Source organism: Mus musculus, chromosome X (genome assembly GCF_000001635.26).
Source record: "Mus musculus strain C57BL/6J chromosome X, GRCm38.p6 C57BL/6J".
Taxonomy (NCBI): domain Eukaryota; kingdom Metazoa; phylum Chordata; class Mammalia; order Rodentia; family Muridae; genus Mus; species Mus musculus.
This window is the reverse complement of record NC_000086.7, coordinates 123,861,751-123,933,839: the sequence shown is the minus strand read 5'-3', so window position 1 is coordinate 123,933,839 and position 72,089 is coordinate 123,861,751. Positions and strand designations below refer to the sequence as shown.

At 40.3% G+C, this 72,089-nt stretch overlaps 1 long non-coding RNA gene across 1 annotated transcript; it reads left to right on the top strand.

The window, feature by feature from the left end:
- The first annotated feature begins 40,086 nt into the window (after nucleotides 1-40,086).
- Nucleotides 40,087-43,315, top strand: Astx5 (amplified spermatogenic transcripts X encoded 5). Its single transcript, NR_152851.1, has 4 exons — nucleotides 40,087-40,727; nucleotides 41,212-41,397; nucleotides 42,123-42,303; nucleotides 42,831-43,315. It is a non-coding gene; the product is annotated as an amplified spermatogenic transcripts X encoded 5 (long non-coding RNA).
- The last annotated feature ends 28,774 nt before the right edge of the window (nucleotides 43,316-72,089 follow it).

Below are 72,089 nucleotides of genomic sequence, written 5' to 3'. Positions count from 1 at the left end.
GGTTTTTAGTGTCCTTTTAGGGTTCTAGAGATTATTTTTATTATGTGCAGTTGTTTTAGGTTCTTAGGGTTTTTAAAATAATTTTGAAGATTTTTTTAGAATTTTAGTTTTTTTTTTTTAGTTTTTAAAAAGATTTTATTAACGATTTTAGTGTTTTTTAAAAAGTTGTTTCATTTACAATATCATTTTAGGGTTTTCTCAGTGTTTAGGGTGATATTTTAAGGCCATAGGGTTTTTTCTTTTTTTTTTTTTTTTTTTAATGGTTTTATGGTTCTTAGGGTCTTTTTAGGGTTCTGGAAGATTTTCAGAGTTTTAGGGCTTTTTTTTTTAGGGTTTTAGAATTTTTTTAGTGTGTTTTTAGTGTTCTTGCTTTTTTAAAATTTTATGGTTTTTTTTAGACTTTTAATAATAATAATAATAATAATAATAATAATAATAATAATAATTGTCCACCATATTTCAACCACTGAGCTGCACACTCCAGTCCTTGCGTGGCTGTATCAGGCAGAGAGACATGGGGCCTTCCTATGGCCTGTATTTCCACATACATACATAGTCATTATATAGTAAAAATCCATATTTAATCTATACATGCCTAGTTAATATATAGAATAACTCCACATGTAATCTGTACACACCTAGTTAATATGTAGCAAAAATCCATGTGTAATCTGTACAGTGTCACCTATGCCATGTATTTACACATACATGCCTGGTTACTATATAGAACAAATGAATCATATATAATCTATACATACCTAGTTATTGTAGTGAATAAATCCACATGTAATCTATACATACCTCGTTAATATATAGAATAAACCCGTATGTAATCTGTGCATTGTCACCTATCCTGTATATTTACACGTCCATGCCTACTTACTATATAGAATAAATGAATCCATATGTAACCTGTGTATTGTCACCTATGCTCTGTGGACCGGATCTGGTGTCCTGCAGACACCAGATTCTCTAGCGTATGGATTTTCACATCCACCTCTTGGATGAGCCTGGGCTACGTGAGTCACAGCAGGGCAGTGGTACATCACACCATATACTAATGTAATAATTTAAAAATAATAAATAATATATAGTTCAATCATAAGTTATAACATATAACAATATAATGACAATGAAAATCATAACATATAATATAAAATGCAGTAATAAATTATAATCAATAATAGTGTAAAAATTAAAATAATAATAAATAACATACTGTACAGTAATAAACTACAAACAAAAAAACCTCTAAAACACTCTTCTAAAAACCGTACAAAACCTTTAACAAAAACACTAAAATTCCAAAAAAAAAACATACACAAGAACCCAAAAATTACCCTAATACTCTTTTTGTTAATTTGTTTGTTTGTTTGTTTTGTTTTGTTTTGTTTTTGAATTTTGGGGACTGGGTTTCTCTGTGTATCCCTGGCTATCCTGGAACTCACACTGTAGACCAGGCTGGCTATGAACTCAGAATAACAAGACCTCTGCCTCCCAATTTTTGGAATTAAAGGCATGGGCAACCACTGCCAGGCAACACTAAAACAATTAAACCTCAAATATAAAATCCTAATTTTTTTTTTTAAATCATCAACAACAACAACTACAAAAAAAAAAAAACAACCTAAGAAATACAGTAAAATGCTAAAGAAGTAAAATAAAGCCTAAATTAAACCCCAAAACCATAAAATACACTAAGGTCCTTAAACACAACAACAACAAAAAACAAGAAAAAACACTAAAAATACACAGAAAGCCTATAAACCAAAAAAAACCTCTGAAACTCTACAAAAACTCTACAAACCCTTCCAAAATCTAAAAAAAGTACACAAGAAGTCAAAATGTCCCTAATACTTTTCTTTCTTTCTTTCTTTCTTTCTTTCTTTCTTTCTTTCTTTCTTTCTTTCTTTCTCTCTCTCTCTCTTCTTTCTTTCCTTCTTTCTTTCTTTCTTTCTTTCTTTCTTTCTTTCTTTCTCTCTTTATTTCTTTCTTTCTTTCTCTCTTTATTTCTTTCTCTTTCTGTCTTTCTTTCTTTCTTTCTTTCTTTCTTTCTTCTTCTTCTTCTTCTTCTTCTTCTTCTTCTTCTTCTTCTTCTTCTTCATCCTCTTCTTTTTTTTTCTTTTTTCTTTTTTTTTTTTTTTTTGAGGTTTTGAGTTTTTGAGTTTTTGGACACATGGTTTCTCTGTGTATCCCTGGCTGTTCTGGGACTCACTGTGTAGACAGGGTGGCCTCGAACTCAAAAATCTACTACCTCTGCTTCCCAATTGCTGGGATTAAAGGCATATGCCTTCCACTGCCTGGCCACCCTAAAACAAATCCAAAATATAAAATCCTAAACTTAAAAAAAAAATTCAAGAACAACAACAACAATAAAAACCCTAAAAAAAATAGAGTAAGATGCTATTAAAAATAATAAAAAGCCTAAATTAAACCCCCAAACCATAAAAAACACTAAAATCCTTTAAAAACCAAGAAAAAAAAATACTAAAAATACACGAGAAGCCTGAAAACCAAAAAAAACTCTAAAACACTGTTCTAAAAACACTAAAAAACACTTTAAAAACCCTAATATTCTTTAAAAAAAGTACTCAAGAAGGCAAAATATCCATAAAGTACTATTTTTCTCTTTCTTTCTTTCTTTCTTTCTTTCTTTCTTTCTTTCTTTCTTTCTTTCTTTTTCTTCCTTCCTTCCTTCCTTCCTTCCTTCCTTCCTTCCTTCTTCTCTTTCTCTCTCTCTTTCTTTCTTTCTTTCTTTCTTTCTTCTTCTTCTTCTTCTTCTTCTTCTTCTTCTTCTTCTTCTTCTTCTTTTTTTTTTTTTTTTTTTAATTTTTGGAGACTGGGTTCCTCTGTGTATCTCTGGCTCTTCTGTAACTCATTCTGAAGACCAGGTTGGCCACGGACTCAAAAATCCACCACGTCTACCTCCCAATTGCTGGGATTTAAGGCATGGGCCACCACTGCCTGGCAACACTAAAGCTCTTAAACTCCAAAAATAAAACCTTAAAATTAAATTTTAAAAAAATCTCAAACATCCCCACCACACAGACAGACACCCCCCAGCACACACTCTCACATAAAAAAAAAAAAAAAAAAAAAACAAAAAATAAAAAAATAAAAACCCTATAAAGCCTAAAAAAATACCCCCAAACCCTAAAGGCCCCTAATATCCTAAAAAAACAAAAAAACCAAAAAAACAAAAAAACCCAAAACACTAAAAATACACTAAAATACTGAAAACAACAAAAAAAAAAACCTCTAGAACACTCTTCTTAAAACCCTACAAAACCCTTAAGAAAAACACTAAAATTCTAAAAAAATTAAAAATATACAAGGACGCACAACTGACTTACAAACTGTTTGTTTTGTTTTGTTTTGTTTGTTTTTCTTTGGATTTTTTTTTTTTTTTGAGTTTTTGAGTTTTTGGAGATTGGTTTTCTCTGTGTTTCTCTGGCTGTCCTGGAGCTTACTCTGTAAACCATGCTGGCCTCGAGCTCAGAAATCTGCCTGCCTCTGACTCCCAATTACTGGGATTAAAGACAAGGACCACTACTTCCTGGCAACCCTAAAATTCCTTCAACATCAAAAACAAAAACTTAAAAAAAAAAAAAAAAAAACTCAAAAACGCACACACACACAAACACAAATAAAGCTAAAAAAAAAAGAAAGAAACTTTAAAAAAAAAAAAACCAAACACTATAACAACCCTAGAATCCTTAAAAAAAAAAAAAATCCAAAAGAAAACTTAAAAATACACTAAAATATTGAAAACCAAAAAAAAAAAAAAAAAAAAAAAAACCAGAAACTCTAAAACACTCTTCTAAAATCCCTACGAAACCGAAACCCGTATCAAAACCAATAAAATTAAAAAAAAAAAAAAAAAACCCACAGGAAGCTCAAATTTTCCATAAAGAAATTCTTTCTTTCTTTCTTTCTTTCTTTCTTTCTTTCTTTCTTTCTTTCTTTCTCTCTCTCTCTCTCTCTCTCTCTCTCTCTCTCTCTCTCTCTCTCTCTTTCTTTTTCTTTGTTTTGGGGGGGTATTTGAAGACTGTTTTTCTCTGTGTATCCCTGGTTGTCCTGGAGCTCAATATGTAGACTAGGCTGGACTTGAACTCAAAAATCCACTCTCTCTACCTCCCAATTCCTGGGATTAAAGGCATGGGCCATCACTGCCTGGGAACCCAAAAACAATTAATTCCACAATATAAAACCCTAATTTTTTTTTTAAATGAAGAACAAATACAAAAAACCCTTAGAAATAAAAAAAGATACTAAAAAAAGAAATAAAGTAAAGCCTAAATTAAACCCAAAACCCCTAAAATACATTAAAATCATTAAAAACCAAGAAAAACCACTAAAAATACACTAGAAGCCTGAAACCAAAAAACAAAAAAAAAAAAAACCTCTAAAACACTCTTCTAAAAACTTTACAAACCCTTTGAAAAACCCATAGAAATCAAAAAAAAGTACACAAGAAGTCAAAATGTCCCTAAAAAGTTTCCTTTTCTTTCTTTCTTTCTTTCTTTCTTTCTTTCTTTCTTTCTTTCTTTCTTTCTTTCTTTCTCTCTTTATTTCTTTCTCTTTCTGTCTTTCTTTCTTTCTTTCTTTCTTTCTTTCTTTCTTCTTCTTCTTCTTCTTCTTCTTCTTCTTCTTCTTCTTCTTCTTCATCCTCTTCTTTTTTTTTCTTTTTTCTTTTTTTTTTTTTTTTTTTTTGAGGTTTTGAGTTTTTGAGTTTTTGGAGACATGGTTTCTCTGTGTATCCCTGGCTGTTCTGGGACTCACTGTGTAGACAGGGTGGCCTCGAACTCAAAAATCTACTACCTCTGCTTCCCAATTGCTGGGATTAAAGGCATATGCCTTCCACTGCCTGGCCACCCTAAAACAAATCCAAAATATAAAATCCTAAACTTAAAAAAAAAATTCAAGAACAACAACAACAATAAAAACCCTAAAAAAAATAGAGTAAGATGCTATTAAAAATAATAAAAAGCCTAAATTAAACCCCCAAACCATAAAAAACACTAAAATCCTTTAAAAACCAAGAAAAAAAAATACTAAAAATACACGAGAAGCCTGAAAACCAAAAAAACTCTAAAACACTGTTCTAAAAACACTAAAAAACACTTTAAAAACCCTAATATTCTTTAAAAAAAGTACTCAAGAAGGCAAAATATCCATAAAGTACTATTTTTCTCTTTCTTTCTTTCTTTCTTTCTTTCTTTCTTTCTTTCTTTCTTTTTCTTCCTTCCTTCCTTCCTTCCTTCCTTCCTTCCTTCTTCTCTTTCTCTCTCTCTTTCTTTCTTTCTTTCTTTCTTCTTCTTCTTCTTCTTCTTCTTCTTCTTCTTCTTCTTCTTCTTCTTCTTCTTCTTTTTTTTTTTTTTTTAATTTTTGGAGACTGGGTTCCTCTGTGTATCTCTGGCTCTTCTGTAACTCATTCTGAAGACCAGGTTGGCCACGGACTCAAAAATCCACCACGTCTACCTCCCAATTGCTGGGATTTAAGGCATGGGCCACCACTGCCTGGCAACACTAAAGCTCTTAAACTCCAAAAATAAAACCTTAAAATTAAATTTTAAAAAAATCTCAAACATCCCCACCACACAGACAGACACCCCCCAGCACACACTCTCACATAAAAAAAAAAAAAAATAAACAAAAAATAAAAAAATAAAAACCCTATAAAGCCTAAAAAAATACCCCCAAACCCTAAAGGCCCCTAATATCCTAAAAAAACAAAAAAACCAAAAAAACAAAAAAACCCAAAACACTAAAAATACACTAAAATACTGAAAACAACAAAAAAAAAAACCTCTAGAACACTCTTCTTAAAACACTACAAAACCCTTAAGAAAAACACTAAAATTCTAAAAAAATTAAAAATATACAAGGACGCACAACTGACTTACAAACTGTTTGTTTTGTTTTGTTTTGTTTGTTTTTCTTTGGATTTTTTTTTTTTTTTGAGTTTTTGAGTTTTTGGAGATTGGTTTTCTCTGTGTTTCTCTGGCTGTCCTGGAGCTTACTCTGTAAACCATGCTGGCCTCGAGCTCAGAAATCTGCCTGCCTCTGACTCCCAATTACTGGGATTAAAGACAAGGACCACTACTTCCTGGCAACCCTAAAATTCCTTCAACATCAAAAACAAAAACTTAAAAAAAAAAAAAAAACTCAAAAACGCACACACACACAAACACAAATAAAGCTAAAAAAAAAAGAAAGAAACTTTAAAAAAAAAACCAAACACTATAACAACCCTAGAATCCTTAAAAAAAAAAAAAATCCAAAAGAAAACTTAAAAATACACTAAAATATTGAAAACCAAAAAAAAAAAAAAAAAAAAAACCAGAAACTCTAAAACACTCTTCTAAAATCCCTACGAAACCGAAACCCGTATCAAAACCAATAAAATTAAAAAAAAAAAAAAACCCACAGGAAGCTCAAATTTTCCATAAAGAAATTCTTTCTTTCTTTCTTTCTTTCTTTCTTTCTTTCTTTCTTTCTTTCTTTCTCTCTCTCTCTCTCTCTCTCTCTCTCTCTCTCTCTCTCTCTCTCTCTTTCTTTTTCTTTGTTTTGGGGGGGGGTATTTGAAGACTGTTTTTCTCTGTGTATCCCTGGTTGTCCTGGAGCTCAATATGTAGACTAGGCTGGACTTGAACTCAAAAATCCACTCTCTCTACCTCCCAATTCCTGGGATTAAAGGCATGGGCCATCACTGCCTGGGAACCCAAAAACAATTAATTCCACAATATAAAACCCTAATTTTTTTTTTAAATGAAGAACAAATACAAAAAACCCTTAGAAATAAAAAAAGATACTAAAAAAAGAAATAAAGTAAAGCCTAAATTAAACCCAAAACCCCTAAAATACATTAAAATCATTAAAAACCAAGAAAAACCACTAAAAATACACTAGAAGCCTGAAACCAAAAAACAAAAAAAAAAACCTCTAAAACACTCTTCTAAAAACTTTACAAACCCTTTGAAAAACCCATAGAAATCAAAAAAAAGTACACAAGAAGTCAAAATGTCCCTAAAAAGTTTCCTTTTCTTTCTTTCTTTCTTTCTTTCTTTCTTTCTTTCTTTCTTTCTTTTTTTCTTTCTTCCTTAATTTCCTTTTTTTCTTTTCTTTTCTTTTTCTTTTTTTTTTTTTTTTTTTTTTTTTTTTTTTTTTTGAGTTTTTGGAGACTGGTTTCTCTGTGTATCCCTGGCTGTCCTGGAGCTCCCTCTGTAGACCAGGCTGGCTTTGAACTCAAAAATCCCCTACCTTTTCCTCCCAATTGCTGGGTTTAAAGGCATGGGCCACCATTGCATGGCAACCTTAAAACTATGAAATACCAAAATTAAAAACCCTCAAATTTCAAATAAGTATTCAAGAACAACAACAGCAAAATAACCTAAGAAAAACACTAAAATTAAAAATAAATAAATAAAAAAACCCTGAAGACTAAATAAAACCTCAAAACCCTAAAACACACTAAAATCCTTTAAAAAAACAGAAAAAAATACTAAAAATACACTAGAAGCCTGAAAACAAAAACAAAAACAAAAAAACCAACCAACCAAATAAACACTCTAAAACACTCTTCTAAAAACCCTACAAACAGTAAAAAAAAAAAAAAAAAAAAAAAAAAACCCTAAAAATCTTTAAAAAACACACAAGAAGCCAAAAATGTCGCTAAATTAATTGCTTGCTTGCTTGCTTGCTTGCTTTCTTTCTTTCTTTCTTTCTTTCTTTCTTTCTTTCTTTCTTTCTTCCTTCCTTCCTTCCTTCCTTCCTTCCTTCCTTCCTTCCTCTCTCTCTCTCTCTCTCTCTCTCTCTCTCTCTCTCTTCTTTCTTTCTTTCTTCTTCTTCTTTTTTTTTTTTTTTTTGAGTTTTGGAGACTGGGTTTCTCTGTGTAACCCTGGCTGTCCGGGAGCTCCCTCTGTAGACCATGCTGACCTTGATCTCTTAAATCTACTTACCTCTGCTTCCCAAGTGTAGGATTAAAGGCAAGGTCACCACTGCCTGCCAACACTAAAACTCTTAAACCCCAAAAATATAACTCTAAAATTAAAAAAAAAAAAAAAAAACTCAAGAAAACAAAAAATAGAAACAGTAAAACGCTAAAAATACCCTAAAGCCTAATAAGAACTGAAAATCACTAAAACACCGGAACAGGTAGCACTCTGAACCCAAAAGAAGAGGCTCCTCAGTGTCCCTCCTCATTCAGAAAGCTTGGATGATTGCACTGCTACCTCAAGCAGAACTGCAAAGTGAGGAAGCTCGGGACTGGCCCCTACAGGCTCGAGGACAGCCTCTCTTCAGGCTCGGTACTGGCCCGGGCAGGCATGAGAACAGCCTCTCTCCAGGCTCCGGACTGGCCTGTGCAGGCACGAGGACAGAGTCTCTTCAGGCTCAGGACTGGCCTGTGCAGGCGCAAGGACACTCACTGTCCAGGCTCGGGACTGGCCCGTGCAGGCATGAGGACAGCCTCTCTCCAGGCTCGGTACTGGCCCGGGCAGGCATGAGAACAGCCTCTCTCCAGGCTCCGGACTGGCCTGTGCAGGCACGAGGACAGCGTCTCTTCAGGCTCAGGACTGGCCTGTGCAGGCGCAAGGACACTCACTGTCCAGGCTCGGGACTGGCCTGTGCAGGCACGAGGACAGCGTCTCTTCAGGCTCGGGACTGGCCTGTGCAGGCGCAAGGACACTCACTGTCCAGGCTCGGGACTGGCCCGTGCAGGCATGAGGACAGCCTCTCTCCAGGCTCGGGACTGGCCTGTGCAGGCACAAGGACACTCACTGTCCAGGCTCGGGACTGACCCGTGCAGGCATGAGGACAGCGGTTCTAGAACTTTGCTTCATTCCTGAGGCCAACGGTCACTCTAGTTCTGTGCGCTTGGCCTTCAGGACGCGTTCACAGTACTCGGGAGACAGAGCCGCTCTCAAAGGTTGCTGCTTAAGCGTTTTTTGCCGCGAGTCACCATTGGCAAGTACATGCGCTGCCCCTTTCATGGGCAGTGGCCCATTTCATGTTTCTTGAACAATTTTCTTCACGATTAAATGGCCAGACGTGTGGAGAGAGGGCAGCAAGCCTCAGCCCGGACTTTACCCTCTGACCAGGGACCGTCGGTTTCCCAGCCTCCACGGCCTGGGACCCCCTTTAGTGTCCCCCAAAGGAATAGTAATACCGTACCCCAATTGGGGAATCTCTTGCAGGGTTCCCAGCCTCCACGGCCTGGGACCCCCTTCACTGTCCCCCAACCGGATGGTAACACCTTACCCCAACAAGGGAAGCACTTGACCAGCAGAGACCCGAGGGACTTTGCTCCTCCGGGGCTACTTAGACGGACTCGGTACAAGTTCAGGTGCCCAAATCCCTATGAAGACCAGAGATTCAAAAAACCTGATGCTCACGTGACAGAAAAGCTACAGAAACTCAAAGCTCTTGTCAAGGCTTCAGCCAAGAAGAGTACCCCAGACCCTCTGAGGAACCTGAAAGAGAACAAAAAATGGACAGTTACACTTCCTCTGAGGGTTCCTGAGGGCACGAGTCACCCACTGACCAGGGATACCAGACCATCTGTTTTACAGCCTGCCACCAGAAAAAGAGTAGCCTCCTCTACTGTGCCCATCCCTGGGAAGGTGAAAAGAAGCCAGTCTATGTCCACTGTGTTTGAAGAACCTATGGATTTTGCCCAGTTGGGTGATAGAGTGCCTGCAGCATCTTCCAAAAACGGGGCTGGAGATGCCAGTCACAAGTTCAAAGAAGATCACACAGTGCCTGGGCCGTCTTCTGCTGGACAACATGGACAGGTAATCTCCCCACACATTCAAGGTTCCCCACACCCTTCCCGATCTAGCCAAGGAGATCTGGGATCTTCCACTTCTCCCCAAGATGCTCAGGGACTGTCCCTATCCACCCAACAAACTCAGGGACTGTCCCTATCCACCCAAGATGTTTTCGAACTAACCAGATATTTCCAAGAGTCTATGGGGCATTCCACATCTGCCCAGGCATCCCAAAGACTTCCCACTTGTGCTGAAAGGAAAATCATACATGCCTCCTCTTCCAGAAGGAGTTCCAAAAGGTTATCCCCTACCTTACATAACTCTAATCTTTCCAATTCTCCTCCAAAGCATGTTGGACAAGACTCCTCTGGTCAAGGGGACCTACAACAGGCCCCATCAGACAAGGAGGGATCCAAACCTCCTTCTCCCAAAGGTAACATCACTGATTTCTCCTTTGTCTCAAATGTATCGACTTCCACCTCCTCTCCCCAGGAGAGTTCAACATGTTTGACAGCTGCCAAAGCAGGGCATAAAGCTAAGTCCTCTCACAAAGACAGCCAAAGACGTTCCCCTTCTCCCCCAAAGTGCCCCATGCAATCTGCTTCTAGTAAAGTGAGTTTGAGACCTGACCCTGCTGACCAAGAGGATTTCAGAACTTCCCCTTTAAACCAAGAGGGCTTTCAAAGTCCTCTACCATTAAAAAATGGGCTCAGATCATCTCTTACAGTCCAAAGGGAAAGAAATGCAATCACGATTCCCAAAGTGAGCCTCACACCGCTCATACATGCCCAAGCAGAGACAAAATTTTCCACACCTATACCAGGAGCTCAAGGACCTTTGCCATCCTTAGAAGGGGCTCTTGAGAGTTCCACACATAGGCTAGGTGTGATAGAAACTCCTGAGTCCTCCAAAGGGACTCTTGTGCCTTCTGCACATACACAAAGTGAACTAGAACCATCAGCATCTTCCCCAGGGGTTCTGAGACCTTCTCCATCTGTTAGGTGGCCACTAGGATTATCTCCCTCTATGGAAGAGCATCAAAGACATGTTCTTAAATCTGCTCTCCAACAGAAAGGAAGATTAAATCATTCTCCTTTTATGAAAAGTGACCCTGAACATTCTCATTCTAGCAGAGGATTGAAAGATGCTCTCTCTAAACAACGGGTCTCCAGAAAGTCCCGATCTGATCAAGAATTATTCAAATATCCCCTACCAGCCAAAAGGGCCCTCCTGACTAGTCATCAGGTCCCAAACAGCCAAGATTCTGCCAAAATGCTCCCAGGGAGCCAAACAAGCTCCATATTTGTACAGTGTGATGAGACCATACAACCCTCCATGCAGCCCTTGGGGACACTGGGACATTCTGTATCTGTAGGAGAGGATGTAAGGAATTCCCCATATACATCAAAGATGCTACAATTTCCAAAACCTGTACAGGATCCTCTGAGTACTACCCTATCACATAAAGGGTTTGTAGGACAGGATACATCTACAAAAGGAGTTCTAGCCACAGTCCCATCTTTAGAAATGACTCGTGGATGTGACACATCTACAAAAGATGTTCTAGGACAGATTCCATCTGTACAGAAGGTTCTGGATCCAATCCTATGTGAGCAAGGTGCTGTGGGAGGTGATCTGCAAACACAAGAGTCTGTAGCATCCTGTATAACTAAAGAAGGGAATTCCTTGGATTCTACCTGTGCACAAGAATCCATAGGACCTCCCCAAACTTCACAGGAGACTATGAGAACTTCCCTATCTCCTCAAGAGGATCATCCATCTTCCCCAACTACACAAGATGCTATAGACTCTTATCCACCTGGACAAAGGGCCGTTGGTCCTTCTCCATGCCCACAAATGTCTCCAGAATATCTTCCAAATGCTCAAAAGGCTCTAGGTTCTACTTCATCTTCAAAAGGGCCCTTGGAACCTGTTTTGCCTATCAAGCTGGCTACAACACCTGATACTTCTATACAGAAGGTGTTATCCCCTTCTCAGGCTGAAGAAAATTTTCTTGGAACTTCCACTAGTACACAAGGAGGTCTAGAAATTTCCCTACCTGCTCAAGAGGCTCTTATACCTCTCACATATGTCCATGATGCTCTAGGAGAGGCCACATCTACACAGGTATCTCTAGGACATTCCCCTCACTGTGAAGCCATGGGCAAGACTTGCACGGGTACACAAGACACATTAAGACCTTCCCCATCTGTGCAGATGGTCATAGGATCTACCATATCTGAACAGGGTGCTTTACAATTATCTCCATCTACCCAAGAGTGTTCCTTTTCCATGCCTTCTCTGATGGGAAGTAGTAGACCTTCTCCCTCTACCCATGTTTTCCCCAAGCATCCAGTTTCTACAAAAAACAGGTTAAGAGTTGATCCTTCTGACAAAGGAGACTCCAGAACTTCTGATGAAATGGGACTTGCATCATCTCCTGCTGCCAAAAAAACATCAATCGCTACAACGACTTCTCAGGTGAGTCCCACCCCTTCTGTATCTGTCCAAAATGCCTTGAAACATCCCACAGATGACCAAGGGACTGTGGAAAGTTGCCAGTCTGACAAAGGGCATGGTGGACATTCCATATTTCCCCAAAAGGCTCAAGGGCTTTCTCTGTCTAACCAAAAGGCTCTGGTCTGTTCACCATCTGGCCCAGAGCTTCAGGGAATTTCTTTATCTCTCTCAAATGATCCAGAACATTTTGCCCATGCTCAAGGTGATTGGTCCGTTGGCCAATCAGACTTCAGAATGACACAACCTCCTTTATATTACCAAGGGTCTAAGGGAAAGTCCACATCTAAAAAAAATCATCTAGAACTTGTGCCTTTAGCCCAAACATATCAAAAATCTTACATGTCTTCTAAAGCATCTAAAAAACCTTCTGCCTCCAACATTATTGTTGTGGGACAGTTACCATCTGCCCTAGGATCTGCTAGATCGTTAACATCTAAGCATGAGCATCTAAAAACTTTACCAGCTGTGCAAAGGTCTTTAGGATGTTTAGCATTTTCCCCAGGAGCTCTGGGTGTCCAGGGAACAACAGAACATTTGCCACCTGGCCAAGGTGTTCAGAAAACTTTTCCATCTTCAACAAGGTGTTCAGGATATTCACTCCACCTTCCGGGAGATCTGGATCTTTCTTCATCAGCACAAGGAGTTTCCAGACATGCACCCCCAACTCAGGGGCCTCTGGAATCTTCTTCATGCTCGCCTGAGTTTGCAGGACCTTTGATGTCCTTGCAAAGGCCTCTGGATCTTTCCACAACTACCCAGAGTACTGATGCTACTTCACCAAGTACTCAAGGGACTTTAGCACCTTTGTTATCTCTCCCAAGTAAAACAAGAGCCTGCCAAGGTACTCAAAGGTTGCTAGGAGCTTTTCCACCTAGACCAGGAGCTCTGGCATTTTCCCCGTCAGACATGGTGGCTCCTGGACCCTTACCAGTGGGTCCAGAGCCTGTGAGCCTTTCTCTGTCATCTCAGGAGCCTCCATCCAATTTGCCCCACATTCATGGAGTTCTAGATTTATCTCAGTCTGGCTCAGAGTCCCCCCTAAATGTCATGCCACTCACTCAATGGCAACAAGGAACTCCTTCCTCCTCAGAAGGAAGTGTAGCACCTTTGTCTTCTGTTGAAGGGGCTGTGGGACAATCTCTCTCTGCACAACAGACTCCAGAACTCTCCACATCCACACAGGGAACTCTCAGACATTCTTTTTCTGTTCTGGGTGATAGGCCACCTTCCTCACCTTCTAAGGTGTCTAAAGGACCGTTGTCATCTGTGGATGTGGATATGGGGACATATTCAGATTCTCAGAGATCTCCAGGACATTTGAAAAATGTCTCAGGTTTTCCAAGCCATATGCTGCCTGGCTCAGATCCTGTGGGAATTTCCTTACCTACTCTTGCTACTGAGTCTTTGGTATCTTCCTCATCTTGCCAAGGGCTTCAAGGGATTTTGCTATCCACCAAGGATGGTGGAAAAAACTCACTTACTGCAGCAAATGCTCAGAAACCTGATCGATTTACTTCACAGACCTTAGAACTTTTGACAACTACCCAAGGACCACTGCCAACTTACACACCTTCTAAACAGACTCTGCATTCATCACCATCTACAATAGGGGATTTCCAATTGCAAAGGACTCTTGAAATGTCATCACTGGCACATGGGACCCTAGATTCTTTGGTATCCTCCCAAAAGGAAGGTACAAAATACAAATCAGAAAAAGACATTGTGAGACAGTCTATATCACTACGGGGGACTGTAGAACCATCATGTCATAAGACAGGAGCTTTAGGATCTACTCAATATGCTGATAGGGTGGCTCAAATATTTCCATCAAATCAAGGGGCTGAGATACATTCTCTACGTCCTACAGGGGCTATGGGGCTGCCCACATCTGAAACTAGGGCTCTAGAAAATTCGCCATCTAAACCAGGACCTGTGAAAATTTTCAGTTCTTTTCAAAAGGCTTCTACAATTTCTCTATCTATGCAAGATACCCTGCAACATCCACCATCTGTAACAGAGGCTGTGACATCTTCTCCATCTACCCAGGGAACTAAGAAAACATTGTTATCTTCCCAAGGGACAGTGAAACATTCAACATCTGCACCTCATCACACTACAACAGGAACCCTAACAATTGTGACATGTAAGCAAGAGCCTTTAGAACATTCTGAACCTGTCCAGGGGACTGAGGGTTCTTCTACAAATACCTCAGGGAAACTAGAGCATTCAGCATCTTTCCAAAAGAAGCTAAAGCACTCTTCACACATGGTAGAATCTCTGGATAACTTGCCATCTGTCCAAGAGACTACAACAGATCCTTTGCCTCTTATAGGGTCTATGGGACCTCCCAAATCTGAAACTAAGACACCAGAAAATTTTACATCTGAAAAAAGATCTTCTGAATCCACCAGGAAAAGTAAAAAAACATTGCTATCTTCCCAAGGGACTGTGGGATGTTCCTCATCTGCACCACATGCTCAGAAACCTCCTCACACTACAACAGGAACACTAACAATTGTGACATGTAAGCAAGGGGCTTTAGAACATTCTCGACCTGTCCATGGGACTGAGGGTTCTTCTACAACTACCTCAGGGAAACTAGAGCATTCAGCATCTTTCCAAAAGAAGCTAGAGCACTCGTCACACATTGTAGAATCTCTGAATAACTTGTCATCTGGCCAAGAGACTAAAACAGATCCTTTGCCTCTTGTAGGGTCTATGGGACCTCCCAAATCTGAAACTATGACACCACAAAATTTTACATCTGAAAAAAGATCTTCTGAATCCACCAGGAAAAGTAAAAAAACATTGCTATCTTCCCAAGGGACTGTGGGAAGTTCCTCATCTGCACCACATGCTCAGAAACCTCCTCACACTACAACAGGAACACTAACAATTGTGACATGTAAGCAAGGGCCTTTAGAACATTCTGGACCTGTCCAGGGGACTGAGGGTTCTTCTACAACTACCTCAGGGAAATTAGAGCATTCAGCATCTTTCCAAAAGAAGCTAGAGCACTCTTCACACATGGTAGAATCTCTGGATAACTTGCCATCTGTCCAAGAGACTACAACAGATCCTTTGCCTCTTATAGGGTCTATGGGACCCCCCAAATCTGAAACTAAGACACCAGAAAATTTTACATCTGAAAAAAGATCTTCTGAATCCACCAGGAAAAGTAAAAAAACATTGCTATCTTCCCAAGGGACTGTGGGAAGTTCCTCATCTACACCACATGCTCAAAAACCTCCTCACACTACAACAGGAACACTAACAATTGTGACATGTAAGCAAGGGCCTTTAGAACATTCTGGACCTGTCCAGGGGACTGAGGGTTCTTCTACAACTACCTCAGGGAAACTAGAGCATTCAGCATCTTTCCAAAAGAAGCTAGAGCACTCGTCACACATGGTAGAATCTCTGGATAACTTGCCATCTGGCCAAGAGACTACAACAGATCCTTTGCCTCTTATAGGGTCTATGGGACCTCCCAAATCTAAAACTAAGACACCAGAAAATTTTCCATCTGAACAAAGATCTTCTATATCCACCAGGAGAACTAAAAAAACATTGTTATCTTCCCAAGGGACTTTGGAACCTTCATCATCTGTACTATGTGCTCAGAAACTTACCCAAACTATGTCAGGCACTCTCACAACCGTGAGATGTAAGCAAGCACCTCTAGAACATTCTATACCTGTCCAGGAAACTGTTGGTACTTTGCCATCTATCCCAGGGTTTCTAGAACATTTACCATCTTACCAACAGAAGCCAGGGGACTGGTCATATACAGTAGAATCTCAGGATACCTCACCATCTCTCCAAGGCACTAAAGGCCCTTTGCCACATACCTCAAATCATACAGGACATTCACAACCTGACCAACGATCTCAGGTGTCTTCTTTAGAAGTTTCAAGCGATCTAGAACATTTGTTATCTACCAAACTTAGCATATCTGTTGAGGTATCTCTAGACCTTTCACCATATATTCAACAGTCTATGCAGCAGTTATCATCTTCCCAGGAGATTCTGGGATCATCGGAGTCTGCCCAGTGTACTCATCAACATTTTTCTTCGGTGTCAGGTTCCTTAGGAATGCCTTCATGGGTACCAAGGACACCAGAAACATTGCCACATGTACCAAAGCCTCATGGCCATTGGACACCAAAGCAAGCAGGTAAAGCTCCTCCACCGTTTTTGCAAAAAGCTGTGGCAACTTCCCTGTATCCACAATCAACTCTTGAACTGAATGGATCAGCAGAAATTTCTCCATTACTATCACCATCAACTAAGTTGCCTGGACAAGTTTCCCTTAATGCAGAAGACAGTTTGGGAGAGCCCATAGCTGCCCAGGTAGCTGAAGAATTTTTGCCATTAACTTCTCAAGGGCACAAGAATAACTGTACAGTGAGAAAGGGAACTTTGCCTGTGCAAAGTTCATTATCATCCACCCAAAGTAATCTAGAACCTTCAACAGATTCCACAGGGATTCTGGCATTGGGACAATGTAAACACACAGAGACTATCTTAGGCCCTTTGCCTCTAGAGAGGGAGGACACAGAATCTTCTCCACCTGCTTTGCTTTCTCTAGGTACTTTGCCACCATCACCTCGAGAACCTGATAGACATTCATCTTTTACTCAAGGAGGTACAGAAACTTTCCCATCTGGTCCCGGGAACCTAGCACATTTACAGTCAACCCAGGGGCCTCTGACACTTTCCATCTCAGCCCAGGCAATGACCAATATCTCGGGAATTGCTGAAGGGGCTCTACTGCATTCATCTCCTTCCCCAGCAGTTTCAGAAACGAATAAATACTCTCCATCTACCCTAGGAATCTCAGACACTTCCAGATGTGCTGGACTGCACCTGGATCTTACTACATCACTACAGGTGACACCATCTTCATTGAGATCTGAGCAAGGAACTCTGGGAACTTGCTTATCTGAAGGAACCAAATCTAAGGAAACAATTGTAGGGTTTTCTGCATCTGCTCAGGGTACTACGGGGCATTCCTTATCGGCACAAGCCACAGTAGGAAAGCCCATGTCTGCAAAGCAGACTGTGGGAACTTTGCCTCCCACTCCAGGATATTTAGGGTCTACCCAAATCACTCCGGTGGTCTCAGAGTCTTTTTCATCTGATCAGAAGCCTCTGGGAATTTCTTCATCTTCACCAGGAACTCTAGGCTCTTCATCTTCCAAAGACTCTTCTGGACATACCCTTTCTGACCAAGGGTCTCTAAAACTTTCTATAACTAGGCAAGGGAGTGTACAAACTGTGCCATCTTCTCCAAAGACTGTGCAACATCCAACTTATTGCCAGAAAGGTATGAGATTTTCTCCCCTTTCTGAACCTTCTGGACAAAGATCCCCAGGTTCCTCAAGGGATATTGAGCCGTTACTAACTAACCAGAAATCTCAAAAATCCATTTCATATTCACCAGCAGATGTAACACACTCACCATCTGTACTAGGTACTCAGGGGCATCCTCTATCTAGTAAAGACTCTCAAGGATATGTGCTAACCTCTCAAAAGTGTAAGGACATTTCCACACCTGCAGAGGGGACTTTGCCTGTAAAAAGTTCTTTGTCATCCACCCAAATGAATCTAGAACCTTTGGCAGATTCCACAGGGATATTGGGCTTGGGAAAATGTAAACACACAGAGACAACCTTGGGCCCTTTGCCTCTAGTGAGGGAGAATACAGAATCTTCTACATCTGCTTTGCCTACTCTAGGACCTTTGCCACCATCACCTCGAGAACCTGGTAGACATTCATCTTTTACTCAAGGAGGTACAGAAACTTTCCCATCTGGTCCCAGGAACCTAGGACATTTGCAATCAGCCCAGGGGCCTCTGACACTTTCCATCTCAGCCCAGGCAAAGACCAATATCTCGGGAATTGCTGAAGGGGCTCTACTGCATTCATGTCCTTCCCCAGCAGTTTCAGAAACAAATGAATATTCTCCATCTACCCAAGGGATTTCAGACACTCCCAGATGTGCTGGACTGCACCTGGATCTTACTACATCACTACAGGTGTCCCCATCATCTTTGAGATCTGAGCAAGGAACTGTGGGACCATGTTCATCTGAAGGGACTAAATCTAAGGAAACAACTGTAGGGTTTTCAACATCTGCTCAGGGAACTAGGGGGCATTCCTTATCTGGACAAGCCACAGTAGAAAAGCCCATGTCTGCAAAGCAGTCTGTGGGAAATTTGCCTCCCACTCCAGGACCTTTCAGGTCCAACCAAATCACTTGGGTGGTCTCAGAGTCTTTGACATCTGATCAGAAGCCCCTGGGAATTTCTTCATCTTCACCAGGAACTCTAGGCTCTTCATCTTCCATGGAGGCTTCTGGACATTCCCTTTCTGACCAAGGGTCTCTAATACTGTCTACAACTAGGCAAGGGAGTGTACACACTGTGCTATCTTCTCCAAAGACAGTGCAACATTCTACTTATTGCCTAAAAGGTATGAGTTTTTCTCCCAATTCTGAACCTTCTGGACAAAGTTGCCCAGGTTCCTCATGGGATATTGGGCCGTTACTACCTAGCCAGAAATCACAAAAATCCATTTCATATTCACCAGCAAATTTATCACACTCACCATCTGTAGTAGGTACTCAGGGGCATCCTCTATCTAGTAAAGACTCTCAAGGATATGTGCTAACCTCTCAAAAGTGTAAGGACATTTCCACACCTGCAGAGGGGACTTTGCCTGTAAAAAGTTCTTTGTCATCCACCCAAAGAAATCTAGAACCTTTGGCAGATTCCACAGGGATATTGGGCTTGGTACAATGTAAACACACAGAGACTACCTCAGGCCCTTTGCCTCTAGTGAGGGAGAATACAGAATCTTCTACATCTGCTTTGCCTACTCTAGGACCTTTGCCACCATCACCTCGAGAACCTGGTAGACATTCATCATTTACTCAAGGAAGTGCAGAAACATTCCCATCTGGTCCCAGGAACCTAGCACATTTGCAATCAGCCCAAGGGCCTCTGACACTTTCCATCTCAGCCCAGGCAATGACCCATATCTCTGGATCTGCTGAAGGGGCTCTACTGCATTCAGCTCCTTCCTCAGCAGTTTCAGAAACAAATGAATATTCTCCATTTACCCAAGGGACTTCAGACACTCCCAGATGTGCTGGACTGCACATGGATCTTGCTACATCACTACAGGTGTCCCCATCACCTTTGAGATCTGAGCAAGGAAATGTGGGACCATGCTCATCTGAAGGGACTAAATCTAAGGAAACAACTGTAGGGTTTTCAACATCTGCTCAGGGAACTAGGGGGCATTCCTTATCTGGACAAGACACAGAAGGAAAGCCCATGTCTGCAAAGCAGTCTGTGGGAAATTTGCCTCCAACTCCAGGACCTTTAGGGTCCACGCAAATCACTCGGGTGCTCTCAGAGTCTTTGTCATTTGATCAGAAGCCCCTGGGAATTTCTTCATCTTCACCAGGAACTCTAGACTCTTCATTTTCCATAGAGGCTTCTGGACATTCCCTTTCTGACCATGGGTCTCTAAAACTGTCCACAACAAAACAAGGGAGTGTACAAACTGTGCCATTGTCTCCAAAGACTGTGCGACATCCAACTTACTGTCAGAAAGGAATGAGATTTTCTCCCCTTTCTGAACCTTCTGGACAAAGATCCCCAGCTTCCTCAAGGGATATTGGGCCATTACTACCTAACCAGAAATCTCAAAAATCCATTTCATATTCACCAGCAGATGTAACACACTCACCATCTGTACTAGGTACTCAGGGGCATCCTCTATCTAGTAAAGACAATCAAGGATATGTGCTCACCTCTCAAAAGTGTAAGGACATTTCCACAGCTGCAGAGGGGACTTTGCCTCTGCAAAGTTCTTTGTCACCAACCCAAATGAATCTAGAACCTTTGGCAGATTCCACAGGGATATTGGGCTTGGGACAATGTAAACACACAGAGACAACCTTGGGCCCTTTGCCTCTAGTGAGGGAGAATACAGAATCTTCTACATCTGCTTTGCCTACTCTAGGACCTTTGGCACCATCACCTCGAGAACCTGGTAGACATTCATCTTTTACTCATGGAGGTGCAGAAACATTCCCATCTGGTCCCGGGAACCTAGCACATTTGCAATCAGCCCAGGGGCCTCTGCCACTTTCCATCTCAGCCCAGGCAATGACCCATATCTCTGGATCTGCTGAAGGGGCTCTACTGCATTCAGCTCCTTCCTCAGTAGTTTCAGAAACAAATGAATATTCTCCATCTACCCAAGGGACTTCAGACACTCCCAGATGTGCTGGACTGCACCTGGATCTTACTACATCACTACAGGTGTCCCCATCATCTTTGAGATCTGAGCAAGGAACTATGGGACCTTGCTCATCTGAAGGGACTAAATCTAAGGAAACAACTGTAGGGTTTTCTACTTCTGCTCAGGGAACTAGGGGGCATTCCTTATCTGGGCAATCCTCATTAGTAATGCCCATATCTGCAAAGCAGTCTGTGGGAAATTTGCCTCCCACTCCAGGACCTTTAGGGTCCACCAAAATCACTCGGGTGGTCTCAGAGTCTTTGACATCTGATCAGAAGCCTCTGGGAATTTCTTCATCTTCACCAGGAACTCTAGGCTCTTCATTTTCCATAGAGGCTTCTGGACATTCCCTTTCTGACCAAGGGTCTCTAAAACTGCCTACAACTAGGCAAAGAAATGTACAAACTGTGCCTTCTTCGCAAAAGACTGTGCAACATCCAACTTATTGCCAGAAAGGATTGAGATTTTCTCCCCTTTCTGAACCTTCTGGACAAAGATTCCCAGCTTCCTCAAGGGATATTGGGCCATTACTACATAACCAGAAATCTCAAAAATCCATTTCATATTCACCAGCAGATGTAACACACTCACCGTCTGTACTAGGTACTCAGGGGCAACCTCTACCTAGTAAAGACTCTCAAGGATATGTGCTAAATTCTCAAAAGTGTAAGGACCTTTCCACAGCTGCAGAGGGGACTTTGCCTGTGCAAAGCTCTTTGTTATCCCCACAAATGAATCTAGAACCTTTTGCAGATTCCACAGGGATATTGGGCTTGGGAAAATGTAAACACACAGAGACTATGTCAGGCCCTTTGCCTCTAGTGAGGGAGAATACAGAATCTTCTACATCTGCTTTGCCTACTGTAGGAGCTTTGCCACCATCACCTCGAGAACCTGGTAGACATTCATCTTTTACTCAAGGAGGTACAGAAACTTTCCTATCTGGTCCCAGGAACCTAGGACATTTGCAATCAGCCCAGGGGCCTCTGACAATTTCCATCTCAGCCCAGGCAATGACCCATATCTCTGGATCTGCTGAAGGGGTTCTACTGCATTCAGCTCCTTCCTCAGCAGTTTCAGAAACAAATGAATATTCTCCATCTATCCAAGGGACTTCAGACACTCCCAGATGTGCTGGACTGCACCTGGATCTTACTACATCACTACAGGTGTCCCCATCATCTTTGAGATCTGAGCAAGGAACTGTGGGACCATGTTCATCTGAAGGGACTCAATCTAAGGAAACAACTGTAGGGTTTTCAACATCTGCTCAGGGAACTAGGTGGCATTCCTTATCTGGACAAGCCACAGTAGAAAAGCCCATGTCTGCAAAGCAGTCTGTGGGAAATTTGCCTCCCACTCCAGGACCTTTAGGGTCCACCCAAATCACTCCGGTGTTCTCAGAGTCTTTGACATCTGATCAGAAGCCCCTGGGAATTTCTTCATCTTCACCAGGAACTCTAGACTCTTCATTTTCCATAGAGGCTTCTGGACATTCCCTTTCTGACCATGGGTCTCTAAAACTGTCCACAACAAAACAAGGGAGTGTACAAACTGTGCCATTGTCTCCAAAGACTGTGCGACATCCAACTTACTGTCAGAAAGGAATGAGATTTTCTCCCCTTTCTGAACCTTCTGGACAAAGATCCCCAGCTTCCTCAAGGGATATTGGGCCATTACTACCTAACCAGAAATCTCAAAAATCCATTTCATATTCACCAGCAGATGTAACACACTCACCATCTGTACTAGGTACTCAGGGGCATCCTCTATCTAGTAAAGACAATCAAGGATATGTGCTCACCTCTCAAAAGTGTAAGGACATTTCCACAGCTGCAGAGGGGACTTTGCCTCTGCAAAGTTCTTTGTCACCAACCCAAATGAATCTAGAACCTTTGGCAGATTCCACAGGGATATTGGGCTTGGGACAATGTAAACACACAGAGACAACCTTGGGCCCTTTGCCTCTAGTGAGGGAGAATACAGAATCTTCTACATCTGCTTTGCCTACTCTAGGACCTTTGGCACCATCACCTCGAGAACCTGGTAGACATTCATCTTTTACTCATGGAGGTGCAGAAACATTCCCATCTGGTCCCGGGAACCTAGCACATTTGCAATCAGCCCAGGGGCCTCTGCCACTTTCCATCTCAGCCCAGGCAATGACCCATATCTCTGGATCTGCTGAAGGGGCTCTACTGCATTCAGCTCCTTCCTCAGTAGTTTCAGAAACAAATGAATATTCTCCATCTACCCAAGGGACTTCAGACACTCCCAGATGTGCTGGACTGCACCTGGATCTTACTACATCACTACAGGTGTCCCCATCATCTTTGAGATCTGAGCAAGGAACTATGGGACCTTGCTCATCTGAAGGGACTAAATCTAAGGAAACAACTGTAGGGTTTTCTACTTCTGCTCAGGGAACTAGGGGGCATTCCTTATCTGGGCAATCCTCATTAGTAATGCCCATATCTGCAAAGCAGTCTGTGGGAAATTTGCCTCCCACTCCAGGACCTTTAGGGTCCACCAAAATCACTCGGGTGGTCTCAGAGTCTTTGACATCTGATCAGAAGCCTCTGGGAATTTCTTCATCTTCACCAGGAACTCTAGGCTCTTCATTTTCCATAGAGGCTTCTGGACATTCCCTTTCTGACCAAGGGTCTCTAAAACTGCCTACAACTAGGCAAAGAAATGTACAAACTGTGCCTTCTTCGCAAAAGACTGTGCAACATCCAACTTATTGCCAGAAAGGATTGAGATTTTCTCCCCTTTCTGAACCTTCTGGACAAAGATTCCCAGCTTCCTCAAGGGATATTGGGCCATTACTACATAACCAGAAATCTCAAAAATCCATTTCATATTCACCAGCAGATGTAACACACTCACCGTCTGTACTAGGTACTCAGGGGCAACCTCTACCTAGTAAAGACTCTCAAGGATATGTGCTAAATTCTCAAAAGTGTAAGGACCTTTCCACAGCTGCAGAGGGGACTTTGCCTGTGCAAAGCTCTTTGTTATCCCCCCAAATGAATCTAGAACCTTTTGCAGATTCCACAGGGATATTGGGCTTGGGAAAATGTAAACACACAGAGACTATGTCAGGCCCTTTGCCTCTAGTGAGGGAGAATACAGAATCTTCTACATCTGCTTTGCCTACTCTAGGACCTTTGCCACCATCACCTCGAGAACCTGGTAGACATTCATCTTTTACTCAAGGAGGTACAGAAACTTTCCTATCTGGTCCCAGGAACCTAGGACATTTGCAATCAGCCCAGGGGCCTCTGACAATTTCCATCTCAGCCCAGGCAATGACCCATATCTCTGGATCTGCTGAAGGGGTTCTACTGCATTCAGCTCCTTCCTCAGCAGTTTCAGAAACAAATGAATATTCTCCATCTATCCAAGGGACTTCAGACACTCCCAGATGTGCTGGACTGCACCTGGATCTTACTACATCACTACAGGTGTCCCCATCATCTTTGAGATCTGAGCAAGGAACTGTGGGACCATGTTCATCTGAAGGGACTCAATCTAAGGAAACAACTGTAGGGTTTTCAACATCTGCTCAGGGAACTAGGTGGCATTCCTTATCTGGACAAGCCACAGTAGAAAAGCCCATGTCTGCAAAGCAGTCTGTGGGAAATTTGCCTCCCACTCCAGGACCTTTAGGGTCCACCCAAATCACTCCGGTGTTCTCAGAGTCTTTGACATCTGATCAGAAGCCCCTGGGAATTTCTTCATCTTCACCAGGAACTCTAGGCTCTTCATCTTCCATGGAGGCTTCTGGACATTCCCTTTCTGACCAAGGGTCTCTAATACTGTCTACAACTAGGCAAGGGAGTGTACAAACTGTGCCATCTTCTCCAAAGACAGTGCAACATCCAACTTATTGCCAAAAAGGTATGAGTTTTTCTCCCAATTCTGAACCTTCTGGACAAAGTTGCCCAGGTTCCTCATGGGATATTGGGCCGTTACTACCTAGCCAGAAATCACAAAAATCCATTTCATATTCACCAGCAGATGTAACACACTCACCATCTGTACTAGGTACTCAGGGGCATCCTCTATCTAGTAAAGACTCTCAAGGATATGTGCTAACCTCTCAAACGTGTAAGGACATTTCCACACCTGCAGAGGGGACTTTGCCTGTACAAAGTTCTTTGTCATCCACCCAAAGAAATCTAGAACCTTTGGCAGATTCCACAGGGATATTGGGCTTGGTACAATGTAAACACACAGAGACTACCTCAGGCCCTTTGCCTCTAGTGAGGGAGAATACAGAATCTTCTACATCTGCTTTGCCTACTCTAGGACCTTTGCCACCATCACCTCGAGAACCTGGTAGACATTCATCATTTACTCAAGGAAGTGCAGAAACATTCCCATCTGGTCCCAGGAACCTAGCACATTTGCAATCAGCCCAAGGGCCTCTGACACTTTCCATCTCAGCCCAGGCAATGACCCATATCTCTGGATCTGCTGAAGGGGTTCTACTGCATTCAGCTCCTTCCTCAGCAGTTTCAGAAACAAATGAATATTCTCCATCTACCCAAGGGACTTCAGACACTCCCAGATGTGCTGGACTGCACATGGATCTTGCTACATCACTACAGGTGTCCCCATCATCTTCGAGATCTGAGCAAGGAACTGTGGGACCATGCTCATCTGAAGGGACTAAATCTAAGGAAACAACTGTAGGGTTTTCAACATCTGCTCAGGGAACTAGGTGGCATTCCTTATCTGGACAAGACACAGAAGGAAAGCCCATGTCTTCAAAGCAGTCTGTGGGAAATTTTCCTCCCACTCCAGGACCTTTAGGGTCCACCCAAATCACTCGGGTGGTCTCAGAGTCTTTGTCATCTGATCAGAAGCCTCTGGGAATTTCTTCATCTTCACCAGGAACTCTAGACTCTTCATTTTCCAAAGGGGCTTCTGGAAATTCCCTTTCTGACCAACGGTCTCTAAAACTGTCCACAACTAAACAAGGGACTGTAAAAACTGTGCCATCTTCTCCAAAGACTGTGCGACATCCAACTTATTGCCAGAAAGGAATGAGATTTTCTCCCCTTTCTGAACCTTCTGGACAAAGATCCCCAGCTTCTTCAAGGGATATTGGGCCATTACTACCTAACCAGAAATCTCAAAAGTCCATTTTATATTCACCAGCAGATGTAACACACTCACCATCTGTATTAGGTACTCAGGGGCATCCTCTATCTAGTAAAGACTCTCAAGGATATGTGCTCACCTCTCAAAACTGTAAGGACCTTTCCACAGCTGCAGAGGGGACTTTACTTCTGCAAAGTTCTTTGTCATCCACCCAAATGAATCTAGAACCTTTGGCAGATTCCACAGGGATATTGGGCTTGGGACAATGTAAACACACAGAGTCTACCTCGGGCCCTTTGCCTCTAGTGAGGGAGAATACCGAATCTTCTACATCTGTTTTGCCTACTCTAGGACCTTTGCCACCATCACCTCGAGAACCTGGTAGACATTCATCTTTTACTCAAGGAGGTACAGAAACATTCCCATCTGGTCACAGGAACCTAGCACATTTGCAATCAGCCCAAGGGCCTCTGACACTTTCCATCTCAGCCCAGGCAATGACCCATATCTCTGGATCTGATGAAGGGGCTCTACTGCATTCAGCTCCTTCCCCAGCAGTTTCAGAAACAAATGAATATTCTCCATCTACCCAAGGGACTTCAGACACTCTCAGATGTGCTGGACTGCACCTGGATCTTACTACATCACTACAGGTGTCCCCATCATCTTTGAGATCTGAGCAAGGAACTGTGGGACCTTGTTCATCTGAAGGGACTAAATCTAAGGAAACAACTCTAGGGTTTTCTGCATCTGCTCAGGTTACTAGGGGGCATTCATTATCTGGACAAGCCACATTAGGAATGCCCATATATGCAAAGCAGTCTGTGGGAAATTTTCCTCCCACTCCAGTACCTTTAGGGTCCACCCAAATCACTCAGGTGGTCTCAGAGTCTTTGACATCTGATCAGAAGCATCTGGGAATTTCTTCATCTTCACCAGGAACTCTAGGCTTTTCATCTTCCATAGAGTCTTCTGGACATTCCCTTTATGACCAAGGGTCTCTAAAACTGCCTACAACTAGGCAAAGAAGTGTACCAACTGTGCTATCTTCGCCAAAGTCTGTGCAACATCCAACTTATTGCCAGAAAGGTATGAGATTTTTTCCCCTTTCTGAACCTTCTGGACAAAGATTCCCAGCTTCCTCAAGGGATATTGGGCAATTTCTACCTAACCAGAAATCTCAAAAATCCATTTCATATTCACCAGCAGATGTAACACACTCACCATCTGTACTAGGTACTCAGGGGCATCCTCTATCTAGTAAAGACTCTCAAGGATATGTGCTAACCTCTCAAAAGTGTAAGGACCTTTCCACAGCTGCAGAGGGGACTTTGCCTGTTCAAAGTTCTTTGTCATTCACCCAAAGGAATCTAGAACCTTTGGTAGATTCCACAGGGATATTGGGCTTGGGACAATGTAAACACACAGAGACTACCTCGGGCCCTTTGCCTCTAGTGAGGGAGAATACAGAATCTTCTACATCTGCTTTGCCTACTCTAGGACCTTTGCCACCATCACCTCGAGAACCTGGTAGATATTCATCTTTTACTCAAGGAGGTACAGAAACTTTCCCATCTGGTCCCAGGAACCTAGGACATTTGCAATCAGCCCAGGGGCCTCTGACATTTTCCATCTCAGCCCAGGCAATGACCCATATCTCTGGATCTGCTGAAGGGGTTCTACTGCATTCAGCTCCTTCCCCAGCAGTTTCAGAAACAAATGAATATTCTCCATCTACCCAAGGGACTTCAGACACTCCCAGATGTGCTGGACTGCACCTGGATCTTACTACATCACTACAGGTGTCCCCATCATCTTTGAGATCTGAGCAAGGAACTGTGGGACCATGTTCATCTGAAGGGACTAAATCTAAAAAAACAACTGTAGGGTTTTCAACATCTGCTCAGGGAACTAGGGGACATTCCTTATCTGGACAAGCCACAGTAGAAAAGCCCATGTCTGCAAAGCAGTCTGTGGGAAATTTTCCTCCCACTCCAGGACCTTTCGGGTCCACCCAAATCACTCGGGTGGTCTCAGAGTCTTTGACATCTGATCAGAAGCCTCTGGGAATTTCTTCATCTTCACCAGGAACTCTAGGCTCTTCATCTTCCATAGAGGCTTCTGGACATTCCCTTTATGACCAAGGGTCTCTAAAACTGTCTACAACTAGGCAAGGGAGTGTACAAACTGTGCCATCTACTCCAAAGACTGTGCAACATCCATCTTCTTGCCAGAAAGTTATGAAATTTTCTCCCCTTTCTGAACCTTCTGGACAAAGATCCCCAGCTTCCTCAAGGGATATTGGGCCATTACTACCTAACCAGAAATCTCAAAAATCCATTTCATATTCACCAGCAGATGTAACACACTCACCATCTGTACTAGGTACTCAGGGGCATCCTCTATCTAGTAAAGACTCTCAAAGATATGTGCTAACCTCTCAAAAGTGTAGGGACCTTTCCACAGCTGCAGAGGGGACTTTGCCTGTAAAACGTTCTTTGTCATCAACCCAAAGGAATCTAGAACCTTTGGCAGATTCCACTGGGATTTTGGGCTTGGGACAATGTAAACACACAGAGACTACCTCGGGCCCTTTACCTCTAGAGAGGGAGAATACAGAATCTTCAACATCTGCTTTGCCTACTCTAGGATCTTTGCCACCATCACCTCTAGAACCTGGTAGACATTCATCTTTAACTCAAGGAGGTGCAGAAACATTCCCATCTGGTCCCAGGAACCTAGCACATTTGCAATCAGCCCAGGGTCCTCTGACACTTTCCATCTCAGCCCAGGCAATGACCCATAACTCTGGATCTGCTGAAGGGGCTCTACTGCATTCAGCTCCTTCCTCAGCAGTTTCAGAAACAAATGAATATTCTCCATCTACCCCAGGGACTTCAGACACTCCCAGATGTGCTGGACTGCACCTGGATCTTACTACATCACTACAGGTGTCCCCATCATCTTTGAGATCTGAGCATGGAACTCTGGGACCTTGTTCATCTGAAGAATGTCCTCTAGAAGTGACTAAATCTAAAGAAACATCTCTAGGGTCTTCCACATCTGCTCAGGGCACTGAGGGGAATTTTTTACCTGCAGAAGCCACAGTAGGAAAGTCCCTGTCTGCTAAGGAGACTGTGGGAACTTTGCTTCCCACTCCAGGACATCTGCGGTCTACCCAAAATACTCAGTTGCTACCAGAATCTGTGTCATCTGATCAGATGCCTCTGGGAATTTGTTCATCTTCACAAGGAACCCTATTATCTTCATCTTTCCAAGAGGCTTTTGGACATTTCTGTTCTGCAGAAAGGTCTCTAAAACTGCCCATTTCTAAACAGGGGAATACACAAAGTGTTTCATTTGCTCAAGATACTTTGCATCCTCCAACTTCTTGTCAGACATATGTAGGATTTTCTCCAACTGTCCATCATTTTGCACAAAGATCCCCAGCTTTCCCAAGTGACTCTGGAACTTTCCTACCTAGCCAGAAATCTCAAGAAACCTTCTATCCTACACCATCAGTTATAGGACATTGCCAACCTGTACTGGGTGTTCAGGAGCATCTTGTACCTACTCCAGTGGTTCTAGTACCTATCTCATCTTTTCAAAAGCCCAAGGAACTTTCCAGGGCACAAGAGGGAACTTTGCCCATGCAAAGTTCTATTTTCCCCAAAGAAAGAAATCTAGAAAATTCAACAGATGCCACAGGGATATTGGCACAATATGAAGAATCACAGAGTGCTTTAGGCCTTTTTCCACAAGTGAGGCAGGCTGTAGCATCTTCTCAGTCTACTTCAGCCATTCTAGGAACTTTGCCACCATCACCTCCAAAACCTGGTAGACATTCCTCTTCTGTCCAAGGAGTTGCAAAGACTTTCCCATTTGGCCAAGGGTATCTAGCACCTTTGCAATCTGCCCAGGGGCCTCTGAAACTTTCTATCTCAGCCCAGGCAATGATGAATACATCACAATGTTGTGAATGTTCTCATAATCCTCTGCGTCTTTCCTCCTCAGAACAAGGGACTCCCGCATCTTCTGATTCTGCTCATGGAGATGGGAGTCCCGGTCTCTCTGCACAGGGGACCGTACATCTGTCCACATGTCCACAAATGTCTACCCAACATTCTACATCTTCCAAAACATTTTCAAGTCCTTCTTTACATACACAAGGTATAGGAACTCAGTCCACATCTACACACTACACAGTAGCAGACTCACCCTCTTTCCCAGTGTGTCAGGGTTATACCCACCATGCTCAAAATACAGCAAGGATTTTGAGATCTGACCAGGGATCTCTGAGGATTTCAGCAACTACACAAGGCCCTGTAGAACCTTTGCCACCTCCCCAGGGAACTCTAGGATATTCATCATTTGCATCAGGTGCACAAAAATTTTCAACAGCTACCCCAGGACATGTGATATCCAATGAATCACCTCTGGAACTTGCAATTTCTGCCCAACTTAGTTCCTCACTTTCTTCCCTAAGCCTTTTGGATCCTTCCCTTTCCACAGAAGAGCCTTTAGATCTCTCTAAACCTACAGAGGGACCTTTAACTTCATTCCAGGGACCAAATGAGTCTTTGAATTCTCCACAAAGGGTTCAACAAACAGATCCATCTGCTTCAGATCCTTCAGGATCTATGCATTCTTCCAAAGGACCCATGGTAATTTCTTTATCTGGACGAGGAACACTAGGATCTGTATCATCTGCCCTAGAGCCTTTGACAATGTCCCTATCTGCTCAAGTGAATCCAGGACCCTTGTTATCTGTTCAAGAAGCTAGAGGCACTTGCCTGTCTTTACAGGGAAATCTGGAAAGTTGTACCTGTACTCATGGTAAGCCAGGAATATCCAATGCTTCCCCAGGAGCTTTGGAAATTTCAGCATCTACCATAGTGAGTCTAGGACCTTCTCCATCTGTCCAATTAGATTTGAAATTGTCACATTCTGTCTTAATGTCTCGGAGACCTTCCCTGTCTGCCCAAGGTGTACTAGAAACATCAATATCTTCCCAAGGGCTTACAGAAACTTCCTTGTTACCTCAAGAGCCTCCAGGACCCTGTTTGGAAAAAGAGGCTTTCGGATATTCACCATCCAATCCAGAAGATCTTGGACTTTCTGATTCTTCCCAGGATACACTAGAAACACATGCATGTATGCAAAATAGTGCAGAAATACCACCTGTCACCCAAGAGGTCATAGAATCTTTATCAGCCACACAAGATTCTCCCAAATTACCAGCTCCTTCACCACTTCGTCCAGAGGCAGAAGAACCTCTGACATATACACAATCCATTTCTCAGAGTTCAGAATCTGTGCCAGAGACTCCAGAAGCTTTGGCATCTGTGTTAGGGTCTCTGTGTCTTTTGAAACCCAATGAAGGTGCTCTGGGCCCTTTAGTATCTGAACAAGGGATCCTGAGAACACCAGCATTTCCCCAGGAAAGTCTAGAACTTTCTCAACCAGCCCAGGGGCCTCTAAAACCTGTGCCATCTCCCCCAGGAACCATGGGTGCTTCCTTTTCAACAGAGTTTCAGGGACTGTCCCTTTGTGCAGAAGGGGACATTATTCCTACCCCTCCTCATGAAGATGTCCGGAGAAATTCCTCTTATCTCAAGAAGAGCCCTAGACGTTTCAAATCTAACCAAAGCATATTGAAACATGTCCCATTTCCTGAAGGGGATATCAGATACTGCCTTTCAGACCTTGATGCCTTAAAATGTATCTCTTCTGCCGAAAGTAGCCTCACATCTTCCAAGTATGCAGAAAAGGAATCCAGTCCTACCTCTACTCCTCAAAGGAGCATCTCCCCCTTGAAATCATCACAATTGAGTTTCAGACCTAGTATCCTTTGTAAAAAAGGTCTCAGTCATTCTCCTCCTCCAGGAGATTGCCCCACACCTTCTAAATTGCGGAAAACAAGACCAAGCCCTTCCTCTGTAGATCAAGAGAGCCTGAAATCTGTATGCTCAAAACATGCGGGCTGGAAACACTGCCATTCTTCCAAAATGCGGGTAAGAGCTTGCAAATCTAAGAAAAGAGGTGTAAAGCTTAAAACTGTGACTAACATAAACTTCGCCACTTCTGATTCTGCTAAAGGAGCCTGCAGATGCTCACCATCTTATGAGGTGGGTCTCAGAAGTCCCCTACCAAACCAAGGCATTCACAGACCATCCAAGTCTACTGAAACCCCATCAGAAAAAGCCCCTTCTGACCAATGGGACACCCAAGCTTCCAATTCAGAGCATGAGGTTGGCAAGCCATCCTCCATCCCTACAGAAGAGTGCATGCGAACAACTCTTTCTCATGAAGACAGCCTCAGGCATCCCACCTCTCCTCATGAGATTCCCAGACACGCTACTTCTACCAGAAGAAAACAGAGGAAAGCCTCTCTTACCCAAGGAGCCCTGCAAACTTCCCCTACAGATCAAGAATGCATTGAGTCATCTCCAGATGGAGACAGTCCCCGTAGAGGTGTGAAACTCTCATCATCACCCCAAGAGGATATCAGCCATTCTGTTTCTACTAAGGAGGACTCAAAACATATTCCTAATGTCCAAGAGGGAGAGAAACCTTCCAGAAGTGCCAAACGGGAGCCCATAGCTTTTGTGCCTATCCTATGGGGATTCATACCTCCAAAAGCGAGTACCACATTCCCTTTTGGAAGATTCCCTGTTATGCGAAGATATTACAGACGTACATTATCTCAAGCAGAGGATGTGGTACCTGCTCTCTCCTGTCCTTGGAGAGACCCATCATTACAATATGAATTTGGGTTCCCCCTTTGTGACCATTCTGTCCTAGGAGGCCACAAATATACACGTCATATGAAAATCAATCTCAACAGGATCGCACGGCAAAAGGGGAGTTGTAGTTCTTTCCTCTCCCCTAAAGGAGGTGTCGGACCTTCTCAGTCAGACCAATGTGGACTCAGACTTTCCAGTTCTCACCAAAGGGACACTGGCTTTGTGATCCCTGTTTCAGAAAGGCTCAGAATGCTTCAGGCTGAAAGAGGTGGCCTCTCAAATGCCCCATCTAAGAATCTGGGCCTCACCGATGCTTTTTATGACAAAAGAGATATCGTAAATGCTCTAGGAGGCTTACGACTTACTCCTTGCTTCCGACTTCCTCCTTCTGCCCAGGGACGCATCAGAGCTTCCCAGCCTGCCAAATGGAACCTGTAAGGCAGTCCATCTCAAGAGGGTGGCCTGGGCCCTACTCTCTCTTACCCTGGCATTTTCAGTTCTTTTTAGATCCAGAAGCTGCCCTCAAATTTTCCCTTTCTATGCCCCTTATGAGCAACATGAATTTAGAACTTTTTCTTTTCATCAACTGTCTATCAAACTTACAATTTCCACTCCTAGCTGCCTCAGATGCACATTGAAGCATCATCTATGCCCCTGTGACTAAAAGCAGGACAAGAATCCCCTTTCTGATTAAGAGTAGCTCACAATTGTAGCTAGAAGTATGTGCTATATAATTTTCACCTCATGGAGAGTATTATATGATTCTTCTGATCATTGAGGACCTAGACCTACCTACTAGATCTGATCTAGTCCATGACAAATAGATTCCCTTGATCTAAGGTGCACCAAGTGCTTCTTATTCTGATCCTCTGACCTAATTACCCCTGTCCAAGGATCAGGACTAGGGTGCCTGAAGTCTCAGAGCTTAAGAGTCAGGGACTTTGAGCCGACTTGTCAGAAGAAACCTCAGATTGCTGTCAAATCTGGATGGAGTCCTCAGAGATAAGAATTTTTTAGAGTTCTCTGAAGATGTGGAGGCCTGGAGTGCCTGGACCAACCTCCTCTACAGAAGGTGAACAGGGCAACTCCCCTACTGTCCAACAGGGTTGAGGGACTTTCTCTTTTCCAAACCTATAGTATTTTCCTTCCTGTGATGATCAAGGTCATAAAATGTTCACCTTTGACCCAATGGGCTCTCATAAAAATCCCTTCCGTTCGGGAACCCATGAGATATTTTACCTCTGACCAAGGAGCATTGCTCCCTCTGCTCAAAGTTCACAGAAATCAAGAGGAGGAGGCCAATCCTGGAACCTGATGCTACTTCCTTGAGTATAGTCACATGACATGGTATGAAATCATCACTCTAACTCAGTTCTGGTTGGTTGAACATAATTCTTAGGAGGCAATCATGCTGAGGACATAATCCCAAGCTTTTCATGAATCATGGTATCTATATTTGGTGTCTTGCTAATTCAGCTAAGGATATGGATACCCCAGGCTGTGAAGAACTGTTAGAAGGTGTGGCAATGCTAGGACCTCATGAGCTAAGGTAAGCAATTTAATTTTTGCTCAAAATATTATGGGGATTTTTATACTCTGATCATCTCTCCTGATACAAGGATATCAGCACCTCCTTTCTCCCCAGGGCTACTCACTCTTTCTACCTTTGCTTAAGTAGGCATCACATCTTCCCACTGAAGCAAAGGGAGCCTCTGATCATACCAGTTTGTCCAAAGCAGGCTTGAACATTCATTTAGGTCGAGGAATCCCACACAACTTGCTGATATTATGGACTGAACCTTAGACATTTTTCCTAATGTTTCCCAGATTTTTCCTTCAATTCAAGGTAAACTCTAGGTTCAAAAAGGTTTCAATGAAGAATCTTTGACATAGATACTCTGTCAAGGAAGAAACTTTTATTTTATCTTTGAATTAGGGAAATATAGACTCACCTTAAATTTGACCTGACATTAATACAAATTCTGCTGCTTATGGAGCCTACAGAAAAGCCACTGACATGAAAAACTCAAGCCGATGTTCATTTTTTTTTTTCCTCAAGGAAACTTTAAATCAACTTCTCTTCACCATGCTTACCTCAGAAAATCCACTTTTATCCATAGAATCATGAGGTCTATTCCTCTAGGAGGTCCTAAAGTTTCCCTTCAGACCTGGATGGCCAGGCATGCTCAAATAAAAGAAGGGATGCCAAACACTCTGAATGATGTCCTGGGACATGACAGAAAAAATATGAACCCTAATCTAATTTTTAATTTTAAGCCTGTCACTTGAAATGGAGCAGATACATCTTTGTTGCCTATGCCTGGGATGCTGCTGTACAACTTGTGGAGAACATAGAGCTAGAGATTACCAAACAATTTGTAAGATAAATGCTCTGATTGCTGGCAAGCACAACTCAAAGTGTCAGAACACATGGGTATACTGGACTATGAGGAAATTTGCACTTGATAAGCTATTTTTGACATCTTCTTCAAATTCCCAAGGTAAACTTTTATCTGAGGGATTCTGTGACTTTTCTGCTCTTCCTTACCCTCCCAACATATTCTCTTTCTCAAAAATGACATTCACATATATGGTCAAAATAGTTTTATACCTAGCTGATAAGCCGTATTTCCAAAAGTGACTCCTTCTGTAAACAAGGTACCCTAGTCCACACTGGTTTGAGGTCCCATAGTCCAAGTTACAAATCAGAGCAAAGAACCTGTGCCATCTGCCTTTAGGCAATTCAATAGAAATGTAATAACTTCATTAATTCTGCCTAGACCTGGATAGATGAACAAAGTCAAAGAAGTATCCTAGCCAGCAACAGACATTCAAAGCCTTTGGAAGAAAAAAAATACGTTGCTGCCTTGTCTCTCCTGAATGAACACAAACTATGAAAATACAAAACTCTGAATAAGAATTGGAAACTTATGATCATGGCTGGAAACATTCTCCACTCTATAAGGTACCAGGGACCTTTACCTTTGACAGAAGTGTATATGGCAATTTCACATTCTGCCTCAAGAGGATTCTGCCCTCCTCTTTCAGTAGGGCCTTGGAGATTTCCTCTCTTACATGGGGCCCACATTTCCCCATGGTAACTCATTTTTTTCTCACTACACTGAATAGAATGTCAGAACTCTCCTAGGGCTAACATTGCCTTAGACCCTATTGGTCAAATGTGGCCTAAAACATGTATTATGCCTTACACGGAATATTCCTATTCCTACCAAGTAGCTTTGAAGCATTTTTCCTTAAAAGGATGTCAGACCATGGGAGACTTATACCACTCATTCTACATAAAAGAGAATCTAACATTCCCTGTCTCCCCAGTAGGAATCTGGGCCTATTTTCTACTTCAATTCACCAAGTGGATTTTAGACCTTCAGTTTCTGCAAAGGGGGTCCTGGAAAATCAAAGACTTTTGAAAGGACTCTCAGAACTAGCTCCTGTGTCGAAGGGGCATTTCAGACCTCTACTATCTGTACTAGGACACTTCAGGTCCACCTGTGCAATTATAGAACCACCAGAGATTCTCTTCTGGCTGTGCATCGCAAATACCCCTATTAACTAAGTTTGCTTTAAACATATCCCCTCTGTCCAAGGTCTCTGTACAATACATGCGCGACCAATGACACCTCATATTTTCTCTCCTTTTAGATCATAGGACAGAAAATAGAAATCTGAAATTGGCTCTCATATCCTGTGCCTCAAAAATGGTCATCAAAATGCACCATTCCTATCTCTTATTCACAGATGTGTGCAGCTGAACATATTCTCGAGGAAACATCAATGCTTGCATAACTACTTATGTTGGGAGGTTGTTGTGACCACTGACTGGACTCTAAGATGTTACACAAGGTATGCATATGGGGGAAATACTTGGAAGCTAGTGAGGCAGAGTCTGAACATTCCTCCAGTACCCAATGAAGCCTAGAAACTTCCCCTGCTGACCATGGGTGAACTGGATATTTCTGACCTGCAAAATATGACTGGGGACCTCTACTTTAGGAACTAAGACATTCATGATTTCTCCTCTGTTGAAGAAGGTCTTAGAACTTACCATTCTGAGAAGAGGTTCTCATAATTCCTCTGTTCCCCAGATTCCTCTCACACTCCTTGTTTTTTGAAGTAGCCAAGAGAACTAACCTGGGTGAGGCTGAATGAGGTTCGGTCTTTTCCTTCCCCCAAAATATGGCCTTGGATCTTGTTCACTTCTGCAAGGGGGGCGGGGGGGTTAACCACTGTGTTTGACCAAAGGAAGGTCACACTTTTCTTCATTCCAAAGATGCAATTAGATATGCTCTTTTGAATAATAGTGCATGGTGCCTTGTATCCTCAAGCATTCATCTATGACTTTGAACTATATCAAATGTATATTCTTTAATTAAGTAAGATTCAAGCCTTTCCCTTTTATAAGGATGGCAGGGTAAATATATTGTTTCTCTCTGGTTTGTGGTCCCAGGTCCTATATATAGAATTATTGACTGGATCCTATGTTATACTTTGCAATCCAATTGAATTGTTGTTGCCTATATATGGACACATTAAGACAAACTGAAGGAGGCAACCTAGCCAGGGAAAGACATCCAGGCTGTTTGAAAAGGCTTGGACTGTTGTCTGAACTCCCCCAGACTAAACACAGGATGTGGAACTTTTACCAACTAAGGAAGAGTTGGAAGCTGAAGAGCAGTGGAGGGACTTCCTTTACTGATCAAGGTAAAAGGGACATTCATGCATAACAGGATGTTGCATGGCACTCACCCCCTCTCCAAGATTTTTCTAATGCATACCATTGTACAACCAGGTCGCACCATTTTCTCTTACTTCTAAGTGCCCAGTACTTCCTCTCTTCCCAAGTTACCCCAGTCCTTTGTTTTTTGTTTGTTTGTTTTGTTTTGTTTTGTTTTGTTTTCACTGAAGAGAATGTCAGACATCCCTCCTATGACTAAGCCTCCTGCAGACCTTCTCTATTTGCCCAAGATTGTCTAAAGTACTCATTTAGTGGAAATACCCTCAAACTTTCAGTTTCGTTGAAAGTGGGACTCAGTCATTTCTCTTGTGACAAAAGATGCCCCAGACAACTGCATGCCAAATACAGAAGTGGATGCTCACAGTCATCCATTGGACAGAGAATAAGGTCCCCAATTAAGGAGCCAGAGAAATACCCAGGGACCTAAAGGGGATTGCAGCCCCATAGAAGGAATATCAATATGAACTAACCAGTACCCCCAGAGCTCCTTGGAACTATGCCACCAATCAAAGAAAACACATGGTGGAACTTGTGGCTCTAACCACAAGTGTAGCATAGGATGGCCTAGTAGGTCATCAATGGGAAGAGAGGCCCTTGATCCTGTGAAGGCTCTATGCCCCATTATAGGCAAATGCCAGGGTCAGGAAGCAGGAGTAGGTAGGTTGGGGAGCAGGGGGAGGGGGAAGGCATAGGAGATTTTCAGAGGCCAAACTAGGAAATTAGATAATATTTGAAATGTAAATAAAGAAAATATAAAATAAAAAATTGATGCCCCAGACCAAGTAAGCCTTATGCCATTCCCACTGAAAAAGGTAGAATGATATCCACTCACATGCAGTTCATTGTAGTACAAAAGGGGACTATGATTTCTTCCTTCAACCTCAAGGAACATAGACATCTAATTACTGGCCAAGGGTGTATGTGCCATGGAACAATGATGACAGAGACCTCAGGTTTGGATCCTATGGCCAAGAGGGTGTCATTTATTCTACCTGTAGTCATAGGAGCTTCAGATATAGCCTCTTGGGATGCACAAGAGTATTCATTTAAGGACACCTTAAACTTGACTTAAACTCATATTACCTCAGTGCCACTCTCTACTAGAAAGATTGCAAGGTAAACACAATTGCAACTTCACAGTGGGCTCTCACATGTTTCTGATTGTAGGACAGAGGGCAGAAGATAGAAAGGAATACTGATATACGTGCGATCTTCCTAGAGGTAGTTGTCAGAAATGCTGTGTTCCTGTCTCTCAGTTATAGATAGGTACAGACCAATATAACCTCAGGTCAGACAACCACTCTCCATGTTGGAAGAGTGTGCTTACTGTTCCTTGTATTCTTCCCAACAGTATATACAATATATAGATAATGGAAGCTGGGAAGACTAGATGGAAGCAAACCATGCACTACCACTCTGTTTCCCTCTACCCAAGGTAAACTAGATTTTTCCCTTGTGCACAGTGAGGTGACTTGATCCTGCTATTTGGTTAAACATGGCCTAAAACTAACTTACTTCCTTACTTACTTCCTTTCTTCCTTTCTTTCTTTCTTTCTTTCTTTCTTTCTTTCTTTCTTTCTTTCCTTTCTTTCTTTTTCTTTCTTTCTCTCTCTCTCTTTTTTCTTTCTTTCTTTCTTTCTTTCTCTCTTTCTTTCTTTCTTTCTTTCTTTCTCTCTCGCTTTTTTTTTTCTTTCTTACTTTCTTCCCTCCTTCCTTCCCTTCCTTCCTTCCTTCCTTCCTTCCTTCCTTCCTTCCTTCCTTCCCTTCCTTCCTTCCTTCCTTCCTTCCTTCCTTCCTTCCTTCCTTCCTTCCTTCCTTCCTTTTTTAAATATTTTTTTATTATGTTTACAATGTTCTATATGCTTGTGTGCCTGCACATTAGAAGAGGGCACTGGATACCATTACAGATGTTTGTGAACTCAGGAGCACTGGAAGAGCCGTCAGTATTCTTAACCACTGAATCATCTCTCCAGCCCCAGGTACTTTCTTTTTAAGCTAAACAGGTTAGGAAGGCCATAGAAGTTGCAGGTATGAACATATGCTACTCAACCTGTACCTGTTTTCAAGGTATCTCACACCATCACCTTTGGATGAAGGGTCATTAAAATTTCACTTGGGATAGGTGACCTTCATGACCTACTGCTGTTATCAAAAATACCCAAAACCTTCCATTTCTGTCCAAGATCAGTTATAATTATGACTGGAGTTTACTATTGGAATCTCAGAATTTTCATTTTTCCCAAGGGTACCAAAATCCAAGTATCCTAAGAGCAACCCCTACATACATATGGGCCTCAAATATAATGCTCCAATCATGAGCTTTAGATCATTTCCCTCCAACCATGGTCTCTAGGAAATTATATTTCACTTAATTCTGCCCTGCCTTAACAGAGCCTGAAATTTAGGTCATCTATCCTTCATACCATCCTTCATGCAAACACCCATATAACTGATGATAAGCTTCAAGAGTGCTTAGAGACTTATAGTCATGCCTGATGCACAATGCTTGTATTGCTGCCAGGCTTACTAAGGTGTATGTGAAGATGGGAATCTTCTAAGTTGTGAAGCAGTCCTACCTCTACTGCTTAAGGTAGGCTAGGTCACTCCCTTATCCCTAAAGAGGTTTGGGACATTAAGCAGACTCTAATTCTGCTTTAATCTTCTACTCCTAAACATCAATACTTAGACCACTAATTTGTGTCCATTATATATCAAATGCGCCCTATGTATACATGAGGGCCAAACATCTGTCTTGTAAGCCTGATGGGCCTGAGATCATCTCTACCTGCCCCAGGCTCCAAACTTCACTTCCAGTCCAAAAGGTCTTCAATAATTACCTTCTCTGACCAGGAAGGATTCCAAACTATTCTCTATCTGATGGAGGGCAAAAATTTTCATTTAACTGTGTCTCACATCGAACTCCTCATTTGAAAGGGGCACCAGAATGACTCTTTTTGTTCCAGCGGTTCTCAAATTCACATCCTCTGTCGAAGAGGTCTGTAATGTCATCCTGTCATACCAGGGCTTCAGTGCCTCTCCCTCTGCCTATGGGAGCCTCAGACACACCACATCTAGTCATAAATATTTCCTCTTCCCCCTCTGTCTATTGAAGGCAACAAACCCTTCTCCTAATGCCCTATTGGACTGAAATATTTCCTTTTTTTTTTCAGTGGTGGACTCATACCTACCCTCTCTTGCAAAGTGTAAATAGATCTTGTCTTATTGACTATGTGTGCCTGCTATATCCCAACTGTCTAAGATTACTTCCAAACTTCTTCCTGCTACAAATATTCGGAGACATTCCAATATTCAAGAAAAGTGGCCTTGCTCTTATGTCATCTGATTAAAGGCTTCATAGACCAAAGATAACCATCCAACCTGTTGGAATACTGAAACAATTGCTGCCTGCTGTCTACACACCACATAAAATATGTGGATATTCTAAATTTTGCAAAAAAGAATTGGAAGCTGATCAAGCAATACTGGTACTTCCTCTGCTCCAGAAGGTATTTTCATTTTCTCCAATGTGAAATGGTATTTCTTATTTATTGAAAATAGCCAGAGATTTTAACCCTCTGACAAGTAAGTTTAGAATTTCACTTTTGCAAAGTGTCCCAGAAAAGCTGCTTATGACTAGAGTGCTTCAACTTCCTTATTCTCATGAAGTTTGCCACATTACCTCTATGATGAACGGCACAACCATCCTACTTCTGTGCAAAACTGCACAAGCTCCTCCCCTATCTTACTTAGGAAGATTTAGACATTCACAACAGAGAGTGCTCCAACCTGTGTGGAGCGCAGTGTGTTTGAGGAAATCACCCAGATTCACAATCTTCCCAGTGGATGTCCTACCTATAACTTCTAATTTCCGTGGTCTTGGAAGCACTGTTCTGACCTAAGAGATTTCAGAACACTTTGGACTGAGATCCCAAACAGAAGAGTATCAAGGTAAGGGTAAATCAGATTAATGTCTTTGTTGTGTTCCCTTAGACAGAGATACCCTGGCTTCCATGCAGAGGAATGTGTGGATGGACATATATTTATGGAAGACACTAAACCAGAGACTACTACATTACACCCTCTTAGAAGACTTCTAAGATTGTTGTCATGCTTACCACGGACATTCAGATGATGTGTATTCTTGATTGTGATTTCAAGTTTGGAGCTGATGAAGGAGTAAGTACCTGGAATGTCCTATAATTCTCAAGGTATCCATTAGTGTTCAATTTCGGCTCAATAGTGCTGCAGACTTAGGAATAACAGGATAAAACTATTCTATACAATCCTATGAAGCTCCTATCGCCATCCTTCTATTTTAGAGAATCTTAGATCTATCACCAATCCCAAGACGGGCAGAAACAATTCTTCTCCTGCACGTAGGGATACTGCATATGTCTCCCCTTACCCAAAGTATTCCAATTACTGTTTTTTACTCAATTGGCTTTTAGACTATACCTGAAATATTCCACTTCTCAACAAAGGATCTACCAGCCCTCCCAGTTCTAATAGAGAGCTACAGTCCACCAATATCCAAAGGGTTCTCAGACATTCTAAATATGCCCCTGTGGGATTAAACTTACTAAGTCTATTTTATTGGGCCTGAGATCCTTCTGCTTTGACAAAGGGATTCCAATCTACTAACTCTGAGTTACCAGGGGCCTCAGATCTCATTTTCCCCAAGTGGTCATCAAATATGCCTTTCTGTCCAATAATGACCTTGCAATGTTCTCCTCTGATGCAGACACTTAGACACCCCCCCCCAATTTTAACTCCCAAATGGACCTCCAGACCACCCAAGCTTATAGTACCTGAGCCGAACATTAAGAAGTACAGCCCAGAACAAAAGCTCCTTCCCTCAAGGCAGAAACTAAAATGATGTGCTCCTCACCATTCATACCTAGACCCAGGAGATGAACATATGCCTGAGAAGAACTAGTGTGGAACTGTCAGCCAGGTTTTTGATGAGTGCTCAGACTGCTTCCTGATCCGGCACCACATTTACTGCAGTGGACAGATGCTCTAGTCTCTGATGAGGAGTTGCTAGCTGTTAGGAAGTACCTGGAATGGGCTCCACTGCATGAGGTAGGCTGTGTCTTTGATCTCAGGTCAAGGAAATAACATGCAAATTTAAACTCTACCCAACCAAACATACTAGTTTACCTGTACAAAGGGGTTTTAGATTTCCAATTTCTCACAAAGATGCCCTCGTGCATTTCCCCTCTGACCACTAGGGTCCTATCTATTTTCCATGGCTCATAGGGTCTCATTTCTTCCCAATGTCCATTACCCACTCACCTCTGTCCACTAATCATACATCTCTGATTAGTGTTGGGGATGTTCTTGGTATGACACTAAGGCCATCAATAGTGCCTACATCCCATTTCTGAATAATTGGATCTTATATTCCACCTCTGTCCAAGGGTACTTCAGAAAGACCTTTCTCATTACATGGGGTCTTTATAGTAGCACCTTTATGCAACAGGCCTCTGGTTGTACTTTCTGGCCAAGCAGGTCTTACACTTCATTTAAAGAGGTGCCACATTTACACAATGTAGACAAAGAGACTTTGAGCATTCTCATACTCATCAATATAACATTCCTCCCCTCAGGTTTGAAGTCTCCAGAGCAGCAAGGAGAGTGGGGAGTAGAACTCATCTTTAGGGCACTCATCATCGATGGATTGTTCCCAACCTTAGTATACAGACATGGTTGGTTGAACACAAACCTGTCAGGCTGATAAAGCACTAGACATCTACTAACGTCCTTGAAACCATGTTCAGATTGCTGCACATCCTCCTGAAGATGCCACGGATGACATGGTTCCTTGTGATTTTTGTTCTCTTCTTGTGTTGCTGTTTTCTTTTAACTTTTGAAGAGGATACTTTATTAGCATGTTGCTATGTTAGTCATCTCCTGGCATTAGAAACCAACATCCCACTGCTTAAATGTTTTACATTTCCTACTCTTTTTGGAAAACATAATGAATGCACATCATTTTTTCCTATTGTTTCAAAGACATACCACTATGTAATTCAACTTTACAATTGTAATCATTTTGACCAATATTCACATGAATATAAATTTTATGTGTAAACTTCTTCCTGTGCTGTGTTATTTTCCACCAGATGACAGTTTCATTTGAGGTCATTTGGAAGATCATTCCTTACTATGTGTCTTTAAAAGATATATTTTGGAGCTGAGGGGTATGACTGAATATCTTCAGCACAATAAATATCTTCTGTAACATTACTATCTAGTGGATTATAAGTATCAGGTTGTACACAGTAGTAACTAAAGTAATGAACAAGTTTGAGAAAGATTTTAGGGTGTAATCTCTCATAATATACAGAAACAAAGGAAATCCTAGATATTAATCAAATCTATGCACACCAAATGAACATTGTAGGTTTTGTGGGTTTGTTTGTAAATGTCTTTGTAGTTCAAATGTCCAGCCTTTATGTCTTAATTGAGGATTGTAAACAATGCTCAGGGTGTGTGTGTGCAGTAAAGGGCACCAAGTCTTTAGTGTTTAGATTAATATCACATTTAATTGTCTGTCTATCCATCATCTATATATGTATGTATGTATGTATGTATGTATGTATGAATGTATATATGTATGAAGTAATGATTGAATGTATTTATGTAGATATGTATGCAACTATTTCTCTATCATCTACCTATCACTCTCTCTCTTTCTATTTCTCTCACCCTATTTCTCTGTTTATCTCTCATGCATGAATATATGTATGCATGTAGCTAGGTAGGTGTGGTAGTTTTAATGTAATTGGTTCTCATTGGCCCATAGGCAGTATTTGGATGACTAACCTTGTTGGACTAAGTGTTTCTTTGTTGGAGGAAGGATGTCACTGGAGGATGGGGGTGGTCTCATACATGCTCAAGCCATGCCCAGTAGGGTTCTGTGTGTTTGCTGTCTGTCTGTCTTTCCAAGAGTAGCTGTGATAGTGTGTTCAATGATCCAAGGAGGGGATGTTGGTTAGATGGCATATAAAGCAGGCAAGACACATTTACATACATGGTGGAAGAAGCAAGCTTTAAGAAGCACAAACAATCTTACACACACACACACACACACACACACACACACACACACATTTGTTGGACAGTGCAAAGCTTCAACCACTTTCCATATATACTCACATTTGGTGGGTGGAGCAAAGCACCAACTTAATTTTTCTCACACTGCTTATATATCTCTGCACAATCTTTCAATTAGTATAAAATTTATACTGGTTACATTCTATTTTCTTCTAGTGAATAATTATGAGTATATATAAGGAAAAGCATCTTCTCACTATACTTTTATGATGAGCTATTTATAAATTATGTCTATAAATATCCAATATTATTCCCAAGAACCAACACACATTTCTAACTAAAAAACTTGTTATTGATTAACAAGTTGTAAGCAAGTAAGGTAATTTATGTTTCAGCCAGTTTCTCTTACTGGTAGACTGAAATTTGCTGTTATACAGAAAGGATTAGTTTTTATCTATCTCAAAAATTAATCCTTCAAAAATATTAAAAGAATCACAAAACTAAACTTTTATATAAAAACCTATCATCCCTTTCTACTTTGAATTCTCAGGGTGAACATCTATTGATTAACCATGTTTATCTTAAATCATATCAGGAATCAGAGGGGGAAAATGGGTGCAAGGAAATAATCATCACCTGAACACCAGCCTGACTTAAAAAAAAAAAAAAAAGGCATGTTTTTCGCAGTAATTCTTTCCAAGATCGTGGTTTAAGTATTGTTCTGCATCAGCTGCAATCCTTGAGAAAGTTAGATCTAACTAACACTGTGGGTGGCAATGATATTGCCCAGTGAGGGGCTGGAACCCCCCTTAAATTTTCATACAATCCATAGATTATGAAGGATGTGATGTGAGGGCAGCAAGTAGAGAGAAACTCTACAACAGCATGAAATCCTCAACAGCATGAAATCCTCAGGACACAGTCATCGGGGCTCTGCCTCTCCCAGGCACATCCACCATGCTTGGGCTATCTTCTGGGTCACATTCCATAATTTCTAATGGTTTTGCTGTTCCTTTTGCACAGCACTCAACATCTATCTATCTAATATTTTGCTACAGTGTATAACATACATATGGAATTCAAAAGTACATGTCATAATGTCTTGTCTTTCCTTCTACCATGCTCATCTTGAGGATCAAACACAGATTAGCTGGCATAGTTACGGTTACCACTTATCTGTCTAACCAGTACCAATACTGTGTTGTATAAAGCTGACTTAAAGGATTATGTAAAGTCTTATTGAAAAATGTATATATTATCATTATTGCCCCTGTTACCCACAGAGTGGTAACAGCTTTTAAGTGGTTCACCTCACCAAGAATCCATCAAAGCCCAGTATTTTGGAGGTAAAATGTGCATTCCTGGGAGCCCCTCTGCCATGCTTAATATTCTAGTAAAATTAAAAATAAAATTAATTTCTCATTTAATAGACCCTGCTTACAGTCCCCCAAAATTTTACTCCCCACGGTTCTTTTACTACCTCCCATCCTCTCCAGTTCCTCCCCCTTTCTGTCATCTTTCATTAAATACCTCTCTCTTTCAACTATCTCTTCCTGCATTTCCTTATTCAACCCTATCTCCCTCCACTATGCCACCTGATTTTCTCTTTCTTGTCCACCTTTGTCCACTAATAAAATCCATTCTATTTCCCCATACCATGGGTATCCATGTGTGCACCCAAGTCCCTTCATCTATACCTAACTTCACTGGATCTACAGATTGTAGACAGGCCATCACTTATGTAATGTTGAATGTCTTAATGTTTCTATTGCTGTCACCAAAAATTATAACCCAAGCACAAGTTGGGGAGGGTAGGACTTATTTGGTTTACCCTTCCTCATTGCTATTCATCATTGAAGACAGACAGAACAGGAACTGAAATGGGCCAAGAACCTAGAGGCAGGAGCTGATACAGAGACCATAGATGGGTGCTGCTGCCACACACACCAGTCAAGTCAGCTTGACAGGCCGAGAGGCCTGGAAGCGCTCATGAGGCAAAGAGTTTCACAGAAGCTCACCTTCTGGAGTTTTGGCGTTCTCATTAACCCATATACTCATACCCTATTCCCATGTTAGTCTGGTGTATGGATCCACATGCTCTCTTTTAGTGTTATCTTATTATAAGTGCTTTTTAAGATTGAAATCTGACATAGCTAAGCTTTCGCCAGTGTTCCAATGTCCTAGAAAGTCCTTGTGCTGACCATTGTCTTGGAATTCAGTAAGAATGTTGCCTATTCAGTGACATTCAGAATTGCCTCTGGTATTATACTATCACTTTGAATAAAAGCTAAGTCACTGCCCTACACAGGAATTTACCATCATCTAGGAAGAAGGAAGTTTGAGACCTAAGGAGGAAGCAGAGTACATACTTAGAACTATAGATAGCTGAGTTACACCCATATACACGTATTTACAATGGCATAGGGGGAAGGTGGACTATACAATAGACTAGAATAGGAACTATAGCAAGGGCAAAAAACCATTGACCCTGGCTTCTAAGATTAAGTGGATCTTTGGTGGAGCTCTTTTTGATCCCAGTTGTTAACAAAAAATTTTATCCCAGGTGGTTCCTGCCAGACCTTCTTTCTTTGTTTTCCTCTGTTTTCTGTAAGAATCCAGTAACCTCTTTATACCTTGCTGGTGTGTCACCCAACTTCACTCTTCTCTTCTGTATAAAAAGTTTGATGCTCAATTTAACACATTACATTCAGATTCTACACAACCTCTCCTGTGTGTATCTGTCTATCATTTCATCCAACGCTTTTCCCACCTGTGACTAGAGATCCTTTCCACACAGACAAAGGGGCCCAGAGTGTCTGCAGCATGCTACTTAGTGGCTAGTTCCCCATGATTTCATGCTTTCTCATAGAGAACTCAGAACCACAAGCACATTGATGGCAGTACCAACAATGGGCAGAAATCCTCCCCATCAATCATTAATTAAGAAAATGCCCTGCAGTCTTGCCTGCAGAGACCAATCTTAATGAGACATTTTCTCAATTGAAGTTCCCTAATCTCAGGGGACATTACTTTGTGGCAAGTTGACAAAAAACTATCCAGCCCAGTCAATATCAACATATAAATCAACACATAGCATATTTATCATCCTGGAACTGGGATACTTTATTCAGGTTATGTTTTTGTTTTTTGTTTTTTTTTTTTGTTTTTGTTTTTTTTCCTCTTTCCACCCATTTCATAACAGCTGAGTAATGTTCCATTGTATAAATATAACATATATGTTATACATTCTTCAGTTTATGGACATGTAGGTTGTTTCCAGTTGCAGATAATTATGAATACAGCAGCAATTAATATGGTTGTGCAAGTGTGTTTCTGGGAGGAAGAAGCACTTTGCGAAACTTTCCGACCTATCAGGTGTCTGTTGTTACGTCCCCCCATTTAATATCTGATTTTGCTAATTTGGATATTATCTTTTTTTTATTTTATTTAACTTGGATAATAGTTTGTTGATCTTAGTGATCTTGTCAAAGAACCAATACTTGTTCCAAAATTGTTTTGTAATTTTCTTTCTATTATATTTTTTTCCACCCTGAGTCTTACTATTTCCTGCCACCACTTCATTTGGGTGTCATTTCTTCTGTGTGTTTGAGAGCTTTAGGATGTGCTTTTAACGTGCTAGTATAAGGTTTTGCGAATATTTTTAACTCATTTTTTATTAGATATTTTTCTTCATTTACATTTCAAATGCTATCCCGAACGTTTCCTATACCAATCCCCTACCCTGCTTGCCAACTCACCCACTCCTGCTTCCTGGCCCTGACATTCCCCTGTACTTGGGTATATTATCTTCAGAAGACCAAGTGACTCTCCTCTCTGTGATGGCTGACTAGGCCATCCTCTGCTACATATGCAACTAGATACATAGTTCAGGGGGTTACTGGTTAGTTCATATTGTTGATCCTCCTATAAGGTTGCAGACCCCTTTAGCTCCTTGGGTACTTTCTCTAGATTCCACATTAGGGGCCTCGTGTACCATCCAATAGATGACTGTGAGTATCCACTTCTGTATTTGCCAGGAACTGGTATAGCCTCACAATAGATAGCTATTCCAGGGTCCTGTCAGAAAAAAAATTGCTAGCATATGCAATATTGTCTGGGTTTGGTGGTTGTATATGGGATGCATCACCAGGTGGGGCAATCTCTGGATGGTCCTTTCTTTTTTCTCAGCTCCAAACTTTGTCTCTGTAAGTCCTTCCATGGGTATTTTGTTCCCCATTATAAGAACCAATGAAGTATCGACACTTTGGTCTTCCTTCATCTCGAGTTTCATGTGTTTTGCAAATTGTATCTTGAGTAGTCTGTTTCTGATCTAATATCTGCTTATAAGTTAGTACATATCATATGTGTTCTTTTGTGATTGGATTACCACACTCAGGATGATATCCTCCAGATACATGCATTTGCCTAAGAATTTCATAAATTCATTGTTTTTAATTGCTGAATAGTACTCCATTGTTTAAATGTACCAGAATTTCTGTATCCATTCCTCTGTTGAGCAACATCTGAGTTCTTTCGAACAAATGGCTATTATAAATAAGGCTCGTGACTGTTTCCAATTCCAAGAAGGGGCAAAGTGTCCACAATTTGTTCTTCGTTCTTCTTCAGTTTCATGTGTTTTACAAATTGTATCTTATATTTTCGGTACATTAAGTTTCTGGGCTAATATCAACTTATCAGTGAGTACATATCATTTGAGTTCTTTTGTGATTGTGTTACCTCACTCAGGATGATGCCCTCCAGGTCCATCCATTTGCCTAGGAATTTCATAAATTCATTTTTTTTAATAGCTGAGTAGTATTCCATTGTGTAAATGTACCACATTTTTTGTATCCATTCCTCTGTTGAGGGGTATCTGGGTTCTTTCCAGCTTCTGGCTATTATAAATAAGGATGTTATGAACATAGTGGAACATGTGTCCTTCTTACCGGTTGGGACATCTTCTGGATATATGCCCAGGAGAGGTATTGCGGGATCCTCTGTTAGTACTATGTCCAATTTTCTGAGGAACCGCCAGACTGTTACAGAGACAAAATTTGGAGCTGAGACAAAAGAATGGACCATCTAGAGACTGCGATATCCAGAGATCTATCCCATAAATAGCCTTCAAACGATGACACCATTGCATACACTAGCAAGATTTTGCTGAAAAGACCCGGATATAGCTGTCTCTTGTGAGACAAGGCTGGGGCCTAGCAAACACATAAGTAGATGCTCACAGTCAGCTATTGGATGGAGCACAGGGCCCCCAATGGAGGAGCTAGAGAAAGTATCCAAGGAGCAAAAGAGATCTGCAACCCTGTAGGTGCAACAACATTATGATCTAACCAGTACCCTGGAGCTCTTGACACTAGCTGCATATGTATCAAAAGATGGCCTAGTAGGCCATCACTGGAAAGAGAGGCCCATTGGACATGCAAACTTTATATGCCCAAGTACAGGGGAATGCCAGGGCCAAAAAATGGGAATGTGTGGTTAGGGAAGTGGGGGGGAGGGTATGGGGGACTTTTGGGATAGCATTCTAAATGTAATTGAGGAAAATATGTAATAATAAAAAATATTTAAAAAAATAAATAAATAAGGCTGGCATGACACAATGGAGCATCTTCTGAGTATATGCTTAGTAGAGGTGTTGCTGAATCTTCTGGTAGTACTATGTCAATTTTCTGAAGAACCACCAGACTGGTCCGGGTCCCTGGCGAGTGAATTCTGCAAAGGCCCCAGACATCCGGCCACTTTCCCAGCCAGAGGAAAGGGGTCCGCCTGGTGCAGGAGTGCTTTGCCTGAGCATCAGCTGCAGACATCTTGTTTCCAGGACTCCTCTGAGAGTATTCTGCACATGTGAGAGTGTAGAATACAGAAGCTAACACCTTCTGGGACAGGCCAACGCAACTCAGCTTCAGGACAGATCCTGTTATGGGCCTTCGTGTTCGACCAGGAGGGAGGTCTTAAGGCCATATATCTGTGCACCTTTCCTGTAAGAGAAGAGCTTGCCTTCAGAGAGTGCTCTGACCACTGAAACTCAGAGGAGAGATCTAGTCTCCCAGGTCTGCTGATAGAGGCTAACAGAATCACCTGAGGAACAAGCTCTAACCAGAGACAACTATAACAACTAGCTCCAGAGATTACCAGATGTCAAAAGGCAAACGTAAGAACGCTACTAACAGAAATCAAGACCACTCACCATTATCAGAACACAGCACTCCCACCTTAACACAACCGAAAAGCTAGACCCGGATTTAAAAGCATATCTCATGATGATGGTAGAGGACATCAAGAACGACTGTCATAACTCACTTAAAGAAATACAGGAGAACACTGCTAAAGAGTTATAAGTCCTTAAATAAAAACAGGAAAACACAACCAAACAGGTAGAAGTCCTTATATGAAAACAGGAAAACACATCCAAACAGGTGATGGAAATGAAAAAAACCATACTAGACCTAAAAAGGGAAGTAGACACAATATAAAAAACACAAAGTGAGGCAATGCTGGAGATAGAAACCCTAGGAAATATATCTGGAACCATAGATAGGAGCATCAGCAACAGAATACAAGATGGAAGAGAGAATGTCAGGTGTAGAAGATTCCATAAAGAACATCAGCACAACAATCAAAGAAAATGCAAAATGCAAAAGGATCCTAACTCAAAACATCCAGGAAATACAGGACACAATGAGAAGACCAAACCTACGGATAATAGGAGTTGATGAGAATGAAGATTTTCAACTTAAAGGGCCAGCAAATATCTTCAACAAAATTATAGAACAAAAATTCCCAAACCTAAAGAAAGAGATGCCCATGAACATACAAAAGGCGTACAGAACTCCAAAAAGACTGGACCAGAAAAGAAATTCCTCCCAACACATAATAATCAGACCAACAAATTCACTAAAAAAAGATAGAATATTAAAAGCAGTAAGGGAGAAGGGTCAAGTAACATATAAAGGCACGCCTATCAGAACGACACCAGACTTTTCACCAGAGACTAGGAAAGCCAGAAGAGCCTGGGCAGATGTTGTACAGACACTAAGAGAACTCAAATGCCAGCCCAGGCTACTATACCTGGCCAAAATCTCAATTGCCATAGATGGAGAAACCAATGTATTCTATTTCTCCTTCCCAGTGTAATTTGTTGAGTTTATAAAGTACTATAAATATCTATCCTAAAATTTAACAGTTTCTTTTGTTTCATATTATTAATCAGTAGTTTGAAATACTTACTTATTATGGCACTACCCAAAGTAGATAGAAAATATTCATAATTATTATTGTTTAAACAATATTGTGTATTTATGCTTAGGTAGGCATGAGATTATTAAGACAAAGTATTCTGTCCTCGTTTAAAAATCAGTTCTAGGTAACAGTAAAATAATTTCTATGATCTAGAAGTAAACACAGAAAAATAGACAATAGGAATATATTACTTTAAACCTAGATGATATATATGTACACAGTATATTTCAAATGAGTCACTAATGTTTTTGACAGGGATCACGGATGTGTAATCTGCTTGATTACTTTATCTGCTAATAGCATAAACAGAACTTTCTGCCACTATATAACAGCAAGCCCTAAGGATTAAATTTCAAGATTGGTTAAAACTTTATTTATTCATGTTCTATTACTCGAGTATGTGGTTTCTTCAGAAAGGGTTGTAATATCAAGTTTTGGACTGTAACCAAGAGTAATGCCACTTAACTGTAATATTTTAAATAAGTTTCCTAAATTGTGGCATTCTGTAAGGGAATAACAGACATAATCCTATCCTCATGCTTACCTAAACTTGTAATCCCTGATGTTTCCTCCTCCTATTATGTTGCATGTGTTCTGTCATTCCCTCCTTCCATAAAGGCTTCTTCCTTTCTTCCATGCCATGTGCCACTTTGGGGTTCCTTATCTCCACAGATACTCCAAGTAAAACATAAAATCTAAAAGTTGAAGCTAGACCAAATGTGATTACAGACACGTAGCATTTCTCTTTATAGGCCTGACTTAACGCATTTACTATATAGTATTTTCAAGTTCCATATACTCTCCAGCAAATTTAGTTACACCTGATTGCATCTTCTAGTTATTTTGAAAACAAAAGTGACAAAAATGACTGAGCAAATATCACTAGATAACCACGCTATCTTTTCTACACTCAAGTGTGATATACGTGAGTCACCAGTTAGTTCTATTTTTAGATATTTTTAGAAAATTCCACACTGATTTTATCCTGGATGTACCAACTTAAACACCCACCAGCAGAGGAGGTGTACTTTATTCCCACATCTCTAATGCTTCTTGTCTTTAGTTTTCTTGATTGTACTCATTCTTCAAGGGATGAGCTAGAACTAAGTTTGGAGAAAAAAGAGCACCAGAAAATTTTTTTGTGGGAGCCATAGTTAGTGTTGAAAGATATAAGGAGTAATGTAATAAAGGGAGTAGTTTCCTCAAGGTGAGAATCCACCAAGCTAATCCTGCAAGTTGTGCAAAGAAATGTCCTAAGGATTTATCTGTTTATAGCAGAAAAACAACATATCAAATTTATGAAAAAGTATTCAAGGAAGCAGGCAGGTTCTATCTTAAGCAGGCAAAAGAACTTGGCAACATCCATCATGTAGTTCTTTCGTCAGATTAATGAAGGATACAGAAGTAAAGGAGCCATGGAGTCTTCCTACTTGGTTATGGAAAGCCACTGAGGGCATCCAGGTTGCAGCGAAGTCCCTGAATAGATGCCTAGAGAGGCTATTTGTGAAGGTATGAAAGTGAAGCCTATATTGTGATATAGCACCCTGGATATAAGAAGGTCCACAGCTGTGGGATATCTCTCAAAAAAGCTACAAACAAAGAATGGAACCAATCCCAAGACAGAGAAATATATTGTAGTCATTAAAGCTAGATAGGAAGAGCTATTTAAGCCACAATGTACTGAACTTTAGGTTTTGGGGTTTGTCTAGCTAGATTTGATCTTGATTTGTTCCAGTATTTCCTGTTTATGTTTCTTTTCCTCTTATTTTGAATGAGAATGTATATTCATGTCAGTGTACTTTGAAAGTAAGCAATGCTTTGACTTTGATTTTACAGGGTGTTACAATTAAGAGATTGTAATCTATTCTAAAAGATAAAATATGATTGTAGTTGTATATGGAATTCTTATCTCATGTTAAGCATGATTATGCCCAAGAAATTCATATACTTTATTTGCAGTTGTATATTGGATACTATGCTAATCATAACTATTGCTTTCCTTTGGAAATTAACATAATATAAGGAGATATGATTGTATGTCTTATTGACAAGAGGTAGACTTATGATGGCTAGTCTTGGTTGTAACCCTGATAATATTAGGAATTCACTAAAACTCTGAGAATTTGGGGCACCTGTGAGGAATTTTTTTTTTCCTGATTTGATTATGTGAGATAGGAAGACCAACCCCAAATGTAGATCGTTTGTTTTGTTATAGAAACAACTCTACAATATAAATTTCATTGATGCTAGTTTTTTAATAAAAGTGTGTAGCTAGGACTAAATTCTAGTATTTCAATCAAGATCGTTTTTATGATCTTACACTGTTTCTGTCTTTTATTACAGTGTTCCCTGAGCACTGAGGGGGAGATTTGATGGTGACCTCCTTTGTGGGACTGAATGTTAGAAGGTCCCTCAGGCTTTGCATATTATCTGGCTGCAAGTCTCTGTATTTGTTTCCATCTGCTGCATGAGGATACTTCTGTGATGATGAATGAGCAAGATACAGATCTATGAGTATAGCAAAATGTCAACAGGAGTCATTTATTTGCTATACTCCTTTAGTAGAATAGTAGTATTTGGTCTTTCTCTAGATCCCTGGCATTTCTAGTTTCAGGTTCTTGGCCATTCAAGCATTGTTGAGTATGGATTCCACTCAATGATATCTGTGATTGTTTGTATATGCTTGGCACAGGGAATGGCACTATTAGGAGATGTGGTCTTGGAGTAGGTGTGTCACTATAGGTGTGGGCTTAATACCTTCATCTTAGCTGTGAGGAAGTCAGTCTTCCACTAGCAACCTTACAGATGAAGATGTAGAAATCTCAGCTGTGCCAACTCCATGCCTGCTTGAATGCTGCCATGTCCCACCTTGATGATAATGGACTGAACATCTGAACCTGTAAGCTAGCTCCAATTAAATGTTGTCCTTTATAAGACTTGCCTTGGTCATAGTGCATGTTCACAGCAGTAAAACCCTAACTAAGACAGCATCTTTAGAGCCTCTTTGTCTAAGAATGTTAACTTTGGGTATTTTGTTTGTTTGTTTTCCTATCATACAGGTTCTTTGTGTATATTATGTTTTCTGGTTTGGGGTTTTGATTAGATAGAGTATGTGAATGTGTGTTTCTATATCTATATGTGTTTGTGTGTGTGTGTGTGTGTGTGTGTGTGTGTGTGTGTGCATTTGTTTATTTTCTTTGGTTGTTTTGTCCTATTCAGTTAGTTTGGTTTATTTCATTAGTATTCCTTAGATACCTATTCGTTTCCTAAAAAGTGACAGACAGTAGGAATCTGGATTGGAGGAGAAGTGGGAAGGAACCTGAAGGAGTAACTGTTAGGGGAAACTGTAATCAGAAAATACATCCCAAGTGTAGCTTCCCCTCCCTCCTCTTCTTGAAGTCCTTCCCAGGACCTCACCTTCCCCACATCCATTCCTCCTCCCTTTCTCTTCAGAAAAGGAGAGACCTCCCATGGATATAAAACTGCCTTGTCATATCAAATTACAAACTTGGAGCATCCTCTCCTATTAAAGCTAGAAGAGGCAGCTCAATCAGCTGAAAATGTCTCAAAGGCAGGCAACAGAGACAGGGAGAGAATGTTCTCACATTGTTAAGGGTTCCACATGAATCCCAAGCTACATAAATTTTACATATGTGCCAAGGGCCAAGGTCATTCTCATGAATGCTACCTTGTTGGCTCAGTGTCTGTGTGGCCCCAAGAACTCAGGTAAGTTGATTCTGTGGATTTTCTTGTGGTTTCCTTGACCTCCTTGACTCCAATAAGCCTTCTTCCTTTTTCACAGATCCCCTAAAGTCAAATGAAATTTTGGCTGTGGTTCTTGCATATGCCTCCATCAATTGATAGTTGAAGTCTTTCTCATGACAGTTATGCTAGACTCCTATTTGCCAGTATAGCAGAACGTTGTTAACAGTATCAAGGATGTGCTCTATTTCTTGGCATAGGTCTCAAGCTGGACCAGTCATTGGTTGGCCATCCCCTCAATATTTGTTCTAAATTTACCCCTGCACATCTTGTAGACAGGAGAAATTGGAGGATGAATTTTTCGTAGTAGGACTGGTGTCCCATTCCCTCCATTGAAAATCTTGTCCAGGAGATGGACATTTCAGGCTTCATATTATGCATTGCAAAGAGGGTTAGTTACTGTTACCCTCAATTCACTGTCTTATATTCTGAGGAATTTCTATTTCTGTAGGTTTCTAGCTCATTCCAGAGATGAATTCCCCCAATCCAGTTGTCTCTTCCAGTACACTCTCCCTCAATTCTTTCCCCAACATGATCCTTCTGGTTTGCATCCAAACACCCACTCTTGTCCAGTGCTATTCCCATGTCCAATGAAAATGCCTAGTCTATATTCCAATCTCAGTGAGATATCATTTTTGGAATCCTTGAATTACAACATGGTTATCCTTTATAATCAGTACCAACTTATATGTGAATATGTACAATGTTTGCCTATGTGGGTCTAGGTTACCTCACTCATGGTGATATTTTCTTGCACCATCTATTTTTTGTACAAATTTCAAATTGTCTTTGTTTTTAACAGCTGTGAAGTATTCCAATGGGTAAGTGTACCACATTTTCTTTATTCTTTTTTTTGATTGAGGGATATCTAGGTTGTTTCCAGTTTCTGGCTATTATGAATAATGCCTCTATGAACTTAATTGAGTAAGTACTCTTATGGTGGTAGGATGGAGTTTCCTTTTGGTAAATACCTAGGAGTGTTATAGCTGTTTTTTGTTTTTTGTTTTTTGTTTGTTTGTTTGTTTGTTTGCTTTTTTTTGTTTTTTGTTTTTTGTTTTTTTTGTTTTTTTGATACAACTACTCCCAATTTTCTGAGAAGCCACCAAATTTATTTCCAAAGTTGTTGTACAAGTTTGCATTCGTACCAGCAATGAAGGAGTCTTCCATTTCTTCCACAACCTCAACATAATGTGCTGTTCTTCCTTGACTTTTTGGATAACTTTGGTTTGGAAGTCGATTTTGTTTGATATTAGAATGGCTACTCCAGCTTGTTTCTTCAGACCATTTGCTTGGAAATTTGATTTCCAGCCTTTTACTCTGAGGTGGTGTCTGTCTTTGTCCCTGAGGCAGAATATGCTGTCATTTAAGTCTTAGATATTAGCCATTCTGATGTTTGTAAGATAAAATCTCAGAGTCATATCATTTTGCATTTACCTTATGACTAAGGATAATGAACATTTCTTTAAGTGCTTCTCAGCCATTAGATTCCTTTATCAAGAATTCTTTGCTTAGCACTGTTCCCCATTTTTAATGTATTATTTGCTTTGTTGATGTTTAATTTGTTGAGTTCTTTATATATTTTGGATATCAACATTCTGTCAGATATAGGGTTGGTTAAGCCATTCTGTAAGCTGACATATTGTTCTATTGACAGTGCCCCATGCCTTACAAAATATTTTCAGTTTAATGAGGTTTCATTTATTAATTGTTGATCTTAGTGGATGAACTATTAGAGTTCTGTTTATGAAGTTATCTCCTGTGCCAATGATTTCAAGGTTATTCTCCACTTCCTCTTTTATCAGATTTAGTATATCAGGGTTTCTTGATCAGATCTTTGATCCATTTGGAGTTGACTTTTGTGCAGGGTAATAGATATGGATCTACTTGTAGTCTTCTACAAGCAGATATCCAGTAATACCAGAATCATTTGTTGAAAATGTTTCATCTTATTCCATTGTATAGTTTTGGCGTCTTGTTAAAATCAAGTGTTCATAGGTATGGATTCACTTCTTTGTCTTCACATCAATTTATTGATCTACCTATCTGTATTTATGCCAATACCATGCAGTCTTTATTGCTTCTTCTCTGTAGTACAGCTAGAAACTGGGGATAGGGAACTGGGGGAAGCCAACAGAAAGTTCCAGATTCCAGGAAACAAGAGGATCACAGGACCCTATGGAGTTGACATTAGGTGAAATCCCCAACAAAGGGGATTGAGAACCTGTAGAAACCATATCCAGAGGTTAGGAATTGGGTCTGGTCGAGAGATGGGTCCACTACCATTTTCAAAAATTTTGACCCAGAATTGTTCATGTTGAAAGGAAATACAGGGACAAAGAGTGGAACAGAGACTGAAGGAAAAGACATCCAGAGACTGCCCCACATGGGGATATATCCCATATGCAGCCACCAAGCCCAGGCACTATTGCTGATGCCAACAAATGCTTGCTGAGAGGAGCCTGATATAGATGTTTCCTGAGAGGCTTTGCCAAATCCTTACTGATACAGATGTGGATGCTTGCAGTCAACCATCAGAATGAGCTTTGGGACCCCAATGTAGAAGTTAGGGGAAGGACAGAAGGAGCTGAAGAGGTTTGCAATATCATAGAAAAAACAACAATATCAACCAACCAGACTCCTCATAGCTCCCAGGAACTAAAGCTCCAACCAAAGAAAACACATGGAGGGACCCATGGCTCCAGCTGCACATGTAGCAGAGGATGGCCTTATCTGGCATCAATAGGAAGAGAGACTGACTGTTTATAGGAAGTCTACTGTTTATTTTCAGTTAATTTTGCATCATGTCACTTATGTATACTACTGTATCTGAATAGCAATAGTTTGACTTTTTCCTTTTCAATTTGTATACCTTGATCTTCTTCCTTTCCTTATTGTTGTTGTTCAAACTTCAGGTGCTATACAGAATAGATACAGAGAATATATACTTTTACCATATTATTGCTTTTTAGGGAATATTTTTTCTCTCCATTTAATTTGATATTGGAAGTCAGCTTTCAATGTATTGGCTTTATTATGTTCAAGCATGTGACATGTATCCCTCATTTCTTTAAGAATTTATCATCAAGGAGTGTTGGATTTTGTTGGAGTCTTCTTCAACATTGAATATGATAATCGTGTGGTATTTTTTCCTTTTAGTTTGCTTACATGGTAGATTACAGTGAAAGAGTTTTGTATGTTGATCCATCCCTGCATATGTAAAATGAACTCTACTTCATCATAGGGGTGATATTTTTATATATCTTTGAATTCTGTTTACAAGTATTTTATTGAGTATTTTTAAATCGATGTTTATAAGGGCAATTGGTCCAAAATTCTCTTTCTTTGTTGAGTCTTTTTGTGACTTAAGTATCACATTGACTGTATCCCCATAAAGTAAATTTTGTCAACTTTCCTTCTGTTTTTATCTGGTTAAATAATTTGTGTATCAGTATTAGCACTATTTGAAAGTATGGTATAATCCTGCTCTAAAACTATCTGACCTTGTCTGGTTTTGTTTGGGAGATATTAAATGACAGGTTATATTTCCTTTGGCTATAGGACTATTCAAGTTGATCTTGATTCAGCTTTAGCAAATTGTATCTATTGAGAAAATTGTCCTTTTTATTTTTTCTATTTTGGTTTTCCATGTTTCTGGAGTACAGGTTTTTAAAGTGAAACCCAATGATCTCGGTGTCTGTTGTTATGTCTTCCTCTTCATTTCTAATTTTGTTAATTTGTATGCTTTCTCTCTCTTTCTTTTAGTTAGTTTTGAAAAAAGGTTTGTCCATCCTGATGATTTTCTCAAAGAACCAAATATTTGTTGCCTGATTCTTTGTCTTGTTCTCTTTGATTTTTTTATTGATTTTAGTTTTGAGTTTGAATATTTCCTGCTGTCTATTTAGCTTTGGTGGCTGTGCTTCTATTTGAAACAGAGTTTTCTGACATGCTGTTAATTGGTGGGTATGAGATCTCTACAATTTCTTATGAATACACTCATAACTATGAACCTTCATCTTAGCTCTGTTTTCATTGTACCCCATTTACTTGGAATTTTGTGCAATTCATTGAATTCTAGAAAATCTTTAATTCCTCTTTCCTTTTTAAATTTCCTTCTAATTGCCCTGATGGTTGAAAGCTGATGGCTTCTGGAAGCTTAAAACTTTCTGGCTTATTTTGTGGTTAAATTTGCCCACCTCTGATGATTAATACCTGTGGTTTAATAGTGGAGTATTGAGTTAGGACACAGTGCCTTCCCTGCTAAGTGCTAAAAGTTCTTTAAACTTGTGTAGCCAGAGAAATTCACATTCACAAGAAAAAGTACTCACTTCAAAAGAAGGATTTAGACTTTATTTCTAGGAGAGAGAGAAAAGGTGGAACCTATTTCCTGTTGTATTCAATTCTTAAACTTTCTCAGGATACATGATCATATGGTATTCCAAGCTTCTATTTTATAAAAGGTATTAGCAAGTTCACAACATTAATACAAGTCAATAAATCACATAAGGAATGTCAGGAAGAATGTTTACCTGCAAGTCCATTGTGAGTTGTTATTAATTATATATTCATTAGCTGCTAGTAACTCCACAAGTTCATACAAGTTTTAAATAAATTTTATGTCAAGGGGTCAATCATCTGCCTAGTGTCTCATTCATTTTGAAGTTTTGTATAGATAAATCTAGTCAATATTTTATCTTTTGTCTTTGAACGTCCTAGAAAATTTCCATTCTCAGTTTATGAAAATACTTATCAGATAGTGCATTCACATCTCTCATAGAAGGAATAGTTTCTCTGATTATAAATTTGTTCTAAGCCTGCATTTTATCCTAATGCAATTAGTCTGTGACACAAGAAGGCTTACAGAACTTCAACTGCAGCTTTTCAATAAAGGGCTCAAAATTACTTATGTACATTTAGTAATTCTATAAAATTATATAAAGTAGTAAGAAATCATTAATTTATTTACATAGCATTACTACAAGAGAGTACATGTTTGTTGATCTGCATCAAATAGGATGGACTATATGCCAGGGAAAATTATACTCTAGAATACTTAGAGGAAAGATCAAATCCTCAAATGAAATGTATGAAGGCCTTGCAATTCAGAGATCCATCACATCTGTCCAAAATGTTGGACTATCTTCAGAAAGTCACTCATTACATTTTCTCTCTCCTAGCGACTTTTTTCATTCTTTATTGTTTCTATTTCCACTTTCAGGTCTTAAACAGTTTATTCAATTACTTCACCTGTTTCATTGTGCATGCCTCTATTCTTTAAGGGACTTATGCCGTTCTTCTTTAAAGATATCTACTATCTCCATAAAATTGGATTTAAGATCATTTTCTTGTGCTTCACCTGTGATGGAACAGCCAGAGTGTTCTACAGTAAGGCATCTGTGGCTAAGTGCTGTCAGGTTTCCCAAATTGTTGTTGAGTGTGTTCTTAGATTGTCCTCTAGCTACATGAATTTTCAGATTATTATAGGTTTAGATACAGATTTCTACATATGTAATTGTCAGATGCATGGGTTTTTGTTTTTTTTTTTTGTTTTTGTTTTTGTTTTTTGTTGTTGTTGTTGTTGATGTTTTTATTCCCTTGGTCTCTGTTTCTTCCAGGTTTTCTGGTCTTAATGCCTTGGGGTTCTAGTGACCAGGAAGTCTTCAGGTCCAGGAGGGTGTCTTTGCTGAGAGTTTTGTGACTCCTCTGTCTTCTGAGGTTTTGGGTGTCAACATTACTTCTGGGTTCCCTAGATACAGCCTCCAAAAAAAAAAAAAAAGCAGTGAACTTCAGATCAAATTGTGAAAAGGAATATGGAGTCAGGTCTTGGGTTGCACTTTATAGTTGTTCAAAATACTTGAAGGGGAGTTGGTGAGCCTAGAGCCTAGAGTGGAATGTTACCTGGGGTGCCTGAAGTTGGTCTAGTCTTTTTGTTTATAATTTCAGCAAACATCCATGTTAATCAAACAGTGTGTAGAAATTAGTGTGTGTAAAAGATGCCACAGAACTTGTAAAGTACATGATGAGAACTTATAACTTTGTCTTGTTACTTTATGAGTCTTCCAGTCTTATTTTTATTACTACAATAAAATGCTCTAAACAGACCATCTTAGGGAGAAAGGCTTAATTTGGCTTGTAATTAGAAGTTACAATTTGTCACTTTTCATCAAATGAAAGTTGCCTAGCTAGATGGTAACATGTCTGCATTCAGAAGGATTGAGAAATGAGTATATCCTTGTATGTTCTGGCGACTTAGCTACTTTTTTTTCTTTTTTTTTTATTACGTATTTTCCTCAATTATATTTCCAATGCTATCCCAAAAGTCCCCCACACCCTCCCCCCCCCCACTCCCCTTCCCACCCATTCCCATTTTTTGGCCCTGGCGTTCCCCTGTACTGGGGCATATAAAGTTTGCAAGTCCAATGGTCCTCTCTTTCCAGTGATGGCCGACTAGGTCATCTTTTGATACATATGCAGCTAGAGTCAAGTGCTCTGGGGTACTGGTTAGTTCATAATGTTGTTCCACTGATAGGGTTGCAGAATTCTTTAGCTCCTTGAGTAATTTCTCTAGCTCCTCCATTGGGGGCCCTGTGATCCATCCAATAGTTGACAGTGAGCATCCACTTCTGTGTTTGCTAGGCCCCGGCCTAGTCTCACAAGTGACAGCTATTTCACAGTCCTTGCAACAAAGTCTTGCTAGTGTATGCCATGGTGTCATCGTTTGGAGGATAATTATGGGATGGATCCCTGGATATGGCAGTCTCTAGATGGTCCATCATTTTGTCTCAGCTCCAAACTTTGTTTCTGTAACTCCTTCCATGGGTGATTGTTTCCAATTCTAAGAAGGAGCAAAGTGTCCACACTTTGGTCTTCGTTCTTCTTCAGTTTCATGTGTTTTGCGTCTTGTACCTTATATCTCACTATACTAAGTTTCTGGGCTAATATCCACTTATCAGTGAGTACATTTCATTTGAGTTCTTTTGTAATTGGGTTACCTCACTCAGGATGATGCCCTCCAGGTCCATCCATTTGTCTAGGAATTTCGTAATTCATTCTTTTTAATAGCTGAGTAGTACTCCATTGTGTAAATGTATCATATTTGTTGTATCCATTCCTCTGTTGAGGGGCATCTGGGTTCTTTCCAGGTTCTAGCTATTATAAATAAGGCTGGACTTAGCTAATTTTTACATTCACAGAAGAGTCCACAGCCCAAATAAAAAATTGTGTCAACTATATTCAGGGTGGGTGTTCCTGCATCAACTAATAATCAAGACAGTTCCTCACAAACGTATGTCAGTCTTTTTTGTTTGTTTGTTTTGTTTTTTTGTTTTTTCGAGACAGGCTTTCTCTGTATAGCCCTGGCTGTCCTGGACCTCCTTTTGTAGACCAGGCTGGCCTCAAACTCAGAAATCTGCCTGCCTCTGCCTTCCAAGTTATGGGATTAAATGTGTGCGCCACCATGCCTAGCCCATATGTCAGTTTTATCCACACAATTCTGATTGCTTTATCAAGTGATTCTAGTTTGTGTCAAGATGATAATTAAAAGTAAACACCAAAACAGACAATAATGAAACACATTAACAGATGATCTGAAAAACAAAATAAGTATGCTTTGGGGGCTTCTTTGGATGGGAATGATCTCATTTGGCTCAAATATTTGAGTACTTGATCCTATGTTAGTGTAAATTTTTAGGAATAATTAGTTTATATGACCTTGTTGAAGAATTTGTGTCACTGGGGGTGGGATTTGAGATGTAAAAGCTTTTACCATTCCTGGTTAGATTACTCTGTCTGCCTTCAAATTGTTATCCCAATACCATGTGGGTCTACTTGCTGCTATGCTTTCCATTATGATGACCATGGATTCCAAGCCACTGAAACCAAGAATAAACCCCTAATAAATTCTTTATTTGTAAGTTGTATTTGCCACAGTGTCTTATTATGACAACAGAAAAGTAACTAAAACTCTCTAATTCACCTATTTCATACTTTGTGAAATATGTCTTCTATAGTACAATGAGTTTCATGGATCAATAGGGTAAAATGTACTACAACTTTATTAATTTTTCAATGGCAGGGATTCTTGGCTGTTTTTTGTATTAATATGCATTTAAGAGCATCCAGAATAAATAGGCAGAGTTCTGTAATATTTGTAAAATTTGTATTACCTTTTTTTAAAGGTATATGTCACAAATATGCCTGATGGATCTCCTTTGTACTACTTCCTCTCTGTTTTAAGCTCTGGAACCTTAAAAGTCCTACCTCTGTCTGCCCTGGCCAGCCATTACCTGGTTGAATCTTTATTTACCAATCAAAACCAACTCAGAGCAGAATCCCTCAGTGTTGTACATGCAGAAAATTATAATGTAAGCAGCATTAGGTCAAACCCACTACAATTCAGTTTATAATTTTTATAAAGGCCACTGACTTTATTAATCTAAAATTTATTATAAATACAGTGTCTGTTTTTTTTTTGCCAATAAAGGAACCAAATTAGTTACTTAACATCAAGTGACCAGCTGTGAATTCACATGAAAGAACAAAGTAATAAGAAAGATGAATGGAAAATAAACAACTGAGCCAAGAAGACAAAACTGAATCCAAATTTGATGGTGAGGAAAGTCTAGAGCCAATCCAGCCAGTGTTGCAAAACTTTAAAGATTCAGAAATTGGCCACAGCAAATACTTCTGGAAAAGAAATAGCAAAAATAAAAATAAATAAAAGAGATAGGTGGAATTTTTTTTTTCAGAAAGTAGAATCTGAATTCAAATATTTCATCTCACCAATGAAATGACAATTAATACTTGGAGAATTTTAGAATTCATTCTAATTGGAGAATACAGGGATAATTGGTAATTTTTATTTCCTTTCTACATATAATATAGAAATATTATATCTATATTAGGCTTAGAGTCAGGAAAACGTGGGAAACAGTGTAGATAATTAATATTCATCTCTAGAAGTCAGCCAGGTAGAGAACAAAGTCAAAATAACACAAATGGCAAATCTAAAAAAAGCAACACTGTAAATTCAGCATGTGCTCAGAAATACAAATATGATTTTTAAGAAATCCCACCTTTTATTACGAACAATGAATATAACTGCCAGAATTTAACCTTTAAGAAAATCACATGGATAATACAAGTTAGAAGGAAACTACACACCTCAAGCATAACAAAATTCATTATATGTATTTATACACACACACACATAAACATGTAGTCTGAGCCAGAAATGCAATCTCTTACTGTTTGAATCTGTTACAAAGATATTTTTGTCACATAGATTCTCACTTAAAGAAGAGAAAAATCCATTATATCATTGACATTTCTCTGGATGCTACAACCTGAATCCATCTTGAGATGTGTTTTTTTTTTTTTTTCATCCTTAGAGATTGAGCTACAGTGCAGATTCAAAAATCATATGAATTGTAATTCTGAGTCACTGGAGTAATCTTATGCAGAAAGTTTGAGTAAAATAATCTATAACTTAGAAGAGTGAATATGTCACAAACTTTGTAGAAAATTTAAATGTGGACTATGGAAGACATGGTGGTTGGTAGTTCTATTCTCAGGGGTAGAAATGATACTACTAGATGGCAGTTTATTGCTAAGGACAGTACAGTACAGAAATCAACAAAACCAAGTATACTCCAACATATACTGCCACGGGACTCCAGTGGAGTTAGCTTGACAGATGAAAGTCTGAAAGCTTTCTCATGAGGAAAGAGTTTCAAAGAATCTTACTCCTGGATCTTTGGCTCTTCCCCTAACCCATAAAATTAATTTTCCAAATCCACCTTAGTCTAGTGTATGGATCCACGTGCACTCTATATAGTATTATCTTATTGTATTGCCTTTTAAGATTGTATTCTAACATAGCTAAACCCTTTTCCCAGTGTTCTTAGATTCCAGATAGCAGCAAGGAGTTTAACCTATTCAGTAACTAATTAAGCACTACCATAAAACAATAAAACACTAGCCATTATTTCAGTTGTCTGCAGAAAGAGTCTAAAATATACCAAAGAAATTCAATGAGACATAAAATAATATTCTGAAATAATAATACAAAAATTATAAAATCTTGAAGAAATTGAAAAAAATTATAGGTATATATTACCTACATATTTAAATGAAGGGGATAAAAGAAAACCAAATAAGAACTCATGTTCTTGAAATGTGGTAATGGTATCATGGCAGGGAAAGTATCATAAAAGTTCAGGACTAGATGGATTTAGCAATGAGTTCTACCAGACTACAGAATTTATTTTGCAAATGTATCTGCATTTGTGTTTCTCTGATATACTTTCCTTTCTGTGGTTGCATAGGTCACATCATCAATGTGCAGGTCATGGGACAACTTTCAGAAGCTGGTTCTCTCCTTTCAAAAGTAGTTTCCAGGTTTGCAAATGTAGTAGAAAAAAGATTCATACTGCATTAAAAAAATCACCATAATCAAACTGGATCTACATCAGAGATATGCCCTCATAATCATAATTTACCACACATGAAACAATATAATAGAACACCTATGCATATCTAAGGTCAAAAATTATATGAACGTTTCTATATATTAAAATAGAACCATTTTACTTTATACATGAAAGGGTCTCTTCAGGTTCTATCACACTGCTGTTGGGCATTTCGTCTAATGTCATCCTCATTGGGCCCTGAGAGCCTCACAACCATGCTGTCTGGGACTTAGTAGTGGTTCTTCCCATTCCCCACGTCACACTACTAGATATTTCTATTCATTCTCTTGGCCCTCAGGGCTTCTTTCCTGTCTTCCTCATACCAGCTACTGCCTCCTTTTTTTCCCTCCACCTCCAGTGTTTCACACATGTCCCTCCATAACTCTGCCTCCAATGATTATGTTGTTCAATGTTCTAAGTGAGATTGGAGATTGAAGCATCCACATTTGGGCTTTCCCTCTTCTTAAGCTTCATATGGTCTGTGAATTCTTCATGGATATTCTGAACTTTTTGGGTAATATCCACTTATCAGTGAGTACATACCATATATTCATACATATCTCCTTTGGTGTCTGGGTTACTTCACTCAGGATATTTTCTAGTTCCATGCATTTTCCTGAAAAAAAAAAAAAAAACAAACAAAAAAAACAAAAACAAATCCGATGTCCTCATTTTGAATAGCCGAGTGGTCTTTTTTGTTTTTTGTTTTTGTTTTTTGTTTTTGTTTTTGTTTTTGCTTTGTTTTGTTTTGTTTTGTTTTGTTTTTTTGGGAGAGGATCTCCCTGTATAGCCCTGGCTGTCCTGGAAATCACTCTGTAGACCAGGCTGCCCTTGAACTTAGAAATCTGCCTGCTCTTGAGTAGTCTTTCACTTGGTAAATGTACCACATTTTCTGTATCTATTTTTCGTTGAAGGACATCTGGGTTGTTTCCAGCATTCAGCTATTATAATTAAGGCTGCTGTAAACACCGAAGGTTTACTTATAATATGGTAGAGCATTTTGGGATATATGCCCAGAAGTTGTATATATGGATATTCAGATAGACTTATTTCCAAATTTGTGAAGAAATGCCAGATTGTTTTCCAGATTATGGAATCTGGAAAACACTTTGCAATCCCACCAGCAACGATAAAGTATTCTTTTTATCTACATTTGCTCTAGCAGCTATTGTCACATGACATTTTGGTCTTAACCATTCTGATTGGTGTAAGATGGAATCTCAGGGTGGTTTTGATTTGTATTTCACTATAAATAAGGATGTTGAACATTTCTTTAGGTACTTCTCAGGCTTTAGAGATTCCTAAATTGAGAATTTTGTTTAGCTCTAGAGCCCATTTTTTCGTTAGGGTGTTTGATTTTCTGGAGTCTAGCTTCTTGAATTCTTTGTATATTTTGAATATTAGCCCTTGATCAGATGTGGGGTTAGTAAAGATCTTTTCTCCGTTAGTAGGTTGCCATTTTGTCCTATTGACAGTGTCCTTTACCTTACAGAACCTTTTCAGTTTCAGGAGGTCCCATTTGTTAATTGACCAAGATATGATTTCAGACAGGAACATGGCATGACTGTCCTAAAAGAGGCTATGCCAGCAACTGACTGAGACAGATGCAGATATTTACAGCCAACCATTGGTCTAAACCCAGGAACCCCTATGGAAGAGTTTGGGGAAAGACTGAAGGAACTGAAGGGAATTGCAACCCTATAGGAAGAACAACAGCATGAAAAAACTAGATTTTCCAGAATTCTCAGGTACTAAGCCACCAACCAAAGAGCGTACATGTACTAGTCCATGACCCCTACTATACATATGTAGCAGAGGATTGCATTGTCTGGCCTCAGTGCGATGAGGGTGTGTGCTTGTCCTGTGGAAGCTTTATGTCCCCAGAAAAGGGGAATTCTAGAGAGGTGGGTGGGAGAGTAACCTTTTAGAGAAAGGAGGGAAGTGTGGTAGGGGCCTCATGGAGGCGGTATGCTGAAGGGGATAACATTGAAATATAAATAAATAAAATAATTAATAAAAGGATAGTATGACATAGTTTAAAATATCTTCAAAACAGGAGCATGAAAGTAATTGGATATAGGAAGATAAATTTAATTTTAGAGGTTTTAGGTTTATGGTAGTATGGTAGTCAAAATTCTTTAAAGAAAAAACTGAAATAATTATATGTGTGTGTGTGTGTGTGTGTGTGTGTGTGTGTGTGTGTGTGTGTGTAGAGGGATTTATACACTGTGGTCCAGCCCAGGTATTTAAAAATAGATGTCTATGGTCAAAAAGTCAAGGAATCCAATAGATCTTCTGTCCACAGGACTGAATTTCCCAGATGTTCTTAAGTATATGTTGGGCTCTCAAAGAAATATACTTTAAAACTTTCAAAAGAACAAGCATACCTGTGAGAATGAAGACAAGCAGGCAAAAACCAAAGGGGTCTTCTATGTGCTTTACATAGGCTAGCACAAGAATATGTGGCCCAGAGTTAGGATAGGTTTTTAGACCTCAAATGAGGCAATGAACCAAAAATCACTTATAGTTATATCCAGTGCTTTTCACTTTTACTTAGTTCCCTATTCAGTAAAGTTAACAACTAAGACTAGCAATCACAAAGGTAGAAGTCATAGAAGTAATATGCCTGGCCACCTATCTCCTATATAACAACCAAATAGACAAGTAAAAAAATTCAGACAAAGAAGCTTTTTTCAATAATGAAATATTGGGAAGAGAAACATGGGAATAGGTGTTGTGAAATCTGTCTTACAGTTTAAACACAATGTACACGTTTAAACAGGATTTGGTATATTTATGCCCACCACTGACATGTTAACTCAGCGCCTGTTCTATGGTCAAAGTTGTCAATTTTGTGTGAAATTTTTACTCAGAAGCAATTTATGCCTCTAGTTGTCACCATAGCTTCAGTCTTATTATGATTTGAATATAAAATATTTTGAGTAGGCTAATATATTTAAACAGTAGGTCTCCAGCTAGAGACAATGTTTGGGAAGGTTATGGAACATTTAGGAATGTTTTTACGAACATTTCCCATATTGTTCTACAATGAATATTACAAAAATTCCAATATATATAGAAAAGAAAGAAAATGTAGCTCAATCAAGTCTAAGTGGATCAAGGATCTCTACATAAAACCAGAGACACTGAAACTTATAGAGAAGAAAGTGGATCAAAGCCATTAAGATATGGGCACAGGGGGAAAATTCTTGAACAGAAGAGCAATGGCTTGTGCTGTAAGATTGAGAATCCACAAACCGGACCTCAGAAAATTCCAAAGCTTTTGTAAGGCAAAAGACACAGTCAATAAGACAAAAAGGCCACTAAAAGATTAGGAAAGGATCTTTACCTATATTAAATCATATATGAGACTAATATCCAATATATATAAAGAACTCAGGAAGATGAATTCCAAAAAAATCAAATAACCCTATTAAAAATGGGGTACAGAGCTAAACAAAGAATTCTCAACTGAGGAATACAGAATGTAGGAGAAGCAAAAAGATGTTCAACAGCCTTAATCATCAGGGAGATACAAATCAAAACACCCTTGAGATTCCACCTCACACCAGTCAGAATGGCTAAGATCAAAAATTCAGGTGACAGTAGATGCTGGCAGGGATGTGGAGAAAAAGGAACACTCCTCCATTATTGGTGAGATTGCAAGCTGGTACAACCACTCTGGAAATCAGTCTCATGGTTCCTCAGAAAATTGGACATAGTACTACAGGAAGATCCAGCAATACCTCTCCTGGGCATATACCCAGAAGATGTTTCAACTTGTAATAAGGACATAAGCTCCACTATGTTCATAGCAGCCTAATTTATAATAGCCAGAAGCTGGAATCTCTCACCTCCCAGGTCTCTGGTGCATTCTAGTGCATCCTTGAAACATCCTATTTCCTGAGTTTGCCTATTTCCATTCTTTCTGCTGGCCCTCAAGACTTCAGTCTTTTTCCTTTATCCAATACCAGATCAGAATCCATCCCCCACTCTAACCCATTCCACTTTCCCTCCCATGTTCTTTCTTCCCTCCCCACTTGTGGTTGCTTTCTTCTCCCTCCCAATTGGGACTTAAGCGTCTTCACTTGGGTACTTTAACTTGTTGAGCTCTTAGAGTTCTGTGGACTCTATACTGTGCATTCTGTATTTTTTGTTATTGTTTGTTTGGTTTGGTTTGGTTTGGTTTTGGGTATTTGGCTAATATCCATTTGTTAGTGAATACATACCATGAATGTTCTATTGTGTCTGAGTTACCTCACTAACCATGGTATTTTCTAGTTCCTTCTGCTTGCCTATAAAGCTCAGGATGTCCTCATTTTGTTGTTGTTGTTGTTGTTGTTTTTGTAGTTGGTTTTGATTTTGCTTCTGCTTTTGCTTTTTTTTTTTTTTTTTTTTTTTTGATGTCCTCATTCTTAATAGCTAAGTATGTTATGTTCTGGGTCCACAGGAAACCCAGATGAGCCCAAGAATTGCAAAGTCTACTGAAACTCACCAAAAAAAAAAAAAAAAAAAAAAAACTTATTTTCAAGTTCAAACTTAGTTCGACCATCTAGCACTCACTGCATGAATGCTGGCAAGTGACCTTGAGTCCAAAAAACACTGGGTTTATATACAGTATAGGAATTATGTGAATATTTACAGAAAGCGTGACTAGAAGGTGTAATAGTACTGAAGTGGGTGGTGGGTAATGAGTGTCTGTTCAAGGACTAACTTTATGGCCAGTTTTAACTGTCTGTGACCTGACCTCTGCTTACCTTTTAATTTTTCCATGGTCTCCCTTGAGCTTGCTTTTTTTCTAAGGTCTCAAGGATAGGTACTTGGAGTTCTTTCCAGCAGGAGTTTTGGTTTTTGCAGACACAGAGGCAGAGAGAATGTGTCCTCATTATGAGCCCTGTCATTGTAACTCTAGGGGAGGGAGAGGCAGCCCAGGCTGCTTGAGGAGGATGAGCACAGAAATTACCTGTCTGCTGTCTGCATAGCCTCAGGGGAAGGGGGAAGGGGGAAAGGAGGTTGGGAGCCTCTGTCTGTACAACACTGAAGTCTCTCTAGTATCAGTAATCTGAGGGTTACAACATTCTCCCCTCCTTTTGGTGACGCTAGAGGCCAATCTTGGACTCTTTATAGGCCTAAATCATCTGTGCTAACTGCTTTGTACTGGGACCACATCACCATCAGTTGAATAGTCCCTAATCTCTGTTTTATATACTGCAAAAGCTTTTTGATTATGCATGGCCCAAATGTGAGCAGCAACAAAAAAATTATAAGGGGCCCTGTAATTGTGGAAATGAGAGTAGTTAACCTTGGGGAATTTTCAAATAGGGAATGATGCCAGCTTTTGGAGTTTTCTTGTTCTCTTTGGCACCTCTCTATGCTTTCTCTAACCTTAGCTAGTGATTCTTTGATGATTCCAGAGTGATTTACACAAAACCAACATTCTTCGAATACATCAACACACAAGCCTCCCTGATGCAGGAAAACAAAGTCTAACCCTGTCTATTCTGTTCAACTACCTCAGCCAGGGAATCTACATTTCACTCTAGGTGTGCAATGTATTTTTCTAAGCATTGGCTGTCTTGATCTGTATCTAATTTAAGGCTGTATAGTTATTCTCTTGCAATGTTAGGGCTGCTATCCCAGTGCCTGCTCCAGGTAGCCCTGCTCCCAAAATTATAGCCAACGTTAGGGAAGTAGTTTCTCTCTTCTGTCTTTTGAGGTCTCCCTCAACATGCCCTATTAGATTCTTCAGCACTATTTCTTCAGAATAGTAGGTTATGCATGGCACCAATTGGACTAGAATAGAGAACTCCTTTGCAGTAGGGGAATTAAGAACCTCTCCATGCACACACAGAGTCAACCCTGTTGAACAGGCCCACCATGCCTGTTTGGGGGAAATAACCCACTTGGAATGAACCATGGGGGTATTTTGGTTACAAAGATGCTGATGTAATAAGGGAACTTTCCCAGGCAGGTCCCCTGTCCTGATATGGTCTGCAGGGTTAAGGCTCCCCCTTCCTGGGACCATCTGCATGCAGTGTGTCTCTCGGACTCATATTTATATATAAATCCAACACGTTCATAAAAAGGGGTTCTGGCATAATAACACAGCCAGCAGGAGATGGTTAGCTCTGTTTGGGAGCTGGTCAAAAACTGAAAGGGTTTTAGCATTATTGACCAGAGCAGATCTACCAGGGGCCCCCTGCTGGAAGGACTGGGAGGTCAACAAACACTGGTCTGAGAATGGACTTTGGCATAGGTTTTTCAGGGCAAGACCTCTTGGTATAGGTTTAGGGTTTGCCAGAATTCGGTTTGGTCCTACAGTCACAG